The sequence below is a fragment of the Pseudocercospora fijiensis genome (assembly GCF_000340215.1).
Source record: "Pseudocercospora fijiensis CIRAD86 unplaced genomic scaffold MYCFIscaffold_1, whole genome shotgun sequence".
Taxonomy (NCBI): domain Eukaryota; kingdom Fungi; phylum Ascomycota; class Dothideomycetes; order Mycosphaerellales; family Mycosphaerellaceae; genus Pseudocercospora; species Pseudocercospora fijiensis.
In genome coordinates, this window is record NW_006921532.1 from 6943481 (window position 1) to 7012741 (window position 69261).

Here is a 69261-nt window from a genome sequence, read left to right on the forward strand (position 1 = left end):
TAGTAAGGACTAAAGCTATAGGGCGGCACTACATTAACAGCGCGGAGAATAGTTAATAGAGGTAAGGAAAGCAACGTAGTAGAGGCAGGAAAGGATATACGATTATTTAGTCTTAGGGTCGTCTAGCTATAATTCTAGGCGGTCTTTATCGCTAGACTAGTTAGGTTCCTCGGAGTTAGAGTTAGATAGCTAGAAGTCTAGTTTACTATCGGAATTAATATCGGAAATGCTCTATATATAGTTAATCCGTATATAACCCTCTCTTTGTTCTTAAGTTATTCCTAATAGCTTACTAAGACGAATCTAGGGATAGGTATAGTTCTTAGGTAGAATAGGATCTAGAATAGCGGTAGGATCCTCCTCCCGATAGGTATCTAAGGACGGTAGAGGGTCTATAGAGGCACTAACTTCCTCCTCGGTCGGCGGAGAGCGGGTAGGTTCGCGTAACTTAACGATCTTCTTTAGATTAGCCCGAGGGTAAGTGTACTTTAAGGTAGTACTATCTAGCTCCTAAAGAAGGTATACGGAACCCGAGTAAAGGACCTCCTTTACTCTATAAGGACCCTTCTACTTAAAGGCTAGCTTATAGGAGTAACTATACTCTAGTTCGGACCGGTATAGAAGGACTATATCGCCAACCTTTAGAGGTTCCTAATTAACAGCATTATAGTTATTAAAATACTACTTAGCCTCTTCCCGAAGGCGACGTTATCGAGTAAGACCCTCTTAAGAAGTCGTAGTTATATCCTTAAGAGCCTTAGCCCGTAGAGTAAGAAGATCTGCCCTAGTACGAACAGACCCCTAATCGTAAACGCCGTACGTACGATAGGACAATTTAATAGGAAGAACGGCGTCCCTCCTAATTATAAGTTCCGCTAGTGTAAGTCTAGTCGTATCGATAATAGTAGTTCGGTCCGCCTAGAGTAGGGCTAGGACGCGGGTAGAGATAGGAACTAACCTATCGCTACTATTAGTTATCTTAGATAGGGCATCAATTAAAGACCGATAGCTACGCTTAATAATAGCATTCGACTAGGGGTAGTACGGAGAGATACGAACGTTCTTCGCCCTATACGAAACAAGTAGTACTTAAACTTCTTTAGCTATATTGTTCGTAGCGTTGTCTAAGATAACCTCGTAAGGTATTCCCTAGCGGCAAAACAGATCCTTAAACAGGAAGGTAGCTATATTACGGGCATTAATAGCACCGCAACCCTTATAGAAATAATAGGCCTCCGGCTATCGAGAAAGACCCTCTCGAATAATATATAGGCTATTATTGCGGCTAAGATAGACCCTATTACTATACTACCTCTCCCTAACTAACTAGGTAGTAGGGATACGTAGCTCTCCTAGACGTCGGTAGCTATTCCTAAAGTTACACTTAGGATAGCTCTTATAGTAGCGGGAGACATTAGCCTATACGCCGTCCTACTAGTAGCGTCGACGAAGGACATCGAAGGTGCCCTCCGCCGCCCGGTAGCCGAGCTTATTATAAACGGAACGAAGGATTTCTTGTCGGGCTGCCGGATCGTTAATAATACGCTAGAGCGGTATATTAACTATAGCCTATCGCTAAAGGATACGATCCTTAATAAGGAACCTCCGAGAATAGCGAATAATACGATAGTATTAACTCTTTAATAGACCGGGAGCCCTCTTCGTATAGGTAAGGAAGTAGGCGATATTATAGGAGTCGTTAGAGTAGACCCTATTAAGGATATTACTCCTGCCTAGTTCGCCCGCCTTAGTATCGTCCTAGTCCTCGCCGTTAGTAGTAGGGTCTTCGTTAGGCTAGTTACTAGGTTAGTCGTCGGTAGTAGGCCTAGTAATTACCGGTATAGCGTTAATATAGAAGGTAGTAAAGAAGGTACGGTTAATAACCGCGTCGATATCCTCTTCTTCTATTATCTCGGCGATGTCTTCTTCTATAGTAGGCCTTCTAGAAAGGCTATCCGGTCTAGTATGCTTCTTACTAGGAACATAGAAGACGTCGAAATTAAACAAATAGATCTAGGCAACCTACCGAGCTATCGTAGAGTTAGGTAGGTCGGAGGCTATACGGTTAAGTTAATAGACTAGCGTCTAAGCGTCGACTTCTAGGCGAAAGAATACTCTAAAGAGCTAAGGTCGGAACTTCTTAAGAGCTTTATAGATACTAAGGCACTCCCGCTTACTAGCATTATATCGGGCCTCGATAGGTTTCTATAGACCGGACTCGTACCGGATAGGGTAACGTAAGAAGGGCTCCTTACGATTACACTATATTAGTATCTCGCCGTAGCCTTCCCCGCTCGAGTCGATAGCAACAATTAGTAGACCCGCGCCTTCCGAGTAGTTAATAGAGGTAAGCGTAGGCGCGCTAATAAGTGCCTTAGTAACCTTGTCCTTAGCGGCTTAGTAAACGGAGGTCTATTTAAACTCTGTATCCTTCTTAAGTAAGGCGTATAGAGGCTTATATACTAACGTAAAGTTTTCGACTTAGATACGGAAGTAGGAGACTACTCTAAGCTAGATCCGGACATCTTTCTAATAGGTAGGGTCTAGCTAGGATACAATCTTTAGGACCCGTATATTGTTAGGATAGCGGCCGTTCTTATTAGTAATAAACCCGATAATGTTTATACGCTTGTATAGGAGCTAAAGCTTCTCCCTATATACCGTTAGGTTAGCTCGCTCTAGGTCGTAGAGGACACTATCGAGGTTCTAAATGTATTCGAGAAAGAACCTACGGATGCTAGGCTCTACTTCTTTATTATCGTACCTAGTTTTAGGGCCCTTAATGCCGATGTCGTCGAGGAAAGGCATCGCTATATAGGAGATATAGGCCGCGAGGACTTGGTTTATAATACGAACGAACTAGGCTACGGAGTTAGTTGCCCCTTAGGGAAGGGTAGTCTATCTATATAGCCTAAGAGGTGTCTCGAAACTAGTAAGGTCTCTACTATCGGGGTAGAGAGGTATCTAGTCGTAGCCCGAGAATATATTAACTAGTAAGGCTACTATATAATTAGCAAAGGCTTCCGAGAACCTATTAGTCTCCGGGGGAAGGTTAGTATCTCTAATTGTAACCGCGTTAAACTTCTAGGTAGCGTTAATTAGCCGATACTTCTTTAGTTCCCTAGGAGCTGTCTTCTTCTAAACTAGGAAGTATAGATTGCGATACGAGGTATAGGAAGGCTCTAAGGTGCTAGCCTTTATACGCTGCCGTATTATATCCTTAACTATACCTCTTAGGCTTAGGTTTAGCTTAAACCCTAAGTAAGCCTAAGGCTTATACTCGATCGTTCGGATCCTTTATAGAGGGGCAACCTCCGGGTTAATCCTACCTAGATACGTAAAGTTATATACTAATACGGCTTCGCGATTGTATAGAAGCTCGTATAGCAAATCTAGTTTAAGATCCGAAAGCTCGATACTAGGTTTAATATTCGCTAGTCTCTCCGGCGTTAGCCTCGATCCCCTAGGAATAGCGGAGAACTTTTTAGTAATATACCTCTAGTCGTATAGACTATCCCTAGGTATTAATATCGCTTCGCGGTTAAGGCACTTTTGTCGCTAGTTAGGATTTCCGCTAGGATTAGACCTATCGGTTATATATATACTACTCTTTACGGGCTTAATCTTATTAGCTACCCTCTTATACAAGGTATATATACTAACCGCGCGTAATACCCGAGCCCTCTCTCTTTAACGTTAGGCCCGGAGATTAGCGTAATAGAATAGCGCGTAAACTTTATTCGAAGTCTCTTTAAGTCGGTAGGTATATAGCTAGTAATCCTAATTTATAATTCCGGCGAAAACGTTAGATTCCTAATAATACCCCCGGGGTATTATTCGATCGGCGCTCTAATTAGTTAGTTCGGATTCGGGCTCGGGTAGATCCGCTTCCGGCGGCGATGCCTACGATAGTATTATTACTAAGATTCGTGCACTAGGTAGTCGTTATACTATTATACTCGCTATCGCTTCGAGCATTCGTCTCCTTAGTATAGAGCCTAGAAACTAGGCTTATCGTACGGAGCGGCGTACCTCTAGATATAACCTATTTAAGCTATATTAACTTATAGCGCAGATTGCTAGTCTTATAACCGCACTATAGCGTTTCCCGAAGAGCGTTTAGAAGTAGCAAGGATATCCTCGTAGGACTTGTAGCTAGTGTTTCCGATATAACTAGTAAATACGACTCGGTTGCCCTTCTAGTTAGCGATAGTTCCTTCCTAGGAGCTATCGTCGTAGTTACGCTAGATACCCCGGGTTATACGAGACTATAGACGACCTAGAATAATTAGCGTATTCGGGTTAGCGGCAATCTAGAAGGTAAAGGAAAAGTATATACCGAAAGCGTCTACTATAATATTATAGTAGGCACCTACTAGCGCAACCTCCCTATTCACTCCCTATATACTAAGGGAAATATCTCTATTTATTAGTAGTCGGAGCTGTTTAGCCTAGCGCTTACTTATAATAAGTAACTCTAAACTATTATTAAGCATTACTAGCAACTACTAACTATAGCTTCCGATAGTAACTTAAATATAGATAGCGGGAACGACGGTAAAGGAACGGGTAACTACGGAAAGGTCTATATTATTAGGGATAGAGTAAAGCTCCTTAGGTCGAGGAGGTCCTACTCGACCGATTTATTAGCTAGTAAATCGGACAGCCTTAATAGAAACTAAAACCGAAGCAGGGTCGGCATTATTACTATCCCCTCGGCCTATCTCCTTAATCCCCTCTTCGTTAGTATTATCGATAGTCTCCTAGCTCTCGTAGGTTACTAATTCGCCTTCTGCTAACTCCTAGGCCCCTAAAAATTTAGGAAGGAACTATAGGGAAGAGACGTCGATATAGTCCTCTCGCCTCTATTTACGTCGGAGGGCTGTAAGGTCTTTTATAAAGGTAGCATCGTTAGGAATCCGGCTCTAGAATAGGTTAGTAGGCAAACCGTATACTAGAAGCTCTCCTATAGATACGTTAGACTTAAGGTCTAGGAACTATAAAGCCTAGAAGAGAGCATTTGCCTTTATATCGTAAGAGTTAGTAGGCCCGGCACTATACTTCTTTATATACCTATTAAAGCGAAAGCTCTTTAGGTCGGCTAACTTTCGTTTGTAGGCCGGCGGGTTAGCTAGGCCTAGGGTACTACTAAGGTCGGTAGTAGCATCCTCTATATCGATATCTAGAGTTTCTAGTACCTCCGGAGTAGCTATACTAGCTCGGGTTGCACGGTCTTTAGCTATCTAGAGTGTCTTAGTCTTAGCGACTAATTCTCGCTATTTCTTAGCCTTATTAGCTACCTGCTTCTTAAGTATCCTAGTAGGGGCTGCCGTACTAGGGCGGGTAGGGTTCTACGGGCTCTTACCCTTGCCCTAGGACTAGGTTTAGGACCTTATAGTAGCGTAGACATCTATACTATTCTTAGTAACCGCGTAAACATTAGTAACTGCGTCCGGGTCCTAAGACACAAAGTTGACTTTAATAGGCTTAGTAGTACCGTTACTACTCCGCTCCTTAACCTGTTTTGCCCTAACCTTCTAAGTTTCTCGTTTAGTAATAGCGGCGAGGGTACTATTCCTAGTGTCCTTAAACTCGATCTTGCTACTATACTTCTTCTCTAGAAGACTCCTTAGTTAAGGTAGCTTCGGGGCTCTACGATCCTACTCGAAGTCAATCTTGTCGCCGGTATCGGTATAGTAGAACCGACTATTTACTTATATAACGAGCTTCCTCTTAAGAAGCTCCTTCTAGATAGGGCAGTCTAATTGAATATATTTAAAACCGCCGCATATCTAGCACTTGCTATCTAAGTTAGAATAGATCTTCCGCATAGCGTAGACGTTAACTAAAGGGGCCTTAGGATAGTTAGGATCGGAAACCTAGTAGACTAGTAGTATATCCCTTAGTATACTAGTATTAATAACCTCCCTAACTCGCTATAGTACTTTCGTATTAAGGTTAAGCTAGGCTAGGGATTTAGCTAAGTCCGTAACGTCCTAAGAGTGCTTAGTAATAGTAGGAGTTACGGTCTTAGGACCGCTCTACGACTTAGGAAGGAACTTAGGTCCTCTGCTTCCCGAGGCGTCGCTCTTTACCTAAGCTAGGTTATTCCGGTCCTCGCCGTAAATAAACTTCTTCGCATCGGCGGAGCTATTAATATCGTCCTTAATAGCCTCTAGGACCTCTTTATACTTCCTAAAGGTCTTAGGATTAGCTTCGCTAAGCTTATAGCGACGGAAGACACGCTTAGCCGTAGACTACGGCAACCCTTTAAGGAGTAGCCTCGTTCTTTAAGAGTTCTCGAGGTCCTGCTAGTTAATGCTGTCCGCTAACTTAACAAACTCGCGGATATACTCCTTTAGGTCGTTATCTTCGGTACGCCTCTCTATATAGAGGTTCTTAAGCTACGTACGACTGCCTTTAATACGACGGCTATCGCGATCCCGATACTCCCTTATAAAGGCCTACTTAAAGACCTCCTAGTCGGTATTAGACTTGTCGTCCTTTTCTAGGTAGCTAACTAGGGTTCTAAGGGTTCGGTAAAGCTTAGTAATAGTAGTCCTCGTAAGGGACCGGACCTTATACTAGTCCGACTCCTCTTCGAGTCCGTACTCGGCTAAGTTGTCCTTAAAGCGTTCTACGTGCGCCGTAGCGTTCCACCCTTCGAATAAAGAGTTCCTACTACTTCCTAGCTCTAGTAGGCGACGCCTATTCTAACGGAGAAGGTTAGTTTGCCCTTAAATTATCTTTATAACGACATTATAGAGAGCCTCGGGCGTAGAAGGCTCGATAGCCCCTAGGTCGATAGCGCTTATAACAACTAGTCGTCGCCTAATTTCTTCGTTAATAGGGTCCGGTAGGTTATTAGATTCCGAAGATTCTGCTAATTCGTAATACTTGCTTTCGCTAGATAGTAGTAGAGCTTATTCGATTGTTATAAAGTAGTTAAAATAAAGTGCTATAGGAAAGTGTTTTTAGTATATATTATAGGTTTGTTTCGATGTTGCTATACGAGAAAATAGTATGCTAGGCTGTTTTCTTCTAATATTACCCCTAGGGTAGCATTAGAGTTTTAGCCTCCTAGGGGTCGCCTAGACACCCCTAGGAGCTTTAATTTAGTAAATTTAGACAAAAGCCGCTTAGAGGAAGGAACTGTAATCTCTATTTATACCTAGATCCTAGAAACTAGCTACTTTACTAACTATCGTTATCTCTTTTAGCTAGGCGGGGGGGCGGGGACCTTCTTTTTCTAGTAGAAGGCTAAGCACTATCCGAACGAGGTAGCGAATTCCGAAACAATCTACCTAGTTAATAGGGGAACTGTCTAGGCATCCGACCTATAATCTAGAAATTGCTATCGTATAGATAGTCTTAGCAAACTAAGCAAGGCCGATAGGTAATTAGTCTATCTCCTCCTTAGGCGGGGCTTATCTCGAGTAAGCGGTACTAAATAGGTCTTCGACCCGGAGCCGAGTCCTTAGAAGCTAGCTATAGTTATAGACTAGGCCCTAAGCTATAATAGTCCTAAGGGTTTGTAGCTTTTCGGGGTTAAAGCGATGCCCTCGTTAAGAGGTTTCTCTACTTATCGTAACGGCCCCTTAAGATACTTCGGTATCGTCCGTATCGTAGGCTCTTATCGTACCCTTGCTTCGGTTATAGCTATTCGTACTACCTAGAGACTACCTTTAACACACCCGAACCTATTAGATATAAAGAGATAGCCCTACCTTCGGCTCTAATAAAGGACGGAAACTAATACTACTACTACTACTTATAGCAATAGTATAGGCTACCGAGGGTAATATAACCTATAGCAATATAGGCAGCTATATTTAGCAAGATAGGATAACGAGACTGTCGCTTAGGCTAATAACTAGAGCCCTGCAATATAGGCATTATAGAAGTGTAATATAAACAATGTGCTATACGAGGTTAATAATCTATCTACTCTGTAGAAGGAGGCCTCTTATATAGGCTTAAAACTAGCCTATAGGTGTAGGGCCGGTTACTAGCTAATACTAGTTTATATATATTTACCTAATATTATAGAACACTAGGCCGTAGTACGCAAGGTCCTCGACCGCCTACGAGCCTATAGACTGTATTACAAGCCTTCTAAATGCACCTTCGCTACTAAGGAGGTAGCCTTCCTTAGTTTTATCGTATTAACTAATAGTGTTAAGGCTAATCCTAATCGGATTAAAACAATTACTAAATAGCCTATTCCTACGTCTATTAAGGAGCTTTAATCGTTCCTCGGCTTCGCTAATTTCTACCGCCGTTTTATTAAGGGCTATTCGAGGCATGTAATGCTATTAACTAAGCTTACTAAAACCAAGGCTAATCTATCTAGAGAGTTTAAATAGACTAATAGAGCATAAGCCGCTTTTAACGGTTTAAAGAAGCGATTTACTAAAGTCCCTTTATTATACTACTTCGTACTAAGCAAACTAATTCGCATTAAGACTAACGCTTTATAGTTTGCTATATTAGCTATTATATTATAACAATCGGATAAGGACCGTTACTAGCACCCGATTGCCTTCTTCTTAAGAAAGATAATTAACGCTAAGCGTCGCTACGAGACCTACGAGCAAGAGCTCCTAGCTATTATCGAGGCCTTTAAGTACTAGAGGTACTACCTCGATAGGGCTTAATATACAATACAGGTCTATACGGACTATAACAACCTCCGTAGCATTACTAAGGTTACTAGGGTTATAGGTCGATAGGCAAGATAGGCCGTCTACCTCGCCGGGTTTGATTTTAATATATTATACTAGCTAGGCGTAAGTAACTCTACCGATAGCCTATCGAGGCGACCTAATTACGATAGCGAGACCTAATATATTAATTTATTGTTTCCAACCCTATAGTATAAGATTGCTATAGCCCGTATTATTAATAAGCAAACGTAGGATAAGCGGACCTCCGGACCCCGCGGCGGCAATAAATACTATAGCGGAGTTGTCGTTCTTCTAGTATACGTTAAAAAGGACGTAGATCGCTCGAGCTATAACGACTCGATTAAAGATATTGCTATCTATAGCGACAGTACTATAGAAGAGGTTGCAGTTAATCCGGCTACTAGTGCTATTAGATACATACAATGCGTACCTCGTTTAATAGCGAGGGTGCTATTAAATAACCTTATAAATAGGGATAATTAATCGTTTATAGATAAGCTATTACGTACTTAGCAGAGGGACGCCTTTGCTATCGGGCGTATTAATAGGCTTGTAAGTAGACGGGCGACTCGATCTAGCAAGAGTAATAGTTAGTCGATCGACGACAAAGGTTACTTAAAGTTTAAGGGCAGATACTATATCCCCGCTAAGCAATCGATTAGATAAGAGCTTTTAAAAAGGCACTATAATAGTAAGCTCGCTAGTTACTATAGTACAGAGAGGTCGTACGAGTTACTATCGCGCATATACTACTAGCTAAATAGTAAGCGGCATATAAAGGAATATATATAGACCTATATAGTATGCTAGCGAGTTAAGGTACTAAAGCACTTACTATTTAGCGAGTTGTCTTTACTTCCTGTTCCTAGAAAGCTATTTACTAAGCTTATAATAGACTTTATTACAGGCCTTCCTCCTGCTAAGCGTAGGGGTAGCAAGGATGTATATAATACTATCCTTGTTATAGTAGACCGATTTACTAAGGGCGCTCGATATATCCCGGCGCGGAAAGATTAGACTACTATTAATATAGTAGAGGCGCTATAGAACAACATCTTCTATACCTATTAGGGAACCCCTAAGGGGATAGTATCTAATCGTAGATCGATACTAATATCGTACTATTAGAGCGAAATATGCCTATAGCTAAGACTAAAGCATCGGCTATTAACAGCCTTCTATCTATAGACTAACGGTCAAACAGAGAGACAGAATACTACCCTATAGTAGTACCTACGCAGTTATATTAACGAGAACCCTAAGGATTGGGTTAATCTCCTATAGCCTACAGAATTCGTATATAACAATAGTATACACTTATTAACTAAGGTTTTACTATATATAGCTATAATAGGCTAAAACGCTGCCCTACCGCAAGATCTATTTACCTCGCTCGAGGCCGAGCGTAAGGAAAGGGAAGCGTATTAAGTACCAACCCCTAAAACACTAGCGGCCATTAAGAGGGTTCTAAAGATACGAGAAATTCACGCTAAGATAGCTAATAAACTAGCGAAGGCCTAGGCCTATTAAAAGGCCTATTATAACAAACACTATACGCTAATAACCTTTAAGCAAGGCGACCTAGTTATGCTAAGTACTAAGAACCTCCGTATCCGTAAACACCTATTACCTAATAGCAAAACAAGGCCCAAGCTCGCACTAAGATACATTAGCCTATTCCGTATTCGAGAAGCTAAGGGCATATAGGCTTACTAGTTGTAGCTTCTACCTTATTATACTATCTATAACACCTTCTATATATCCCTCCTTAAGCCGTACTACCTACGCGAAGGGGATAAAGCACCTACTAAATCCGAGGACATACTAGCTAATAGCGAAGAGCTATAGTCTATAGAACGTATCCTAAAGCATCGGACTAGACAAGGCAAGAAGGAGTACCTCCTAAGATAGTAAGGCTATCTACCTAAATAGGACTCGTAGGAAGCTAAAGGTTCCTTTAAGGATATAACCGAGTTGTTAGATAAGTATTAGACTAGCGTAAAGAACAAGAAGAAGGCTAAAAGCTTATAATGTTACTATTAAGGCCTAGGACAATGCTACCCCCGGGGTGCTATTAGCTAACTAATTAGAGGCCGGCAAACTAGGACAATAAGACTATACTAGACGCGTACCGAGTGCTAACAAACGCGCTATAACGCGTTAACTATTCGCTACTCTTTTAGGAAACTACCTCTTTATTAGCGTACCCTATAAGACCCTTCTCTTAGCGCTCCCTTATTCTATTAAAAATCTCGAGGCCTAGGCGGTCGGCGGGAATAGCGCGCGCGGATAGTAATAATAATAATAACGACGGCGCGGCCGGCGCGGCTATATTAGTAACAGTGTTACGGAGTGTGTTGCTATTTAAGAAAGGAAGGATATAGCTATATTAGTAACGGTATTGCCGAGTTGTTATTAGTTAAAGAAGGAAATTAGAAGAAGGTAAAGTTAGCGCTAAGACGACTAGCGCCGCTATTATTAATATTACCTACTATTGCTACTACACTTACGAAGATAACCTTACCTATACTACGGCCTAAGGCCGGAAGCGCGCTATACTAATTAAGTTAAAAGAATAGCTATATTAAAGGTTTAATTAAAACTTTAATTAAAACTTTAAGCCGCTTAAAAGATTAAGCGACTAATAGACTAGCTAACTAAGGGCAAAACTATAGAGCTAAGTTAGCCGGGGTCGATCTTGCGAATAATAAGTTACTCCTTAATCTTTCCGACTCTTTAAGCGAGGCGAACCTTAACTACTATACTTATAATAGCCTTTACCTATAGAAACCGGAAGAACCGTGTTTTTTAAAAAGATAAGATAAGATTAACACTTAAAGGCTACTAAACCTAGCTAATTAGGGCTAGCGAAACTACGATAGTAAATAATAGCCCTCGTAATAATAAGAACAACCCTCGGAAGCGGACATTTCTAGGTCTTTTAAGAGTAGACGTAAAGAACTCGGTACGATATCACTTAGAACGGAGGTAGGGCTACAATACCTCGTACGTCTACCTATTATAGTAGGGAAGACGCGCTCGTATTATAATTAGTCGAAGGCCCTTAATTCTTATAGATATATATTACTCTATAGTTTATTATATATAGGGATAGCGTAGTTAGAAGTTAGACATTGTATTAGAAGGTAAGGTTTGATATAGTTATATAATTAGGTAGTTAAGTGTTTAATTTAGCGCGGCTAAGTAGCTTATTAGACTTGCTAAGTTAGTAGTAACGGAGGTCGAGGTTAGAATATAGAAAGGCTACGAGGGCGCGGCCTTTAGAAGGGAAGCGTGTATTAGAGGCTATACGTAATTAGCATATAACTAGCTCGAGTAAAGCTAGGGTCTTAGTGCCTTAGGCAGGGCTTAGCGCTTAGCGTTAGGTTAACTAGCCTACCTTCCTCCTTCTCCTCCTAGTTCTCTATCGAATACTACTCGTACCTACTACTACCCTATCTACCTGCTAATAAACCCTTCTTATATATACTTATATATACGCGCTCGTTAATAGACTCGGTATACGAGATAAGCTTATTAGAATATTTATATTTATAATCTTCCTATATATAGGGAAGAAAGGTTAATAGAGTCTCTATAGCTTTAGTCGGTGCTTTAGATAGTAGTTTTGTTCGGTACTTGTAATCTATATAGTCTAAGAAGCGGGCATTCGTATAGTAGAAGGAAAGGGAAGGGAAAGAATTAGTCGATTAGTAGGAAAGTAGATACGTAGGCGCTAATTTGCGGCTAACTATATATACGGTTACGTATAGACTCGGCTATACGGACGTTAGTTAACTCCGCTTTTAGCGTAGTCAACCGTAGATTTTAGCATAGCTTGTATGTCCTAGAAATTTAGTATACTATTCTTCTAGGCAGGCGCTACCAAACTTTGTAGGTACCGCCCTAATACTAGAAGATAACCTGTTCCGGGTTAAGTAAGCTATAGGCTATAGTAACGATATAGGTTAAGAAGGAGGGTGTTCTTAGCTAGCCGGCCTACCTAATTAGGTCGATAGATTAATACGGGTTAGTACTAATATCAATTGCTAGCTATAGGCCTATATTGCTAGCCTATAGGCCTATATCGCTGTCGCTATATCTACTGCCTATCGCTATCTCTTGCTACTATCTCTATATTAGTTAGAAGTCCTTCTCTTATACTATATCTTACGTATAGCGTCGTCGTCGTCTATCTAGTTATATTAAGAAGCTACTATAGACTCTAAGCCAAGGTTTATAACCCTAGAAGGTCGCTAAGGCGTTGTAAGGTCTACGAAGGACCTTATAGCTATAGCTCTAGGCTCGGTTAAGTCTATCTCTTTAATTGAGTTAAAGTCGATAGGCTGCGCGGACTATATATAAAGGCTAGTAACGCGCCTTTAAGGCTATTAAGGCCTTTGAGGTAATAGTAATAGTAATAGACGTAAAGGTAACGGCGGAAGCTAAGGAAAGTAAAGGCGCGTAGGTAAAGATAGCGGAGCCTAATTAATACGTCGTAGTTGCTATCGCGGCGTACGCGCCGTAGCTAGCGCTATATTAGTAGATTAGAAGGTAGATTAGAAGGTTGTCGACCGAGTTAGAGTCGTTAGTTACGGTAGAAGGCGTAAGGTCTACGGTCGTAGCCGCTTACCTATAAACGTAACTTTAGGAGCTCTAGTCTCGAGGAAGTTAGCTAGTAAGTAGTTAGCTAGGCTATATAGGGTGTCTTTAACCTTGCGTAGGAAGCCGCGTATATATTTATCGCGTACTATTAGATCGACTGTCTTATCGTTACGGATGCGATAAAAGTGCTAAGATAGGCCTTCTATAGCCTCGTTGTAGTAAGCCCTTAAATTACGAAGATATAGGTCTCCTATAGTCTACGGCTTCCGCATGTCTTTATAGCCTTCTAGCTATAATTAATAACTATCTCTCTCTTTTAGAGTCTTTCTAATATAGAGCTATTCGCTAACTGTTTAATCTAGTATATTGCTAGATATATAGCTGCTATTAATTGAGTGTAAAGGGCGTAACGAATAGGTAGAACCTAAGGATATAGTAGTATAGTAGGTACGTTTGAAACTATAGAAGGCAGTTGCAATAGGCCGGTGCCGGTTAGTTACCTCTATATAGTATAAGGCCGTAGTATATTAGAAGTCCTTTTGCCTTACATTCTTTAGCAATTAACAATTGCTTCCTAATATAGTCTTAAGCAGCTAGTAGTTGTAGCTTCTCGAAGAATGGCATCTATTTAATCCTCTAATACTAAGTGCCCTTAGTAGTCCTATATAGTTATAGGTCGGCCTTATAAAGCAGCCGAGCGTCTATCCTTATTAGCTCGACAATAGTGCTATACATAGATAGCTAGACTATTGCCTTCTTATTATCGTATTTAATAGCGTTATAGTATCCTTCTAAAGGCGAAGTTGTCCGGATCTATATAAGTAGAGGGTTTTCTAATCGTGCCTAAGTCGCCTATAAATATAACTTCTTACGCTAGTTATTTAGAAGATATTAGACCTGTTTATCCGAAGCCTGCTTCTTACGTAGCTCTATAGCTATATCGTCTACTATCTCTTAAACCTCGATCTCGCTACGGGCATAGTAGATAGCGTATAAGAATAGCCGCTAGACCTATAGATACAGCTTCTCGGGGAAGTGTCGTAGGAAGGTCTCTTTAGCGTGTCGTTAGTAGAGATATATCGTAATCTCTTCGAGGAAGGCTAGTCGAATAGCGCGCTATTCCTAGGCCGAGTCGTCTATAATAGCTATCTTTAGCTTCTACCGAGGAGCCTACTTCTTTAAAACCTAAAGCCTAGCCTTAATTAGCTTTGCTCGCTAACTCTATAGTAGTAAATAGCCCCCTAGTATCTAGGAGCTAAAGGAATTGCGGATATAGACGGTAAATAGGTAAAAATCGTTGTCGCTCGTTTTATAAGTAGCGTCGAATAGAAACAACTATATATAGACGGTTAGTCGTTGCTATAATAATTTGAATGTTAGGAAAGCTAAAGCTAATACCTAAGGTACCGAAAGTTAGTCGAGGAAATATCTACCTATATCTCTACTAATACCGCTATTTAGCATCTCTCGCTACTAAGCACTCTACTAGGCTACTCTATTATAAACGACGCTATTAATACGGACTAATATAGCCTCGTAGGAGAGGCCTATACTAGATATATCGTCCGTAAGAGGGCTAAGGTTACGGTTAAGGTTATCTAGCTATAGCTTTATATTGCCCTTATTAGCTTAGGTAACTCGCTTCTTATCCTTCTTTATAGACTATACAATAATACCTTTTTTAGCCTAGTGCGCTCTAATAATCGCTAGGCGAGGTGCATTAGGTCCCTCCTTTAATAGGTAGAATACATAGGCTATATTATAATTATGCTAATCTATTAGGCCTTCTATAACAACCCGGAGGCTATTAGAAGCCGATCGGACGTCTATATAGTCTAGTATATAACTGTAAATATAGTTACCTTCCGCCGCCGAGTTACGACTTCTACGAGCAATTTTATATCTATATAGCTTATCTATACCTTTATTAAATAACGCAATTACCGCGATCGAAGCGTTATACGATAGCTTATTATATTCTATCTTACGAATACCCTCCGAGTCGTTACGACTACGATTAAAGTTACGCCGATAGCGATAGTAATAGATAGTCCTTCTCGTTAACCTATCCTTCGAACGAGCTAGAGGCTTCTCCTCCTATATATTAGATATAAAGGGCTATACCTAGTTATATTTAGCAGCCTTTAAGAAGCTACCCTCGATTAATAGACTAAATAGCGATTATCGCAGTTAATATATTATAGAAATAGGCAAAAGATAGGCTATTTTAAAGAGCTAGGATAATAGGTTATAGGTTAGTATATAGGTTAGTATATAGATTAGCCGAATAGAGGTTAAATAGACACCTATAGTAATAGCTACAATACCTCCTTTTATCGAGAATAGGCTATATACTACTAAGTTTCGACTATATGAAGTTATAGACCCTAGCATCTTCGGAAGGCCTATTTTGGCTGGTAATATCGACACTTCTTAGATGCGGATATCTACCGGAAGCTGACTCGAAAACTGACTCAAGCACTGGCTCCACCGGCTGCTAAAATACTATGACATCCAAGCATAATTGCAGATTTCTCTGCGCCGCGCAGTGGGCGGGGTTGGAGGGAGGCATGGATCGGCTGTCCCAATTGGCTGATCAAGGTACCGCGACAAGGGTTTGTCTCGCGCTGTCCGATCCAGGGCACGACCTCGAATGCTGGAGGTGGTGTGGTGCTGCTCTCCTGCAAACGCTCAGATGGAAGGGTGTATGCTTGCAGTGAACTACCACAATTGCTCAATCCAGAAAGGAGATGTTCGAAGAGAAGGCGGAAAGTAGTTCTTCTCGAAAGGTTCTTACTGTAGTGTTCGGCGAAACATTATTCCGAACGGGCCTTTCCGTTCTGCTTTCCCCTGCATCAAATGGTGCGCCACCCGATCCACAGTCCGTTAGACGGTTAGACCGTTAGGCCCTGTCTACTTGCAACAGGTTATGGCGTAAACCGAGAGATTATAATAACCTCATAAGCGGCTCAGATTATGGCGACTTATAATCGGTTATCCATGAGACAGTGCCAGGTGTTAAGACCCACATAATAAGCCTCCGGCTCGGCAGCCACACTCCACCTCTTTGTAGTAGGCCATATAGCTTCCAGTGGTATTTATGATGATATCGATGACGGCGCAGTAGGTGGTAAATCGGCGGGCGAAGGGCGGGGAGGACGAGTGCTTCGGCGAGTGTGGTTTGTGGTGTAGTTACTGTATAAATATGCGGTTAGTCGAGCAGCTAGTCTCTCAGTTTGAAGCCATTCGAATACTGGCAAATATGGTCTCCCAATCGACGGATTCTCAGCCCTCTCAGGCGCCATGCCGGAAGTCTATAGGGCGCACGGATAGGCTTGAAAGCTCCTCAAGAGTTGGTTATGCTGATCATACCATATATGGCATAATCTCAGCGAGTTTACGAGCACAGCGATAACCAACGATTCAATAATCGTTGTTACATAAGACAGGTTGGTTATTGGAAGAGTTGTTATAATCTACGGCCAGGTTATGCTATAACCTGTTGCAAGTAGACAGGGCCTTAGAGAAAGCGTTCCTGCGTGACGACGAGCCTTCGCGTCCAGCAAGGAAGGCACTACCGGAGAGACATTCTGCAGAGGTTGGCATCGTCATCTCCTACTCCTCCTTGCAAACATCCTCTACCCCAGCACCCAGAACTTCGTACTGCACTGTCGCTATCCAGCATTTCCTACATCGCTCTTTTCCTTGACATCATTTCGCTTGTGTGACGCGTGCCTGGTGTCACGGTCTGCTTGGGCATTGATCGCGAGTGGAGCTTGTGCGCGCGCATTGTCGATTCACTCGAGGAAGAAAGTTGGTGAATAGTTGCAGGCTGGGCCTGGAACGTGTTGCCACACCCTGTATTGTCCATCTTTCTCTTATTTGCAACTTCACCTCATTTGAAGCCGCGGCATGGCATCTCACCTACAACCGAGCGCGAGCCAGCGGAAAAGATTCTCGCGCGAAGGCTTCCGCCCAATTCCTCCTGATCAAGCTGATTACAACCACAACATGGCGCCAAGCGATGTGACGATCGATATCCCACTTGAGCCCGTCAAGACCAGTGCGAGCAGCGGCGGTGGACTACGGAATCACAGTGCTCAGAATGTCGGCTTGCAGCCCATCAACACCAATTCGCAGAGCAGCGAGAAGAAGAGCTGGATTCGAGGCAGGCGGACGAAGCCTGTCGAAGGACAAGGTACGGGTCGAGTCGGATACGATGGCGAGGAAGATACGCTTACAACCATGGGCAAGATCTATGACAAGATCCTGGGCTTCTCCATCATCACCAGATATTTTCTCTATGTCCTGCCGTTGGGACTGCTGATTGCCGTTCCCATCATTGTCGGATCTTTCTACAGCGAGAAGAACATGCCTGAAATCGGAGGCGTGTCGCTCGTCTGGTTCTTTACATGGGTCGAAATTGTCTGGCTGTCTCTCTGGGTTTCGAAGATCGTGGTACATTTCTTGCCTTTCGTCTTCCAGACACTGGTCGGCGTGGTCAGCTCTGGTGTCCGCAAATATGCGACAGTTCTTCGCAAGCTGGAGATTCCATTGTCCCTGGTGGGATGGGCGGTCACGTCTCTGGCTACATTCAAGCCACTTATGGAGAAGAACCCCTACAATCGCAAGACCGCTCACAATCTGAGCGCTTCTAATACCAAATGGGTTACGATTGTGCAGGAAATTCTTGGTGCTGCCGTGGTTTCGACTCTGGTCTTCCTTGCTGAGAAGTTCATCATCCAGCTCATCAGCATCAACTACCACAGGAAGCAGTTCAATGCGAGGATTAAGGATTCTAAACGACAAGTCTACATTCTTGGACTGCTATACGATGCATCGACTGCACTGTTCCCAGCATATGGCGATGAGTTTCAGGAGGAGGATTATGCCATTGCTGATCAGCTCAACTTTGCCGCTTTCGGCGGCAAGAGGAAGCGGACGCACAAGAGATCGGGATCGGCGACACCTATGCGTGCGTTGCAAGAACTCGGTCGCTTGGGTGACAAGGTCACGTCTGCTTTTGGAAATGTCGCATCTGAGATTACCGGAAAGGAAGTCTTTAACCCGAACAGCTCGCACTCCATTGTGGTCGAAGCATTGGAACGACGACGCACTTCCGAAGCCCTTGCTCGCCGTATCTGGATGTCCATGGTGATGGAAGGCCACGAGGAGCTTCGCGAGGAAGACATCGTCGACGTTCTGGGACCAGATCGCAAAGCTGAAGCCGAAGAGGCATACGAGGCTCTAGATCGAGACGGGAATGGCGATATTTCTCTTGATGAGATGATTCAGACTGTCGTCGAGTGGGGTCGCGAGCGTAAGGCAATCGCGACCAGCATGGTGGATGTCGCTCAAGCCATTAATGTCTTGGACCGCCTCCTTCAGACCGTGGTACTGGTCGCCGTGGTCTTCATCTTCATTGCTTTCCTCAACAAAAACTTCGTCACGACTCTTGCGACGACCGGAACAGCACTTCTCTCGCTGTCCTTCGTCTTCTCGGTCACTGCACAAGAGATCCTCGGCTCCTGTATCTTCCTCTTCGTCAAGCATCCTTTCGATGTTGGTGACAGGGTTGACATTGCAGACAATGCATTCCTTGTGGAACACATCAGTCTGCTGTTCACCGTCTTCCGCAGGGCGAACGGAAACAAGACAGGGCAGCTGTGCCAGTACCCGAATATTGTGCTCAACACGCTTGCACTCGACAACATTAGCAGAAGCAAGGCACAGACTGAACAAATCACCCTGGACATCTCCTTCGACACGAAGTTCGACGACATTCAAATTCTCAGGAACGAGCTTGTTCGATTCGTCACCGACAAGGACAATTCGCGCGACTTCCTGCCAGACTTGGACGTGGAAGTGCTTGGTACATCTGACATGTCGAAGCTGCAGCTCAAGGTGGAGATCAGACACAAGAGCAACTGGGCCAACGAGACACTCCGCGCAGCGAGACGAAGCAAGTTCATGTGTGCGCTGGTCGCCGCGCTTCGTGCTGTCCCGATTTATGCCCCAGGTGGTGGTGGCGATGCTGCAGGCAGCGCAGCAAACCCCAACTACTCTGTGGCAATCACAGATTCTGAAGCCAAGGAGAATGCGCAACACACCGCCGATGAGCGGGAGAAGGCTCGCCTCGTCGCGACCAAGAAGATCCAGGAAGCAAAGGAAGCGACTGCGATGGGCATGACTGGCATGAAATCTGGCGATGCCAAGGTCATCAACGACCTCAACTCGCGAGATCCAGCTATTGACACTGCTCGGGATCAGGCATGGGCTTCAGGACGCGACGATAATAGCACTCTCGGCGAACGACCCAGCATCGACCAACAAGACCTGAACGACGTTCGCAGCCTCCTTCGTCGGGAGAGCACACGTGGCAAGCGCAAGGCTAGTACCGAGCAGTCTCGTCCATATGCTCCAGGTGTCCCTACGATCAACGAACCTCACCAAACGACATCCGCACCACCTCAGGTTCAATTCCCAGGTTCCGAAGCTCGGCAGCCAAGCCCGAACCAGTTTCCCAATTTCCCGAGTCCTTACAGACCTACTCAGCAGTACCAGTCTGCTCAAGGCTACGTCCAACCACGCAGTAATGTTGAGATGAGCCAGATTCCTCAGCAAGGCACGAGTAACCCGTATAGGAGTCGGGGGCAAGAGCAGGCTTTGAGTCCACCTTCTGCTCGACGGGTGGGGGAAAGAGATGACGAAGATGATGCATGGAATGGGAGGCCATACTCTGGCGTTTGAGAAGCACCAATGATTGAAGAAAAAGTCCTCGAATAGACTACCAAAATGGCGTTGGAATGGCCTCCAGCTACACTTGAATTTTGGCTGTGTTTTGGCATGTGAAAAGCATGGAAAGTTTATGACGAGTGTATACGAAGGTCAGGTACATAGTCGAAAAGAATCCGACAGGACCCGAGAAAGGTGACAGAACGATGAACAATGAAGCAGTTCTTCTCACTTTGCCTCTCTGGTCTGGATACGACGGCTGTAGATCAGGCTTGGCCTTGGCAGGGTCTTGACATGGCGGCTTCTACTTCTGGACACCGCACCGCCACCACTTGTACCATCAAGACCAAGAGTATCTAACTTCACCTCGCGAACTGTCCTGAGTCATCTTTCGTTTTGGGTAGGTACTCGGAAGTCAATTTTGATGGAGGTTGATGGGGGCTTGATGTATAAGTAACAGGGCAGGGGCTGCTTGATATTCACCCAATTGTTTCCTACTACACGATCCTCCGACTTCCCACGCCCTTCACCACTTCCCAAGAAAAAAGAACCACCAACAAAAAAATGCCAACCCCCAAACCCTCCAAATCCTCAATTTCCTCGGGCCCAGGTTCCTTAACCATCACATCCCAGCAATCTCGTTTCCACACCGAAACTTCGGAATTTCCCAACACTTTGAAAGAAATCTCGGTGAAGGATCTTAATGTTGCGATTGGGGGAAGGGAGTTGTTATCGCATGCTGAGTTTCAATTACAGAGGGGGAGACGATATGTTTTGCATGGGAGGAACGGGATGGGGAAATCTACGCTTCTCAAAGCGATTAAGGAGGATTTGATTCCTAGTGTTCCGAGGGGGGTTAGGAGGGGGTTTGTGGGGCAGGTTGAGATGGAGGAGGCAGGGAGGGATGGTGGGGAGTTGAGTGTGTTGGAGTTTGTGGTTCGAAGTGATGAGGGACGGGAAAGACTTTTGAGGGAGGAGAGGATGATTTCTGAGGCTTTGGAGAGGGGGGAGGATTCTATGGGTGTTGTGAAGGTTTATCGGAGGGTTTTTTATGAGAGGTTGGAGAGGAGGTTACGTGATGTTAGACAGATTGCTTTGAGGAGGAGTGGGGCACGGGGGAGGAAGACGAGAGAGGAGGAGTTGAAATTGGAGGGGGAGGTGGAGGTGGCTCGCCAGAAATGTCTGTTGGAGGAGGCGAGTGTTGAGGAGATGGCGGTTGAGTCGAAGAAAGCTGTTGAGATGTTGACTGATGTGCAGACTTCGCTGGAGCTTATGGATGCGGAGGGTGCGGAGGCTAAGGCAAGAGATGTTCTGAAAGGACTGGGGTTTTCGGAAGAGCGCTTGATGAGACCTCGATCACATCTTTCTGGTGGATGGCGGACGAGATGCTCCCTCGCGTGTGCTTTATGTCGAACCGTGGATCTGCTACTCCTCGACGAGCCTACGAATTTCCTCGACCTGCCCTCAATCATCTGGCTAGAACGCTACATTTCCGAAGAACTCAGCCCCGACACCACAGTCCTAGTCGTAACCCACGACCGAGCATTCGGCGACTCAATCGCAGAAGAGCTCCTCATCCTCCGCAACCAACTCCTCGAACGCTTCCGCGGAAACCTCTCACAATACGAAACAGATCGTTTAAAATCCTACAAATACCTCACCCGCATGAAAGAAGCCCAAGAGAAACAAAAATCCCACCTCCAATACCAAATTCAAGGAAACATCAACGCCGCCCGCCGCGCCGGTGACGATAAGAAATTAAAACAAGCTGCTTCTCGCAAGAAGAAACTTGATGAACGAATGGGAATGGAAGTCAGCGCCAAAGGTACAAGATTCCGATTAAATGACCAAGCAGGTTACTTCAATTCTTCAAGACAGGAAATCGAAGTCCCGGATTTCGATCCACCCGTGGAATTGAAGATCCCTACGCACCCGCCCGATCTCAGGTTTTTTGGAAGTCTTGTTTCGTTTGAGGGTGTGGGTTTCTCGTATACCACCTCGATAGAAGAAGGAAAAGGAAAAGGAAAGAAAGCGGAAGAGAAAATTTTGGTTTTAGAGGATGTGAATTTTACGATTCATCAAGGAGATCGCATGGGGGTTGCGGGTTTGAATGGGTCGGGGAAATCTACGCTTGTGAAACTCGTGATGGGGAGGAAGGGGATGGAGTTGGATTCGGGAACGATTCAGATGCATCCTCGAGGGAAAATCGCGTTGTATTCTCAACTCTCTGCTTCGGAGTTGGAGATTTTGGCAAATTCGAGGCCGGGACTTACGGCTTTGTCTCTGCTTCTCGAAACGATGCCGGCCGAGAGCAAGGAACAGGAAGCGCGCGCAATCCTTTCGGGATTGGGGTTGGTTGGAAAGATTGCTTCGGATGTACCCATCTCTTTGCTTTCCGGTGGTCAAAGAGTTCGATTGGCTCTGGCACGGATATTTGTTGATCCGCCGCATCTTTTGATTTTGGATGAAGTCACGACGCATTTGGATACGGATACGATTTTGGGGTTGGTGGAGGCTTTGAAGGGGTATGAGGGTGCGGACCTGGTTGTTACGCATGATAGGTTTTTTATGAAGACTGTGGTGGAGGGTGTGAGGGTTGGGGATTTGGCTGTTGGGAATAGGCCGGGAGAGAATGAGGGGGAGAGTGAGGAGAGTGAGGAGGTTGAGGAGGTTGAGATTAAGAGGACGAGGGGTGTGTTTAGATTGGCGAAGGGGAGGTTGAGGAGGTTGGAGCGTGGGATGGAGGAGTATGAGGAGATTGCTGCTAGGTCGGCGTCGAAATTGGGGAAGATGTAGATACTACGCAATGTCATATCCGTCATGGGTGGAATGTGAGTGAAGTAGGACGAGAGAATCAAATCTGGTAATCAAATTCGGATGTCGGCGACTGCCGGCACGTGGAGGTGGCGGCATGTGAACGGCTCCAGCTGTGACGTCGCGGTCCAGCCCACCTTGGCTTCTCAAGCCCAAGACAACGAACATTCGCGCCCAAGAATAATCTCTGCCTCGCATCCAGACAACCTCGACAATTCACGCCGACAGCTCATCATGTCCGGGCTTGAAAAAGCACTCTTCAACCTCAAGGTCCGCCAATCCAGTCTAGCCTAAGCCTGAGCCTCACTGACCCATCCCTCCCCATCACAGTTCACAGCCAAACAACTCAACCGCCAGGCAGCAAAAGCGACCAAAGACGAACAAACCGAGAAAGCGAAGCTAAAGAAAGCAATTTCGCAAAACCACAACGACATCGCAAAAATCTATGCGCAAAACGCTATACGGAAAAAGAACGAGAATCTCCAACTCCTCACCCTCGCTTCGCGCATAGATGCCGTGGCTTCAAGAGTCCAGACCGCGGTCACGATGAGGCAGGTCACGGGAAGTATGGCGAATGTGGTTAAGGGAATGGATAGTGCGATGAAGAGTATGGATTTGGAGAAGGTAATAAACAACATACACACATACATGCACGCATGGAGAAGAGCAGAGCAACCACTGATGCTTTTTCACGATAGATCTCAGCCGTGATGGACCGTTTCGAAACACAATTCGAAGATTTGGATGTCGCGACGGGGTATTACGAGAACGCTACTTCGAGTGCCACGGCTACGGGGACGCCGCAGGAAGATGTGGATCGGTTGATGAGTCAGGTCGCGGATGAGGCGGGTGTGGAATTGAGTCAGGAAATGGCTGGGGCTACGCCGGCGAAGAATATTGCGCAGCCGGCGGAGGAGGAGAGGGAGGATAAGTTGGGGGAGAGGTTGAGGGCTTTGAGGAGTTGAGGGGGTGGGGCGGTTGTTGTCTTACTTGGGAGGGTTTTATACATGGCGTGGCGTTTTTGGGGGGGTTGCTATTACTGGAGGATGGATGGGGTGTATTTTTTCTTTGAGAGACGACATGGATGGGTTTGGTTTGCTTGCTGCCGATCACATGGTATGGTTCGAAATGTCTCATGATGATTGACATTAGCATTAGCGAAATATCTTCGGTCTCGAAAAGGGCGATCGCAAGAGCGTCAATCACAGCCGCAGCCAAGCGAGCAGCACTGTTTCAGGTGGATCATTGTCGTGGTGGACTACGCTCTGGGAAGGGAATCATTTCTGTGAGAGAGTATCTTCGGAAATCTTCCTCTGCAACAGCTTCTACTCTGGAACACGAATTCAATGATCATACCACTCTCGAATGCATATCTGCGCTCTTTCTGCAAGACCAAATGCTTACGCGCGAGCCCTGAATCTCAAAACAGGCAAGAGTCTTGTTGTGCGAAAGTCTTGAGTCTGGAGGCACAATGACTGTGGCTTGTGATCTAATACGCCAAATGTCTTTGGCTTAGGCCTAGGCCTTTGTCTGAGTTTCGAAATGCAAATCTTGAATATGGACTACCGTACGAAATCTTAGATGAGTAATGCTTCTAATCACCTTGTCATTCATTCTAGATACAAACTTATCAAACCATCGAGAGAATCCCTCGCAACATACAAAAAAAAAAGACTTCATAGATCAAGCCGGGATGCCAAGGAAACGGCAGAATTGATCGATTCCGAGAATCTTTGGGTAGGAAGTCGTTGCTGAGCTCGTCTCATCGACTTCCTCATGTTGAAAAAGGACAAGTAGACGTGATTTCGAGTCGCAGGAGGCCTAATTCCTCCGAAGTATAGAGATAATGCCTCGAGCTTAACCTAAGCGTCTTTTTCATTAGATCGTCGACTAGAGAAGATGGCTTGTTTTGAGCTTGCAGTTTTTAGGTGGCAGGTGGATAGTAGTCCTATGGGAAAGGATGCCTTCGACTTAGAGGCCTTAGCAAGGACTTGGCGGGCTGAAAGGATGCTGTATGATAGCTCGATTGTATAAAGGAATGGTAAGGTGATTGCAGGCGGCTTCTATGGCTTGCACTTGAGGCTCGGAATTTGGACTGCATCTTCATGCATACGACACTTTTTTCCTATCTTGAAGTTGATCAAAAGTGAATCTTGTCTTTGTCGTGGATGAGACTTCCAAGTGAAGCCGAATTAGCAGATTTATGCTTTCCCCGGCTATACTTCGGCAGGACGCGTGATTCTGGCAAGCTCTCGCAAACATTCTTGTTTGCAAACACCATCGAGGTCAACAGCACCACCACGCCTCCTAATACCGCGAAATGGCACTTCAGAATTCATCGCAAGCGGCGCCAGCCTATTTCCAGGCGCTTCTCGACCGCGGCCAGAAACGAGCGCCTTCAGACGAGCCGCAACTACAGCTAGGCCTGCAGGATATCGCGCGCAAGGTCAGGAACTTGGGCAAAGGCTTTACAGATGCACGAGCACACTACTTGCTGTCTGCATCGGGCGTAAACACCAGCGATGCGCTGCGTGATCTCGAAGAACTGTCGGGTGCAAAGGCTGGCCCAGCACCATCGTCTGAGCCCATGATTACCAGCGGAGTGAAGGAGGATCTTGCGCAGCGATACCAGAGCGATTTTCAGAAGATGGTCGACAGCCACATCAAACGCGCCCACGACGACTTTGACAAGATGATTGAAGAACGACTGCACGGTGTGGATTGGGACGCGCACCGACAGCGCATCTACGAGCACTTCGGCCTGAAGAAGCCACAGAACATGGAAGAGCAGGGTGGTGCAGAGAGCGCATACGGACAGAGCGGTTTTGGACGGTCTTCACGACGACCGAGACCGAATAGTACTGCTTCCAAGTCGTTTGGCATGTCTGGCATGTCCCGCTCGGTCATTGGTTCAGTGGGTCAACGTGGTGTGCGAAGCAGTGTCTTTGGCGATGTTGCCGAAAAGGTACCAGCTGATGGCATTCGACCGGCTCCAGAAGATAACTTGCTGCGAAAGAAGCAGAAGGAGTATGCTGGAAAGGTTACAGATCTGAATGCTGCACGGAGAGAGTTCAAAAACTACCCAATCCTGAAGCATTTCGCCGAGGTGGAGCAATGGCCTTCGAATGAAGACACATCAATGCTCGTCCAGGCATTCAAAGCGCTGGTCGAGATCACCAAAGAAAGCGACACGGCAGAGACCTTGACCGACAAAGGTGCGATTCGGGAGCGAACTTACGCCAAAGCTTACCTGGACGACTCGCGAGATTCGGAAGATGTTGTCCAAATACGCAAGCAAATTTTGAACGGATCTCGAACTTATCTGGAGAGCTTGTTCAAAGAACAGCTTATCGCCACTGTTAAGAAGAGTCCGCGCGAGGCGAACACAGGCGGCACACCGGATCCGCTTTCTCACGTCAAGGGCTACGTGCGCGTTCGTGCAGCGCGAAAGGAGCTTGGTCCCGATGCTGAGCTACTCCAAGAGATTAATGGAGACTACTGCTGGGCGGTCATCTTCTATCTGCTGCGCAGTGGACAATATGAACAGGCTATGAACTACGTCAACGCCAACATTGCGGCCTTTCGACAAATCGATCGCCAATTCACGAAATACCTCAAAGCATACGTCGACAGTTCAGAGCGACGACTACCCACTGACATACAGACTCAAATCAACAACGAATACTCACAAAGGCAGCGCCTGGCTCCCGAGGACTCAATCGATCCCTATCGGATGATGTGCTACAAAGTTATTGGCAGATGCGACATTGGCCGTCGCAGTCTTGACAACATCACAAACGACATGATGGACTGGCTGTGGTTGCAATTCGCCTTGGCGCGCGAGTACAATCGCTTTGACGAGTATGCGCACGAAGCTTTCAGCCTGGAGGATGTTCGAGCATCAATCAAAGAGATTGGCGAGAGGTACTTCGGTGCAGGCAGTGAAATTGCCAACGCACCAACCACACTCTTCTTCATGCAAGTTCTCGCAGGGCTCTTTGAAAAGGCAGTAGCGGACCTCTATCCTCACAACTATCTCTCGGCAGTACACTTTGCCATTGGGCTCGACTTTTACGGTCTGCTGCGCGTTAGCAATATCAACAACAGCGATGATCTTCTCACCTACACTACTCGACAGCAACCGCAAATTGCATTTGGCAGCATGATAGGGCTCTACACGCGCGACTTCCGCACATCTGAAGCCACGTGGGCTGTCGATTACCTCTCTCTGATCTGTTTGAATGCTGATCTGGATGGCGATATTGGCAAGGCACAGAAAGAGCTATGCTACCAGGCGCTCACTGAACTGGTGCTCGAGACTCGCGAATTCGCTCAGCTGCTTGGTGACATCAAAGCAGACGGCTCGCGGATTCCAGGTGCCATCGAAAATCGACTGTCCCTCATTAAGCTTCAAGGCAACGAATTTCTGAAGCATATCACGCTCGTTGCAGCCAGAACAGCGCAAGAGCAAGGTCGCACGACCGATGCAGCATTGCTTTACCACCTCTCGGAAGATTACAGCAAGGTCTTGGCTGTTGTCAACGAAGCACTATCGCTGGCGCTGACGACAGACCTTGGCGATACTCCAGCACGCCTTTTGCCGCTGAAGCCACGCAATATTACAGATCAAAACAACCAGGACGCTTCCCTGCAGCAAGCCAGCTTAAGCTTGACATCCATCGATGACCCAGTGCAGCTAGCTCAAGATATCAAGACCTTATACCAAAACGACGGAACTTGGACGAAGGCCAAGATTGAAGAGAAGCAAATGCACAGCTGCGAAATTCTACTCCTTCTAGCTGCCGCCCGCAGAGAACTCGAAGCAGGTCGCTGGGCCCCGACCCTTGATGTAAGTCGGTTCAAGCCCTGTCTTACTGTCTCCGCTAACCTAGATATTCCCAGTACATCCACAAAACCGACCTCCTCCCCACCGACCCCGAAGCACGCGGCAACATCTCCTTCATCCGCTCCAAAGCCCAAAACTTCGAAATCTTACCCCAGTCCGTCGCGAGAGTCATGGGTCACCTGATGGTCTGGACCGTCATCGCCTGCTCAAACCAAGTCGAGAGATTGAGTACCCAAGGCTTCGAGAACGCGGGTACGAAACAGTTGATCAAGAATACTGTGTATATTGCCAAGGACGTTATGGTCTTTGCGGGCTTGATCAAGTATAAATTGCCTGGGAGGGTTTGGGAGACGATTGCGAGGGTTGGGCAGGATTTGGAGGCGTTTCGGGTACAGTAGGGGTTGGTTTGAGAGGAGAGTGGAGGGGAAGTGGAAGTGGGTCTTGTATGATGAGTAGCGCTTGAAGACACGAGCGCTGGGTTTGAAAAGGTAGGTCGGTAGTCGGAATCACGTTTCAGGATCTTATTTTCAGCCTTCGCGTTCACGTGCTGTGCCTGTATATCAAGTCAAGTAGCGAATGTGCACGATACCCGCTATCCCATGCCTCAAATATTCATCGGTAGTCGCAACGCAACGCCCAAATATTCATAACTAGTACCATACCATTCGGGAATTTTCTTCCCAAACCTCTCGAATTCTTGTCTCGCCTCACTTACACCGCCAATTTTAGTCGAATGCACAAAACAAAACAAAAAAACCCCCATCGATTCCTTCAAGACACTCTTCGAAGTATGAAAATTGATCAAAACGTTTTTGGTACGGTTGCTGTACGCCAAGAACAGAATTACCTTAAGCTATATATGACCTCTCCGTGGACAGAATGGAAGAAGCAAGTAACCTGCAGCAGCAGCAATCGAATTATTAAGTTTTCAGGCTCTTGAATTAGGACCGGGAGACTGTGCAAAATCCAAGTCTTGGCAAGTGTTGGTGGCATCTACTATGTATAGACTTGAAGAAGAAAATTGTAGCGCGTTTTTCAGAGCTTATTCGCCATCGAAATTCGCCTCGCATGTTCAATTTCCTTCTCCTCTACTACTTCAAATTCTGCCCATCCCGTTGACCAGAATACAACGCCCTTGACATGCCACCCAAATGCACTCTTCCCGCCTTAACAGCCTCATCGGCAATCTCTCCCAAAGTCGAAGTCCGACTAAAAGGAATCATAACATCATATCCACAACAATGTAATTCAACATTATGTTCAGGATGGTGTGGCACAAAAATCTTGCGCCAGCTCTCATACCGCTCGATTGGGGTCGTACCGTCTAAAGTTCCTGGGATTGGATGTCCTCCAGATATGTCTTCGCTCCAGAACATTGAGACGTTCATGCCTAAAATGATTGTTTGGGGGTTCGGGATTGGTCGGACATGGGACCAGAATGGGTAGAAGACGTTTTCTAGGGAGAAGAAGAATTTGCGGTATTTGTCGGTTGCGTCTGCGAATTTGGATGTTGCGGTGCGACGAGCATCTGGTTGTTCGAGGTGCATGCAGCGGCGAAGGTCTGGCGAGGTTCTGATCAAAGATTGGAATGTGGTATTGACCCTTTGTATGACGAATAGTTGTTTCCACGTTGTATGGTTCAAGCTGCCGAGTTGAAGGAGGATAAGTTCTGCTAACTCCGGAACCATGAAGACTGATGTTGAAGCGTCGCGATGCATCTTAGGCGGCTAGGTATGATGAGGAAGCTCTTCCACCGTCTTATGGGAGGATGTCGTCGAACACTGGGTCCAGTATTGATGGATTAATTATGGTTCAGGAACTGTGGGTACGTAGGTTGATAGGCCGTTTGAGTCGAGACGATGACATTGCCAACACAAAGCATGGTAAGAGATATTTATCCATATCGTACTTCCTACTTCGGCGGGCCACGGATGGTATTGCGACCTGCGCTCTTCCTTGTTGTTCAGCAAAGGGCTTACCTTCCTCGGCGCTTAGTCGGTAGTGGCATTTGTTGGTGGAGTAAGCTCTAGTCCGTCGCAGTGCGAAGAAGTGCCTGCCCCGTCCCTGAAGCAGTGCTTTCTCGGTCCATCGGCGGCCTCACTCACAAAAAGCATTCCGAGATACTAGTACGCCAGATTTATCCACATTTGGATCGTCGCGTGTCACATATTGCGAAGTTGCCCCTAAGCTCCGCGTCTTTCCAGTCGGTGGTTTTATTGTCTGCTTCAATGCTGCGCAACTTGTCGTTTCCGGAACGCTGCTATGCTTTGGATATGCTTTTGAGATATGCATCGAGATGGAGTGCCAAGTCCTCTTTCAAGCGCTCACTTGAGCACGGTATTTGCACCTCTGGCAGCGAGATACTCCTGCACTTGTGTGGTATTGAGACTTTTCACCACAGCATATATCTCAGCATTGTAGTAGTAGAGGCCGGACTTCGGGTCTTTGTATTTGGCTGGCAATCCAGTTATGTCGCAATACTTCTTCTTTGGCTTCAAGCTGGGAGCAGCAGCGATGCTTGTGTACGTGACACTTGGCGCAAAGCCAGCTGGAACAGGCGTAGGTGCCAGACCATTGTTTTGTTTGGCATTCTTCTCCAACACCAGCCTGCCCAGATCTTGACTGGCCTTCTCAGGGTTCGGGTTGAGGGAAGGTGTATTCGTGCCGTCGGTGGCTGGCTGTGGTGTGCTCGCTCCCGAATTTTGCTGAGTGTTCATCAAGCTGTTTTGTGCGCGCTGTGCTTCGGCGAGAATCTGCTTGAGATTCTTGTTGCGACGTTGCGGTGGCTTCCAGTTCGGGTTGCGGAAGGGCTTGTGGATCTTGTACATGTCGAGGGTGTCAAGGAGGGCGGCGTGCGTCTCCTCGTTGGAGGCAGTGGTGATTGGCGCCATGGTGACGGCGATGGCGATATGCTTCCGTCGCGTGCTGGTGATGCCGCGGTGAAGTTGAAGGAAGCTCTGCGCTGCAACGCGAAAACATGGCATGCTGACACGTGAAACGTGAAACTCGAGATGTGGCTCGTGCGTCATGTCTGACCGCATGCACACGATACAAGCAGTCTATCTTGCCCCGAAGCATTCGATTCGATATACCCCATTGACCAGGCACCACAAATATCAAACCCTTGAAAACCCCCTCCGCAGTCCTTCGGTCCTCTCCTGCACAACACCGCATCCGCATCCACAACCGCAGCCATGAAGCTCCTCTACATCGGTGTATCACACCCCGCCATCCCACCATCGCTCCTGTAGCACTAACACATGCGCACAGATTCTGAAGAACGAAGAGAAGCCCGCAGTCGAACTATGCGTGGAACGTGAACTCTCCTCCTTCTCCCGCTTCACCCGCGGCTCCGTCGGCGAATTCATGACCGTCTTCTCCAAGACCGTGGCAGAGAGGACTAAGGCAGGCCAACGGCAGGATGTCGAGGAGCAGTCATACACATTCCACTCATATGCCCGGTCTGAGGGTGTATGTGGCATCATAATCTCCGATCACGAATACCCAAAGATGGTTGCACATCAATTGCTGTCCAAGATCTTGGATGAGTTCTTGTCGCGCTACCCCAGAAGTGCTTGGGCGAACTCGAACAGCGAGGTGCCATTTCCACAATTGAAGGAGTACATTACCAAGTATCAAGATCCGCAGGCGGCTGATAGCATCATGAAGGTGAGTGGAAAGAATGCATGCCAGTCATGGAGACCCAGGCGCAGTGGTGCATTCCGTAGCAGAACTGACATGCTCGCCCTCAGATCCAGAAAGAACTCGACGAGACTAAGATTGTCCTCCACAAGACCATTGAGTCGGTGTTAGAGCGAGGCGAGAAGATTGACAGCTTAGTCGCGAAATCAGATGGCCTGAGCGCACAGAGCAAGATGTTTTATACCCAGGCCAAGAAGCAGAACAGCTGCTGTGTGCTCATGTAATTGGGATATGGAAAGAGCGAGCATTTGTAAGGAGTCGCGGCGTTAGACCTGGGAATGACGACTTGGTAATCACAGGCATGATTGTAGCTCGTGCCGGAGCTCGTGATAGAAGATGAACATGAAGACGCATGTGATGACGCACGACTTCCTTCTGCATGTGCAAGTGAAGTCCAAGCTCAAGCTCAAGCGCTCCAACTATAACTCGCATCTTGGCGCTTGCTGCGACTTCCACGCTGACATCAACACTCAAAGTCACAGTCACCTGAACCAAACGGTCTTCAGCGAACTGGCCATAGTGAGTTGTTTCCAAGAGCTTGAAGAGAGACATATTGACAACTGTGCAGATGGCGGCCACGAATACCGTCAAAGCTAGCAGTGCCGACCACACTGGTCTTGGTGCTGGTCGAGTCTTTGCGATACCCGAACTCCTCGAAAGAATCCTTACACACCTCCCGCCGATCGACATCTTCAAGGTTCAACGAGTTAATAGAACCTACAAAGCTACGATTGCGGGCTCCAAGCAGCTTCGAAGTTTGATGCACTGTGACCGCAACTTCGATGCAATGAGATCCTTACTCTATTCTCGGGGCCTCGCCAAAGCCATCTTTCCCCTCCAAGCATGGCTGCTTTCAGACCTTAGGCCGACCAGTCGATGGCCACGAGACTGGATCCGTGTTCGCCAATCGTCCGGTCAAACGCAACGAGACAAAATCGGTATTGGCCGATACTATGACTTGCGCGACTCCGATATCTGCTTCAGCATTTTCGTTAACGAAAAGCAGCTCGAGAAACCTCCCCGAATCTCGAAACTGAGATATGCTGTTCACCAATCACAGTTCCGATCACGCTGCACCACTACTGCCTCTTGGCGGAGGATCAAGATTGGTGGAACTGGGAAGAGAGTCCTGGTTGCGTTCCATCATACTGGAGATTGGGCGTCAAAGGTTTTCGATCTTGAGGGAGGTAGCACGCTAGGTGATTTGGTTGATGCTTGTGTGGAGGAGCTTGAGAAGTTTTGGACGAAGGAGTAGATGTGATGCGCTGAGCGGACACGAGGGTGCAAGCATCTGATTTGCGGTACGCAGGGATCGAGCCAGTGAGCCGAACCTCGACGGATCAAGACACAAGTCAAGCGAAGCAAAACGAGTTGAGGAAAGCATTGAGAGACGCAGTGAGTGCTGATATGACACTCATTGACTCTTCGACTCCCATTACCATACACACTACGTCCATCACGGAAAAACGCCAGACAACTCTATAGCAATCAGCGATAAGTTCTTCGGCCGCGACGAACATTCAAAACTTGCTAAGACACTTGGGATGGCTGCAGCCAATACTTCTGCCGCCGCCGCCGCTAGCTACCTCCTACCCAAAATCATGAACCCCCGCTTCAGCTCTACGTGAATCTATTGTACAGTAGTGGGGAAACCCGGCTTAGCACAAGTGTGTGCTTTACTTCTTCCGACACACACAGACAAGCGAACATACGCGACTACGACAAGAACACAGCAGTAGATACACGCGAGAATGATACCTTATCCTGCTGCAATGTAGCCTTCGTTACTGTCCTTCCCTTCTTGTTAATAATTGCAATGCCGCGCTTCAAAGGTATACAATGCTACCCAGACCCCTCGCAGTTACCTGAGATACCCTAAATACAAGGCATACAGCATACAGTTCCCTACATATGTACCTTTACCCACGACCTACCCGTCCCTCCCACACTATCAATCCAGCTATTGCGTGCACAACAGAAGTCATGCAGGTTCCTAGATCTGGAAAGCTGATATGTGCATACCTTGCTCTTCAGCCGCAAATGCTGGCTTGGCTGTTATGCGGCATCACAGTGCTATATTGTGTTGCAGGCTTGGCTCCCGACATATGAAGAATGTCTCCCTACATCGACGCGGCTCGCCTTTCATCACATGCGACACGAGAGAGGAGAGGCCCAACAGCCCGTCAAGATGATAGCCAACATTATCTATTCAATCACTCTTCTGATTCTCGTACGCATCCTGTACGAGTACACTATTCGCGATCGCAAGCTACCGCCAGGTCCCAGACGTTTGCCACTCATTGGCAATCTTCACCAAGTGCCCGCTGCTGGTCAGCTGCCATGGCTGGTATATCACCAGTGGGCGAAGGAATATGGCCCGATATACTCACTCCAACTCGGCGGCACCACATTCATCGTCATATCTTCTGGAGAAATTGCACGGGACCTCCTTGATCGTCGAGGCAGCAGATACAGCGATAGACTGGAAAGCGTCATGGCTGGCGAGATCCTTACCAAAGGCAATCACATCCTACTAAGACCATACGATGGAACCTACAGACTACATCAGAAGATGGAAGCTCCCGTCCTAAACAGCAAAACTAGTCCTCTCTACGCCCCAGTCCACGAACTCGAAAGCCTACAACTCCTCAAAGACCTACTCTCTACCAACGACTCACACAGCTTCGCAGAGCATCTCGAGCGCTACAGCATCTCAATAATCTACAGCCTAGCCTACAGTCTCCGAGTCCCCGACTTCACTCACCCAGACGTCGCCACAATCCACGAAACCCAAGCCCACATGCTCGACTGTCTCGTACCAGGAAAGTGGCTCGTAGAAGTCATCCCAGCAATGAAATACCTCCCGCGCTGCCTCGCCCCCTGGAGAGTCATAGCAGAAAACTACCATCTCATCGAAAGCAATCTCCACCTAAAACACATGGATTACGGCCTCTCCACCCAATCCTGGAACTGGACCAAAGAATTCACATCTTCACCGCAAGGCACCGACATGGAACGCTTAGAAATGGCATACGACCTTGGAATTCTCGCCGACGCAGGAATGGATACTACAGCAGCAATCCTCCAAACCTTCGTTTTCGCCGCCGTCACTCAACCTTCTTTCCTCGTTTCCGCACAAAAAGAACTCGACTCCGTCATCGGCCAACACCGCATCCCAATGCTCACCGACAAAGCCAAATTACCATATATCATGTCCATCGTCAACGAGACTTTCCGCTGGCACACCGTCGTCCCCGTCCTCACACCCCACGCCACGAAAGTGGAAGACGAATCTCACGGCTACCGCATCCCAGCCGGCTCGTGCGTTTTGGCTCTGCAGTGGAGTATGAACATGGACGAAACTTCCTTTCCGGATCCACATACCTTCTCCCCTGACCGCTGGCTTGACGGTCTCGACGCCAAAAAAAAGAAATTCCACGCTTTCGGCTACGGGAGAAGAATTTGTACGGGCAGACACATCGCCGAGAATTCTGCGTTTTTGGTGATTGCGAGGTTGTTGTGGGCGTTCGAGATTTTTCCGGGCGAGGATGGGGAGCAGATGTATAGGGAGAGATTGAAGGCTTTTGTGCCGAGTTTTGTGAGTAAACCGCTGCGGTTTGGTGCGAGGTTTGTGGTTAGGAGTGAGGGGAAGAGGAGGGTGATTGAGAGGGAGTGGCAGGGTGCGGAGAGGGATGTTGATGTTGTTATGAATGGGGTTGAGGGGGTTTGGAAGAGGAAACAGGGTGGTGGGAAAGTTTGAATTTGAGAGGTGGGATGCATGCACTGTTCGTTCTCGGCGATGAGGGCAGGGAGTTTGATTTTGTCTTGCGAGAGACTAAGCTACCATAGAATAGCCTGAGAAGGATATTGTGGTTTTGTGCTTCTACGAACTTCATTGAAGCCCCAGTGACTTGAGTGAGTGAGTGAGTGAGCGAATGTGGCAAAGAGTCATCTAGCGATCAATCTCGCATGTCGTCGTCGCCATGATATAGCCTGATACAGGAAGTGAAAATGTCTTGCTTCATGTGAAGTGCCTCTTCTCTGCGCTTCATTCGTAGTTCATACTTCATGCTAGAACCACCCCTGCGGTGCGCCTCCTTCCCATGATCTTCGTTTCCATATTTCGTACGCATCATAAAAAGCCTGCCAGCCATTCACTCGTCCATCCCATATCATACCCCATCCATAATACAGAGCAACTAGATTTCGCAATGCGCCCCGACCTTCGCGCATTGCCGTCGACCTCACCTGCTTGAACTTCTCTCGCCTCAGGTAGTGAGGAAAAGCACGGATCACGGTCGTCCGTCTAGCATGGCATAGCATAGCATACCCAAGCATTTCCATTCCCTCAAGAACCCTTTACCGCTGAAAAATCTCCTCCTGAATCCCAACAAAACCCCCAAAATTTCCTTCCTTTCCTTCCTCATTCATTCATTCATCATCCCCATCCTCAAAAAAATCCCTCATTTGCATCTTCTTCATCCGTGCCCTCATCAATCGCCGATCCATTTTCTGCTTCGGACGATCTTCACAAAACCCATCCTCTCCATCTTCTTCTTCCTCTTCCCCATCAGCAGAAGAAATCTGTCTGAGAATCTCCACCGCAGAAGTTCGCCGAATATCCCCATGAAGTTTGATCTTCATGTTTCGCAGATCCGTCTGATCGAGTCGAAGCAACCAATCCGTTCTCTCAGCCACAAATTCCCAGTACTTATCTTCCATATACCGAGAATCTTGTTGGAGTAGTCCGCCCATCCCCCACCCGAATTTCACACAATGCGCCCAATGCGGGATATCGTTTCGAAAAGGATTCCGTTTCTTCGCTTCCACGCTTTCGATTTCGGACTTGTTTTCTTCGAAACCTTGGTATAGCGCCACGAAGATGTCCATGAAGGTGAGACCTTTGTTGTTGGTGAGGAGGAAACTGTGATCTTCCGCGCCAGGAGGTTCGAATTTATTTGCTGCGTAGCGGTAATCGATTTCGAGGGTTGTGGAAGGGGGTTGTGTGGTGAACATGTTCTTCCAGCTTGCGTCTGGGGAGGTTTCGATGTAGGATTTTACGAGTTCGTGGGGGAGCATGAGCCATGGGCGAAGGTTGATTGCGCAGGGTGTGAGGCAGTTCCACACGGGCGTGATGCGTTTGCCGGTGTGCAGGCTGTGGTATTCGTCTCCCAAACCGTCGTATTTGCATTTGACTTTGTCGTCGTTGATGGGACGTAGGAAACAGGCGGTTTGGATTCGTGGTGATTGCTCAACGGTTGCTTTCCAGTAGCTTGAGACTCTCTGCACTGCGAAGAGTTGCTTTGGTGGAAGCTGGAGCAAGATTTGCTCGAGAAGTTCTGCCGTGCGGAGGACTGCGTTGCGTGCTTGGTTTGCTTGGGTGACTGATGCCATATTGAGCTGCCTTGTGCCTTGATCTGTTCGTTTTGATCAGGAAAATAGTGGTTTCTGGCCGTATTGTGAACTCTGCAGTTCGCTGACTGAATTGTTTGCAGTCTGCTTCGAACGCGGGCTCGTCTGCTGATTTTGCAGATTGTGTTCTGGAGAGAAGCTTGTTGTGTCTTGTGTCTTTAGCGTGATTTTTAAAGCTGAGCACGCAAGTGTTGGGTTCGATTGTTGTTGTAGCTTCTGCAGCGCTGTTCACTGGGAGATTTTTTTTGGTAGTCTTGTTTCCTTTTTGGCAGTCTTGTTGTTTTGGCAGGCTTGTTGTTTTGGCAGTCTTGCTTTTTTGCAGTCTCGTTCGAAGGGTGTCTTGTCTGTTGACTGTCCCGAGTGCTGGATTTTGTGCACAAGGTGGCGGCTTCTGCAGAGCAGATCACCGAATGGGAATTTTGGCAGTCTTCTTGATAGATTGTCTTGTCTTTGGGCTATTCAGAGTACTGAACACAGCGTGGTGGTTTTTGCAGCGCAGACCACTAGTGGGGATTTTCGCAGTCTAGCTGGCAGATGTTTTTGTCTGATGACTAGAACTTTGGTTAGTCTGGCTCGAAAATCGTTGTGCTCTTGATGTTGACCTTTTAGATTGTGTTCTGGTGAGCAGTGTATTTTATCGTATGCTTGCAGCGAGGTTTGAAGGCTGGGCTGGTAGATGATGATTTGAAAGTTGGTGTAAGAAGAGAAGAGAAGAAAACAAAAATCAGGCTGTGAAATAACGTGCGATACTGAGTCAGCCGGCAACTTTTGGGTATGTCTCTGGGCGAAGTGTTGCATGAGCCAATGAGGTGGTAGGAGATGCACATTACTTGCTTATTGTATCCACAGGCGAGCCGCAAGGTCCTGGACTGGAACCAAATACTGTATTATGCCTAAGGTTTTGCACGGATGTGAGCAGAAAAGACACGTATCAGCTCCCAAATCATGTCATTGGAACCGGCTTAACTGAGGCATGTCCGATGCTCGTTGCTGGTAGCTACCTAAAAGGTGCTCACGTCGCTTCCAGCATCTATCGCAACCCGCAGGGTCTTAGTTCGTACTTCGTAACAAGTGCAGATGTTCTGCTATGCACTTCCCGTGTGTCTCCGATGGTCTTGCACGGCCTTTTGTCGCACAGGGTATCCACCAGCATACGAAACCACTCCTTCAATCATCGCCATTAAGTACCATCTCGGCAGCACCGAAAGCAGTCGTCTCAGCTTGTGCCTCGGCTTTCTTCCGGCGGAACTCTTCGAGATAAGCAGCTGCCTGATCACCAGCGATCTCGTTGTAGGTGGTGCCCTTGCCAACACTTCCGCTCTTCTTCCGCCTTGGATTCACGTCCTTAGCAGCTCCCAGGGTAGGGAAAGCTCCTTGGTCGTCTGTATCTAGGGGCTTCGGCTTCGGTCTTGGTTGCTGACCTTGCGATCGCTGGCGTTTTTGATTATTGGTATTCCGCGGTTGCCCACTATGCTGTTGTGCATTCGATAGTTTCTTCTTGAGAATTTCCTGCTCTTGCGGCCCACCGAATTGCTCTGGCGCTCCATCTTTGATGCCAAGAATCTCGTTGTTGCGCTTCGCAATGTCCCGCTGCATGGCTAGCTCTTCCTGGCCGTCTTCAATCAGCTTGTCGCAAAGTTCACCAAGGTTGACGATGGAATTTCCGTTTCCGACGGCGAGAAGAATTCTGAATGCGCGTCGAAATTCATCCCTGATCGCAACAATGCCGTTGTGCGTAACAGTCCGAGCAACATTGTGATCGAGCTCGAAAGGATCTTCGATGCAAAACAGATAGCGATGCTGAATCTTCTTGCCTTCGCCCTCTTCAGTCGTGGCCTTGACCCAGCCTTTGGCGTCCTTCGTGAGGATACCGCCTGGAGTACGCAAGGAGAGTACTTGCTGAGTCCATCGGAACTGTGGGCCATTACCCATGGATGAGTAATACTGTAAAAAACCTGCCAGCAGCGAGCCAAGGCTCTCTTTATTCGAGCTCATCTGGCCCATTTGCAGAGCTTGTTCAATCTCGTCTTCGTTGCGCCAAAAGTCGACCACCCATCCATCTACCTCTGCACGTGTAGCACCCGGTGGTGTGCATGCAGCGTGTGGTCGCCAAGGCATTTGCAAGTTTGGCAAGACCGGAGGCTGCACCACATTCATGAGATAATGCAACACCATCAGCACATAGCCGTAGCTGGAGAGAGTGCCAGAATATGAACTGTTGATCTTTCTGCCTTTTGCCCACGATTTCACGAACAGCACCATCGGCCGCACTCGCGGATCGCACTTGGAATAGCATCGAAGCATCTGGGTGTTGTGCAGTCCGAGTGGGTTGAAAAAGTTGATGTCGCACTGAATACCGACGCCGTCTTTCGGGAAATCGAGTGGACCGGCCTTACGCTCTCTCGTCCAAGTCTTTGGAGCATCGCGCTTCGAATTTTGCCCGGTAGCAGCGCCATTTGTGGTAACGGTGTCGCGTTTTGACTGCGTATCTGTCGTCTCGACCGTGGCCTTTTCCACGGCGGCATCAGATGTAGCTTTCTCAGCGACGGCTTCTGTGGATGCGATTGCAACATCCCCAGAAGTGACAGCCTCTGCTGCAGCGGCGACATCGTCTTCTGCCGTTTCGTCTTCTTCTCGGTGTAGATGAGGATACTTGGTCTCATTAGGAAGAGAGTCCCACCTCTCACGTTCAGCGCGCAACTTGTCGAGAAGACAGTCACCAGGGTGCTGACAGATTTTGATGATCGGCACTCGGGTTCTTGTGAGGAGTCTCGCGCCAAAGCCCACCCTGAGAAGCTCCTGCTCTAGAACTCGAGGCAAGTCGTCGGCGAGTAAAGAAAAGCAGGCATTTTTTTCGGCTTGTCCTTCAACCACGATAACCAGATCCATGTCCGAGCCGGCGCTTGCAAATCCCGATTCGAAGCTACCAAAGCATTGCAATGATACTCTCGGTAGACTTGGATTTGCCTCGCACACTCGATGACAGACGTGTTCAAGAGCGATGCGGAAAGAGCTTTTGTCATCTCGTTCGGCCTGGCTCATGTCGACAGTGGAGATCTCACGAGCTGCTAAGTCGTCCAAGTATTCAGCTTGCCGTTGGCGAACGACATCTCGACTTACAGGAGGATGGTGTGCTGTCCGAGCGTTGGGATTGTACAGGTTGCGATTCGTGGGTGGAGGTCTTCCATGGCCTTGGTGAGATGCGCCTCGTTGGAAAGCTTCTGGATCGAGGTGAATCTGCTGACTGCGCTGCTGTCGAAAAGAGCCGCCACCGCGCTGACCGCCGCCCCGGAAGCCACCTCGACCTTGTTGAGGACCTGGTGGCGGAGCGCCAGCGGCATATTGACGAGAGTGGGGGACAGGATGATGGGATTGGTGGTGGTGATGCGGAGCCTGAGGCGGAGCGTGATTGTGCACGTGTGGCGGCAGGAATCGTGGCAATTGCTGTGTTGGGAAGCGCGGCGGCGTCGGGGGTGGCAAGGCTTGCCTGTGAGGAGACGCTGGACTGGGGGAGTCACTGGCGCTCCATGGCTGAGCGTATGGAGATGGAGGCTCAGAGGTGGGGAGCGGGCGTGGATTCGATGGAGGCGGCAGCGATGGCGGTCCCAGTCTTGAGGCCAAGGAGGAGTCGTCGGGCACGGAGCCATTGAGGAGAATCATGCGCCTAAGACGATCCTCCAGGCTGGCGGCATCTGGCTGTGCGTGGTTGTCCATGTTGGCCACTTTGCGATGGCTCGCGTGCTGCCAAGGACCTTCAGATGAGATCGATCGAGTCTAAAACCCCATGGCGATGCCTGCCGCTGCAGTGGCGCATCCACAGGGGCGTGAACGAAAGGAAGAGAAGGAAACAGACTCCTTAACGCCCGCAGTCCCGTGATGCAGCCCTGTCGCAGCCTGCGCCCATCGAAATATCGTCCAGGTGAAGGTGTTGTCGCTTCGCGAACCGGAGCAAGCAGTGATTGTTCGGCAGGCGCCTGTCCCGGACCGAGCCGATACATCCCTGCAACCTTCCCTGGCTGGCACGAGCGTGGTTGCTGCACGTCAAGTTGCTTGTTGCGTGCCTGCCTTACCTTGCCTTGCACCTGCGACCTCTTTGACATTCCGCACTCAACCCTCCCCTCCGCTCCGCTCCGCCCTCCATTGTGTCGACAAAGAGACGGCGCTCGCGGTCGACACTTCCGCTGCTACCCTCCACCACACGCAATACCGCACCACCAAGCAGTCGGCATTGCGACGGAGCATACACCCCAGCATACCATGAGCGCGTCGCCCGCTCGCCCACCCTCGGGCCCAAACTCGGTGACACCCACGACCGGCGGACCACCTGCACCAGCGCGCAAGAAGCCCGCCGTCGACATCTTCCACAAGAAGAAGAAGCCTGCTGTCCGTCGCCCGCTTCAGCCCGGCCAGCGAGTCGTGCCTCCCTCCACTCAGAACAATGGCCCGCCCCTGCACTCCTTCCAGCAGCCTATCAATGGCACCGTTCGAAATGTCAACCCTACCGTCCCTGCCGCCGCCCCCTCTAAGGAGCCAGAGGAAGGCACCTACTCCGAATTTCCAATCGTCATCAGCAAGAGACAGCTAGAGGCCGGTCTGCGCTTCCATGCGATGAAGCTACAGAGTCGCATCGATGATGGCGAGCCGGTCACGGTTAATCCCTATGACGAGCACCAATTCACGCGACCCTTGCGGCTTCATCGTCGCTTTCCCGGCGACAAACCGGAGGCCGCTGATCAGTCGGATGCTGCTTCCGGCGTGGATGACAAGGAGCGTGAGCTGAACAATGCGCGGAGAGCAGAGCGCCAAGCGGAGCGCGAAGAGAATCAGAAGCTCATCGCACCGACGGGAGGCGATCCGAGCAAGCAGATCAAGAAGAAACAGCAGAAGAAGGTGGAGGAAGGCAGGGATGAGAGCGATCCGAAGCGTCAAAAGCGGTCAAAGCTGCGCTATGAAGAAGCGCGGCCATGGCATCTTGAAGACTTCGAAAGCAAGAATGTCTGGGTCGGTAGCTATGAACAAGCACTCTCCGAGCGCAGCATCATGCTCGAGGTTAAGGATGACGGCACTTTCGGCATGGTGCCCATCGAGAAATGGTACAGATTCCAGCAAGCGAACCGAGTGAACACCATCCCCAGCGATGATGTTGACAAAATGATGGCAAAGAGAATCCAGCCTTCGCGTTGGGCCATGAAGACGCATGCCGTCACGGACGAGGCTGCCAGGGAAGCTCACATGAAGAAGATGGCCATGCGCCGTGCGAAGAGAGAAGACGAGGACGTAGCGCGAAGAAGCAAGGACGATGGTGAATTCGACGCTGATCGCGACATGCTTGACGTGGAGATGGGTGACCTGAACGAATTCCAGGACGATGACGAAGGTGTCCTGTTCCAAATCGAGGATGATGATGATGCGAAGGAGCTTGAGATGCGTCTTTTCCTGGAGATGCGTGATGCTGGTCTTGGCGGTACTGGTGTCAAGGACGAGGCACTGGATGTCGAAGGCCAACTAAGGAAGGAGCAATTAGAGAAACTGGAAGAGCGGAAGAAGCAGAAGCGCATGCGCCGGCAACTACGAAAGCGCGAACATCAGGGCCAGTATAGCGATTCGGACGATAGTGACGACCCTTACGCCGACTCCAGCGATAGTATGGATTCCGAGGATGAGCGCGAAGAAGAGCGCAAGAAGGAAGAGGCAAAGAAGGCTGCGCAAGTCAATGGCGACAAATCTGGCGCCTCTACCAAGGGCACCAACACACCTACCGGCCGACCAGAAAAGCGTGATCCTTCCCGGCTCGGTGCCTCACTCAAGCGACCAGGCTCTCCTGACGTCTCGGATCTTAGTGGGAACGAGTCGAGCAGGAAGAAGGTCAAGAGCCTCAACGGCAAGCCCATGGCTGCCAGCTCTGGAGCTGCGCGCTCCCTATCTCGTAAGTCACTCCGCTAACCTTATAGCTTGTTCCTGTCAGAGGATTCTGCTGACTATAGAAGTAGCCGATGCGTCGAAGAAAGGCGCTGGCTCCGGCAGTGACACCGACACTTCCCGCAAGGGTCGCTCAGGTGCTCCCAAGATCAAACTCAAGAATTCTCCGGCCGCCACTCCGAGTGCTTCTCGTGCCGCATCGCCCGCTCGCTCCCCATTAAGCAGCACAGGCTTCCCTACAATCGACGAAGTCAAAGCTGCGATCCCCATCGAAGGCATTGACATCAAAAGTCTCGTGCAATTATTCAAGTTACGCGTTGCCGGCAAGACGGCGGACTTCATCAAAATGGTCAAATTGGCTGGAAAGCAGAGTACCGATCCGGCTTCGAAGGGTAAAATTGTACCAAAGTGAGGAGCAGACGCGGTTCTCCTCACATATCATTGATTCCACACTTAGATACCCTATAGAATGGCATGGCGCTCTGCTTGGAAATGACTCGTATGCACTTCATGTTATCTCCCAAGCTTTCTGCGGTGGTGGCGAGGCCGAGTGGTCAACGATTGATCTCCTTGATCACTGTGTCCAACCTCATACCTCAAAAGAAGTAAAAGTCTACTGTACCCGACTTCTCGGCGGATCTTGTGCTCTCACGTAGTGGTTATGCGGTGGAGGTCTCAGATGTACCGTGCACTTGGCATCACGGCCACGGATATCTTGCTTGACGCGCTGTCTACTTGGTATCTTCCACTGTCCTCTTACTATGAAAAACGCTTCTACCCCTTCAGCTTATTGAAAGACAAAGACTCAAATTCGGGCTAAGACAATAATGTGTCGTTGTACATCATCCACGTGATCCCCCCTACGTTGACCCCTGCTACTACCGTTGAGTATCCATCCCACTTATCATCACCGAATCATGCCCTCCTCCGCAGTCCTTCTATAAGTCTTAATCTAGGCTTTCTAGCTGAGTTTCAGAGGCCTGCTGCAAGTTCGTCGCGCTTGGCATAGATCTAGGTCGGAACTCCCAGGCCAGATACATTGGGCTCGGCATGGTCTTCTCGAGACATTCATCGGCTTCTCGATCGCATGGCTCAAGACAATCACTGATTCCGCCAACATCGGAAGAGGACATCGTACTGCAAGATGGAGCATCCGTCGTCGAGTCCGAACAGCTCGATGACCAGATAACCGATCAACCAGGCCTGGGCCGTCATCTTGGACTGTTCTCGACCATACTTCTCGTGGTAAATCGAATCATCGGCACAGGCATATACTCTACCCCTGGGGCCATCACTGCAGGCGTGGGGAGTGTTGGTGCATCACTCATACTCTGGACCTTGGGACTTCTCATCGCTTTCGCTGGACTTATGGTATGGGTCGAGTTGGGCTGCATGATACCTCGCTCGGGAGGAGAGAAGGTCTACCTTGAAGCTGCCTATAAACGCCCCAAACTCTTGGCAACGACCGTCTTTGCCTTTCAAGCCATTTTGCTTGGCTTCTCTGGTATGTTCCGTGGTGAATACGCGGAAGGCTGATACTGATCTCGGCTTTTCAGCGAATGGCTGTATCATATTTGCACAATACAGTCTCATTGCCGCCGGCCACTCGGCCACTGACTCTGAGAAACGAGGCATCGCAATTGCTGTCATCAGCTTCATTACTGCTCTGCACATCTTTTTCCCAATGTGGGGTGTCCGGGGCATGAACATCGTCAGTAGCGTCAAAGTCATCACGCTCATCTCGATTGTTGTCACAGGCTGCATAGTGCTTGCAGGCGGAGTATCATCGATCGAGGACCCTCACGCAAGTTTCCGACATGCGTTTCGAGGCACAAGCCGTAGCAGCCACCAGTGGGCGACTGCTTTGTAAGTCGGGCCCGTTGCGTTGGAGAAATATTATCTGCGTGACTGCTGACGATCATCTAGATTCAAGGTTCTCAGCTCATACCAGGGCTGGTCGACTGCAGCCTACGTTGCCAATGAGATCAAGCACCCTGTGCGCACTCTCAAAATTGCAGGACCAGCTGGATTGGGCATTTGCGGCGCTTGTTTCCTTTTTGTCAACATTTCCTACTTTGCTGCAGCGACTCCTGAAGAGATTGCAAACAGTCGGAATACTGTCGCCTCGCTCTTCATGAAGAAAGTCTTTGGTGACGCTGCCCAGAGAGTATTGAGCGCGCTTATCGCCATCTCAGCCTTTGGTAATGTAATGACCGTCACCTTTGCTCAAGCTCGAGTAAACCAGGAGCTAGCCAAGGAAGGTGTCATTCCTTACTCCCGGTTCTGGGCATCAGACTGGCCATTCGGATCACCCTCGGCTGGCATCCTCTTGCACTTCATACCCAGCTTCTTGGTCATCGTCGCGATTCCGTTTGGAGATGCGTATAACTTCATCCTGGACCTCGAGGGATATCCATTGAGCATCATCAATCTCTTTGTAGTCGTTGGATTCTTCTGGCTTCGGTATGCATGTTCGGACGCAGAGATCCCACGACCATTTCGCTGCTGGTGGCCGATAGCAGCGTTGTTCCTCTGCGCACAGGTGTTCTTAATACTGGCGCCTTTCTTACCTCCGCAGGATGGGAAAGGCGACACAAGTCTTCCATACTGGCTCTACCCAGTGGTCGGCATTATGATTCTTGTATCTGGCGCGATATACTGGGCTGTTCGATACAGACTTCTCCCCGCGATCAGCAAATATAATCTGGGCCGGGACAAACATCGCTACGAGAGACTGCAGAGCTCTAACGAAGGATGAATTATACCTCGTATCAGATCACAGATATGTGCCAAGACCCAAAGATCTGCAGCTACCGCAGCTTTTTGTCGCTCTCGAAATCCTCCTTGACTCGACCATAGAGCGCATCGTCAATGTCCCAGCCGGTCATTGCCAATCCCTTCCCAGCTACCAGCGTTCTCTCTCATAGGCCACCACGCCTCCCGCTGCTCTAGTGAATCCTGGCGTATGATTCTTCGACCCATCGTCTACAGGAATGCCAATAACCCCATGAAGAGCAGGTATCACGTACGAGACATCGCCTTGGTCCGTTGCAGCAGCTACATAGCCTTGGGATTTGAGGATCTCGATGCCTCCCACATGCATATGCTGCTGGAAAGATTCACACAGGGACTCATTGATACACAAGTCAGCGTAGCCGGTCTTCTCCTCAACTTCCAATTTGCAACCAGTGGCAAGCGCACCAGCCTCCATACACCGACGGACTTTGGCTCCGAGAGCCTTTGCTCCTCTGATAGTGGTACTTCTGGAGGGCCGTGAGGGCCGCAATAGCATTGTCATTAGCCTTTGGTGCTTCAACAATTGATCCATGAATCCTCTCCACAGGCAAGATCTGTTGCCTTAACATCGAAACGTTTACGTAAGCGGAGACCAAAGCATCCAGTGCGTTGACGCCTTCCCAAGGTGAGGCACCGGCATGGGCACGAACTCCGTGATCCGTGCCTTGCGAGGTATGAGATGCGACAGACCTGAATCCTGCCGTTCCAAGCATGCCTTTATCGGTGTACTCGGCGTCTGACATGGGATGGCTATGTCACCATCAGTTTTCGGTCCGCTTCGTCAGCAGCGCAGAGTGACCTTGAATCCGAGTTCTTCTAGGAGGTTTGAGTTGGCATCATGTGCTTTGTACTCCTTATATGCGACCTCGGGATTTTCGTGGATCTGAAACTATGGTGAGGGTGACAAATTTCGTTAAGATTTCATGCGTACTGCCGTATGTGTTCAGGTCTCGCAGCTTATTTTCGAGACTGGAAATGTATTCGTCTACCGCTTGCCGCACAATAGCATTTGATGAAATTTTTTGACCGCGACTCGTTGTCGCAGTGGTCGAGTCGCTAGGATTTTCCATTGCCGCATGGACGGAGCTGGAATCGATGAAAATGCTTCAGGCTGGAGTCGTGTCGACAATGCAAACAGGAAATCCGATGCTTCTGGAGCATTCGCATGGCCTATGTGGCCTTACATAAGCGCAGAACGCTGCACTGCATCTTCTTGGCCCGGCTCAGACCACTCCCTGCTGCCAACGAGGTGAGACTTGTTCAGCTTGTATTAGCAATCGGACTGATAGGTACAGAATGCCGCAATTCTCGAGAAAGCCACAGGACGAGTGTGACTTACCAAAGACTGTGCAACCATACCCAGAACATTAGTCAAGTACACTCTCACCACGACAGAATTAGATAGCAGTCTGCGTGACAGCATCGGCTGGGGAGCAATGAAGCGTTCCACTAAGTAAAGCAGCATCCCAGAGACGATACAGAGTCCGAGCGTCAGCGTTACGCGAGTGTCGTGAATAGTGTGTCCATCACCGAGAAAGACCATTGAGAGCAGTCCGAGTGTGATGGTACTGACCAATAGAAGAGCGCCCCCGAAATCGACATGTCGGAGGACGGTCGAGATTCGATGATCTCCAGTCGCTCCAACTTTTGTGGTGCCGGCCACCGCATCGCTATTGTCGTCAGGAGGCAGAAACGCCGGTAGCGATGGTATGAGCATCGCACATGCCGCGGCGGCCAGCAGTAATATGGGTGTCTGCGCAATGAAGACCGTTCTCCAACCCATTCTTTCGACCAAGAATCCACCTACAGGCCCTCCAAGCAAGCGACCCGAAGCCATAGCAGCTTGATTGTAGCTTCGATATGAAGCGAGATCCTTCAGACCAACAAGATCACTGATAATCAAATTTACCAGGCCGATGAGCCCAGATCCTCCTACTCCCGCCAGCACTCTGCCTATAATGAAGATTCGATGTCGCCGGAACTGCCTAGTCTCCGTTCAGAGCGTGCATATTATTATCCGGTAGAGCATCTCGGATAGATGATTATCAAAGTTTCTACACCGCATATCAGCCATGGAAAGCTTTTTACATAGTTCTGGAATCAATCAGCCACTGTGAGCATCTCAACTTAAGCGCAAGAGCCAGCTCTCATCCCAAGTCCGTAAGCCATGAAAAAGGTAAAGAGGTTGCCAAGACCATTTCCAGCTGCAACAGCCTGTTGCGGTAGGAGGCTTCGAAGGCGCAAGCAGATCTCAACGGCCGCATTGGCTGCAACAAGAGCAGTGCATTGGCGCATCACGTGCCGCGTTCCTGGCATCCGATCAACGCTGCACTCTTCTCGCTGTGAGCTTGTAGATCTGTACAGCGGTCTTGAAAACTGTGTTGTGTTGCGCAAAAGCCACAGCAATATCAGGATCCACAATCATTACAGATTCTGCGAGGCGGGCGATAGATCTCGCGCAATGGTATATTGTTGTTCTCAACCGTCTCTTCCTGCAACCACTGCGCCGACCTCCTTTCCATCTCCTTTTCAAGCCCAGCAGGCATTTCCAGTCAAAGACATCGATGTCTGAGCTCTTGGTACGCGATTATAGGGGATTGCTTTCTAAGCTGCAGTTACATTCGCGGATTCGAGTCTGTAGGATGTTGTAGGAGGCCTCGTGCGTATATCGTACAGGATGAACAAATGGTCGTAGAAGTGTACCAATGTGCAATAGCAGTGTAAGGTCCGCGGAGGTTCGTGTGGTGGCGATGATCAAATCTGCCTAGATAGGGAGGCCCATACATACTAGAGGCTCAATGCGGGGTTTCTTATACCTCTTACCGCTATTACTACCTAATTCTTCGTGTTTGACCTTCTACGACTCGCAATATACTCGCTATTAACTCGTAGAATGCCTCTACGTATCGATTTATCGCTATAGAAGGCTTAAATAATATCTTAAGTCTATAGCGGTACTATACGAGAAGCAATCGTATAGTACCTTATATAGGAGACCGGTTATTAGATATCCCTTAATACACTTAAACGAAGGCTTAAAGAGTAGAATATTAATTATAGCTACTCTACTTACTATTACCGAGTTAACGATATTAAGGTACTAAAGATCCGGATCGTATATACCTTCTACGTTCTACGGTTAACTAATAAAGAGGCGGTTCGAGTACTATAGGCGGATAGGTTTAAGATTAGCTAGCGGAGGTATTAACGGATACGTTAAGAGCTTAGATTAAAGAAGGCATTATTAATAGATAGATAGATAGAAGCGGAAGAATAGATAGTAGAGGTCTTATAGGAAGAGCTCGAGAAGTCTATAGTAGAGTCCTTTAGCCGACGGTACCTATATACCTATATTAGGTCTAAATATAACATTATTAGTAGAGATTAGCTATATCGTATAGCTTCCTTACTAAATTCTAAAGAGTTACGAGTCCGCTATAAGCGGGCGTAAAAGCACTATAGAGCGATTATTATACCCGGCCCTAGTTACGTAATATTAATAGATACTTACTATAAATTCGAGTATTAGGGGATATAGATCTACGTAGCGATTAATATTTACTCGCGTTATATTATCTAGATCTATATAGGCATTACTAGCCGGATAGCTGTCTCTATACTAGCTTAATACCTTACAACGATCCGGAATAGTAGTATAATGCTATAGATTATTCGATTAGACCGTAGGGTAGAGACGATTTACTAGGCATACGGTTATAGTACGAAGGTATCGTAACGGTTATACGGTACAAAAGTTAATACATTCTCTAAGGTGCCGCGAGGCAAGCTATCTATATAATAGTCCTACTATTAGTAGCAATAGCGACCGTAGCGGTCGATAGTAACCGCTGCCTACTATCGTATATGCAATAGTATTATATCGTAACAGCCTCCCTTTTTATAAAAAGGGTCGGCACTGTCTATAGTGTCCTAAAACAAAGGTCCTTAGTAGGCTATACTATAGGAAGGTTTAAGGCAAAAGAGCGTAATAGCGTCGTATAAAGGCTAAGCCTAAATAGTATACTAGAACAGTAATGCTAGGTACAGAATCGTATCTCTCTAGTAATAACTACGTCGGTTTTATACTTGCTTATTACGACGGTTACGAAGGGCGTCGTATAAGCTAGTTAGTATAGTCTAAACCGCCTTTAGCTGCGGCTAAGGCGCGACGGTCTTTATAGTCTTATTATCGGATAGCGAGGTATTAACTGCGTCCGCTATAGTAGTAGCGCGGTCTAACTAATCGATAGGGATATTAGGGAAGTTAGCATCTAGCAATAGTAGCGTATCGGCGTCGCGTATAGTACTATATAGCTTAAAGTAGTTAGCTATCTATACGTTAAGCTTCGCGATCTTATCCTTAGTAGTATTGCCTTATACGCCGCTAAGTAGCTTAAAAGCGTCCTCGTTAATTAGGTATAGTATAGGGATTGCCTATTATAGCGCGACGCGTAAGAAATCGTAGTAAAGATAGGTTAGCGATAGCGTAAGCGACTCCTTTAAGACTATAGCAGAAAGACGATACTACTAGGCTATCTAGCGCTTAGTTACTTCGCGGATCTGTACCTTAGCTAGTATTTGTTAAAGCTAGTATATCTCGGTTGCTACTAACTCGGACTAGCGCATATAGTAGAGAGCTTGTAAGTTAAGCGTACGTATACTAATTGCCGTTGCATTGTATTAGTATTATCTATAGGCGCTTATAGTATTTTCCTATAGGGCGGGCAAAGGTAGCAAGCGTATCGGAAGCGATAGGAGCTTATACTATAACGACGCAACCGTATTGTTAGGCGATAGTAGCTAAGCCGTAGCTAGAGCCTTCGTAGGTATAGAGAATAGGTTAGATAGTAGCGGCATCTTCGATAGTAGGCGAGGCGCTAAGAACAGGCTAGCGGTTAGCTTCTAGTAAGTGTTTAACTTAGTCGATAGTAATACGCGCGAGGAATTTAGCTAGATCGCCTTAGTTAGCGGGGCAACGGCCGGAGGTTGCGGCTTAGCCCGAGTCGCGAGCTTAGGAGGGATAATTTTACTAAAAAGGCGCGCGTTAGTAAGGTCGGTCTCGTCTAGCGAGTAGTCGGGTAACGGCACTAGGAATGCGCCTATAGGATCCTAAGTATAGTCGATATTATACTACTAGTAATTCTTATTCGTTACTATCTTATCGTACTTAAAAATAGTATTACCCTATATAATACGCTCCTAGACGCCTAAAGGATTAAAGACTAGATTAGTAGAGGCTATTTTTAGCAAATTGTAGAACTATAGCGTTAGCGCGGGCTCTAATCTATTAGGGATAGCGCCGTCCTTAAGTGTCTAGATATAGGCGATAAAGGTAGATAAGGCGTATACCGGATCGATCTAAGTTAGCTAGTAGACTAGGCTAAAGTCTACTAGGTATTAATAGTTAAGGAGTAGTAGAGGTATGCCTTTGCCCTTATTAGCGGCATAGGTACCGTTCTAGTAGCGACCGCTACCTATAAGCTAAGCGTACTATTCCGTACGCGACGTATTAGTAGCCTTCGTGTCCGTAAGCGCCTTATTAGTATAGAGGGCAGATATATAGCCCTCGCCGCGAAGGGTATAGGCGTTACGGACCGTAATATACCGCTAGGTATAAGCGACGACGTCCTAGGTAATAGCTAGGCGACCTAGGTTACGACGGTATAGGTAGGGCAGGCTACTAGAGTTTAGGGAGGACTCGTACTACTTATAGAGCTATATAGCCGACTAAGTACTAAGCTCTATACCGATTAGTAGCAGCTAAACGGTATAGTCCTTAAGCTAGGAGTCTAGTAGAGGCAGGCGCACTATTAAGAGTCGTCCGGTAGCTACTATCTATAAGAATTAGACTTCGCCGTAGGTAGTTAGGTCGATCTTATAATGCTTTATCGCTCCGATGTATTTACTAATAGGTCGCTTGCCTGTCTTTTAATATTCCTTACCGTAATCGCGGTAGGAGACATCCTTATTGTTCTCGCTACGCTTATATAGAACCGGGTAACCGCCTACTATAATGCTATCGCGATATTCTTTTAGGATAAAGCGGTAGAACTACTCTTATACGAGGTCGACCGTCTATAGGAAGTATAAGATAGCGCGTACTATAAGACCGATAGCTCTATTACGGATTAGAGACGGTACTAGCTAGAATCGTAGGTCGCCGGTATAGGTACTTAAGCTAAGGAAGTTCTCGCGTAAGCGAGTAATGTTTGCTAGGAGTCGGTACTATAACTTCGCGTAGTAGAAAGTAATAGTTAGTAGAAAATTCGTATCGAGGTTAGCTAGGTTAGGAAGCTCCTTTAATTTGCCCGCCGTTATAAGCGCTACGTACTCGCTAAAGCGTATCGCGTAAATCTCCTACTACGTATCGTAACCGTCTAAGTAGAGGTCGGTCCTAAAGATAGAGTATTTATAGGCGAGATTATTATTTACAATTTAGAAAAAGTATAGTTACGTAAAGAGTAGGTTTTTAAAATCGGTAACTAGCTTGCCTATATACTAATGCAATTCGCGTAGAATCTAGAAGCGCCGATCGCTAGCTATAAGGTATAGATAATGTAGGTAATGCTAAAGCCTTACTAAATAGTATTCGACTATTCGCTTATATAGGCGTAGGCGAAAAAGATTAGGTAGCCGACCGTTAGCGTCCTTAGCGTACGCGTTACGTACAAGCTTCGCGGCCTAGATAAAGCGTACGTCTCTATTCTTATTACGCTCTATAGGATTAGCGGCGATTAGCGTATCGACTTTCTTATTATAGTTCTCGTACTCTACGTACTACCGGATTGTAGCTTGTTCGGGCGTCTCGTTAGCGCGAAGAAGACGCTTATTAATTAAAGTCTAGCGCGTACGCTAGCCTCGAAGCCGCTACCGCTCGAACTTAAGTTCTTTAGGAAATAGAACCGGAGGTTCCTTAAAAACCGACTCGATCGGAGTAGCTAGGAGCTTAGGAGGAGCTAGTACGGGCGCTTATAGCGAGCCGTTACTCGGCGCCTACGTTAGGGAGGCTAGTACCTATAGTAGCGGTAAATTAGGAAGTATACGCGCTAGCGGAGATAGTAATTCTAGTAAAGCCGGTCGATTTGCGGGTATTATTAATAGTAGTACCGATTCTAAAGCCGAAGGCGCACTAAGAGGCTACGCGCTAATAGGATTAATCGGGCCGCTTTCCGTACCGTTAACCGGGCTACTAGACGCGTAGGTAGCGGCGTCTCGGTAAAGGGCAAAGAAGCCCGGTACGATGTCCTATAGCTTCTCGGCCTCTAGAATCTCGACCTATAACGCTTTGCCCTTCTAAACAAACTCCTATTTACCTAAATAGTACAGTAGAGGGTCGTTCTTGTCGATAAAGTAGTCGGCTATAGCCTTATAGAGCGCTCGGCCTATCTATCGGCCCTCGCCTAGTAACGCCTTCGCTAGCTCCGTTAACTATTTCTTCTTCGTAGTAAGCGCCGTAACCGCCTATATAAACGACTTCCTATCGAAAACGTAATCTAGATTAACCGCTACGATAACCGCCGGTACGTAATATTTTAGAAAGGAAAACCGTCTAATATTAAAGAGCGGATAGTCTAGATTCGGAAGCACTATCGATAGGCTAGTAATAGTCTAACGCTATATAGTACTAAACTCGCTACCTAGCGTCCTCTACGATTACGGGCGAGCTATTACCTCGAGTAATTCTAAATCGGATTCGTCTATATTATTAGCCGAGGGCAACGGTACTAAGCTCGCTATTAGCGTATCGTTAATACGACTACGGCCTAAGAATAACGGTACGTATCGCTATAATAGTTATCGGCTAGAGTCCGTTAATACGTAGTGTAATTCTATATCTAATCCGTCCTCGGTAAATATTAGGAAAGGCCGCATATGTCTATTCTTAGTAGCGTAGCTTAATACCGCCTAAACCTCGCTAGTACTTAAACTGCCGTTAGTAGAAATAAGCGATAGCGCCTTACGAAAGGTCTATCGAAGATTGCCTTCCGCTATAGCGAGGATCGTAAAGCCCTTTAGCGTCTACGCTAGGTTAGTACTATATTCCTCTAGACGCGTTTATTACGGGTTAAGTATAGCGTTATCTATCTCTCTATAATACTCGCCGATCTAATCCGCTATTGCGTTTTCTCTACCTACCGAATCCTTTACTAAGCCCTCTAAATTCTCTAGCTTAGGCGTAGCTATACGTTCCTCGACCGTAGTATTAAGCGTTATATTCTTTTCGTCTGTTATATACTTAAGCTTAGACGCGAGTATAGGAACCTCGATTAAAGGGTCTAAGGCTATATCCTCTCTACTCGTTACGTCCTTAGGCTCCGGCGCGGCTATACGATTCTCGACTATTAGAGCTAAAGAGGCTATACGTAATTAGCATGTAATTAGGCCGAGTAAAGCTAGGGTCTTAGTGCCTTAGGCAGGGCTTAGCGCTTAGCGTTAGGCTAACTAGCCTACCTTCCTCCCTCTCCTCTTAGATCTCTATTAAATACTACTCGTACCTACTACTACCCTATCTACCTGCTAATATACCCTTCTTATATAGTATTCGATCCACCCTTTAAGGGCAGTAGCTAGATAGTCCTTATTTTAAGCTTTTAGCGGTATAGCTACGAATAAGACTAATCTAACTATATTGCGCCCGAAGAACAGGACCTATACGTACTATTCTATCGAAACAACCGTACTAATTATTAAGCAAGGCCTTCTATACGGCCTATTATACTAAGTTAATCGTACTAGACTAATATCTACTAATTCCGCTATATCCGCATCTTAGGGGCTAACAATATATTATTAGTATTACCCCCTATTACAATAGCCGGCTTATTACGAAGTAATAACAACCGTGCTACCGCTAGTAGCGCTAGCAATAACAACGCTAGTAGCATAGTGCCTACTACTAAAGGGCCTACTAAAGCACCTACTAAAGTGCCTCCTACCGAAGAGCCTACTATAGGACCTGCTAAAGAAGAACCTATAATTCTAGGTAACGACCTAGAATTGCCTATCGACGACATTCTTAACAATATTGTTAACCGTCGATATAGCTAACCGGCCTTTAGCCCCTAGCTAGTAGCGAGGCTTTAAGAAGCTACCTAAAACAGGCTTACTGCCTTGCGTTAAGAATAATAGCTAAAGGATAATCTTCTCGAGATTCGCCGCCTCTAGGAATCTCTAACAACTACTACTAAGCTAGTAGCAGGACCTTCTTTACTACCTATCTAAAAGAAGGATGCTAAACTTAAGGACTGTACCGTATTTAACGGCTCCAGTCGCAAGCTATATAATAATTATATACGCGATTGTAAGCTCAACTAACGAAATGCACTAAGGGCTCTTCTAGATAACTATTTACTAGTTGTCTACGCTATATAGTACATCAATAGCGACCTAAAGCATATATAGGATAACTATTTCGACTCCCTTAATAACTAGACTGCTGTTTAGTAGTAAACCTATAAAACCATTATGCTAGACACTCTTAGAAACCCTATACTAAGGCAACAATATACTTAGGACCTGTATCTTCGCGCTAAATAGAAGACTAATCAATCGGCTCGCTTATTTGAAGCCTATTTAAAAACCCTTAAAGACGACCTTCCGCCTAAGACTAATTCTATATAGATCTCGGAAATACGCCCTAAGCTTAGATAGGAACTTATCCTCGAATTAGACCGTCGCCGTGTGTTCGAACAAGCTAATCTAATACGTATTTAATTTATAGTCGAAGTAGAAACAGCCGAACGAGCTATTTAGCTCTAATAACGACTAGAATTAAGGATCCGACTAACTAGTACTAACCGTAGTAACCGTAGCCGCGGATAAAACTAAGGTTCCTACTAGGACAACAATGCTAATAGTAGGAACAGTAACAACGACCGTAGAAGAGGCCGTAGCCGGCGGCTATATAGAGGAGGCTGCGATAGGGGCCGTAGAAGGGGCTCGTATCCCTATAATACTAACCGCTCGGCTAACAACAGCAACAACAGCTACGGTAGTCTACTAACCGGATTGAAGTGCTTTAATTGTAATAGCACTAGCCATCTACTAGGCTAATACGACAAACCTAAGGACTAGGCCCGAATTAACCGTACTTCCGCCGAGTATAGGAAACATCTTTTAGCCGCTAATACTACCCTAGTCGGCTCTTTTAATTAGTCGAAAAAAGAGTAAGCGCCGTACTAACTGTTAGCCTTATGCGGCGTAAGACTATCGACATTGTGCTAGCTATAATACGCTCCTACCTTATATAGGACACGAAGGGCACTAGCTATTAAACTAAGGTTATGCTAGATCTAGGAAATTCAGTTAGTGCCCTTATTAGCTATCGCCTAGCTAAGCAATTAGACCTTCGACAACTGCCGAGGACTGACCTGCTAACCCTTGCTTAGTTTAATAACGCTCGGCACTTAACCTATAGGGCCTACTATATTCCTATAGCTCTAAAGGACGACCTCGGAAATAAACGCCTACTAGACTTTACTGCCTACGCAGTTAATATAGACAACCTATATAGGGGAGCTACTATTGTTATTAGCAACCCTATTCTTAAGTACTACGCTATAGCTATAGACCTAGGCCTCTAGAAGTAGCGATTTAGAATCGCTAGGAAAGAGGACATTAAATACATTAATGTTAGCGAGTGTCCTAATAATATTAGGGTCCTATTTATTAGCAACCTAATACTAGCCTCCGCCTTAGCTAATCCGACTACCGATTTGCTCGGTAGTAATAACGATAAACCTATGCCCCCTAATAATCCTAATTAGCTTGCTCGTATACTAGAGCCTATTCGAGAGACCTATATTAATGTATTTAAACATTACCTAGTATCGACATTGCCTATATTTAAGGAGACGGATTATAAGATTAATATTATAGAGGGCAAGGAGGTTCCTTTTAGCCCCCTCTACAACCTTAGTAAGCGAGAGCTTGCTATATTACGTAAGTACCTAGAGGAAAACCTAGCTAATAGCCGCATTCGGTATAGTAACAGCCCTACTAGTGCCCCTATCCTATTCGTACTAAAGAAGGATAGTAGCCTACGCCTCTATATCGATTATCGTAGGCTTAATGCTATTACTATTAAAGATCGCTATCCACTTCCTCTTATTAATAAGACCCTCGATCGCCTTTCTAGTACCTACTACTATACTATATTAGACATTAAGGACGCCTATTACCGCATTTGTATTTGTAAGGGCGATAAATAGAAGATAGCCTTTCGTACTCGCTATAGCTATTTCGAGTACTTAGTTATACTATTTAGGCTAGCTAATGCCCCTGCTACATTCTAGTCCTATATCAATCGGGCCCTATTAGGCCTACTAGACCACCTCTATATAGTTTACCTAGATAACATCCTAGTTTATACATACTTACCTAATATTGCGGAGTACTAGGCTATAGTCCGTAAGGTACTCGATCGCCTACGAGCCTATAGCTTGTATTATAAGCCTTCTAAATGCACCTTTGCTACTAAAGAGGTATTATTCCTTAGCTTCCTCGTATTAACTAAGGGTATTAAGGCTAATCCTAATCGGATTAAAACTATTACTAAATAGCCTGTTCCTACGTCTATTAAGGAACTTTAATCGTTCCTCGGCTTCGCTAATTTCTACCGCCGCTTTATTAAGGGCTATTTACGGTATGTAATGCCCCTAACTAAGCTTACTAAAACTAAGGCTAACCTAACTAGAGAGTTCAAATAGACTAACAGAGCACAAGCCGCTTTTAACGGCCTAAAGCAACGCTTTACTAATGTCCCCTTATTGTACTATTTCGTGCTAAGTAAGCAGATCCGAATTGAGACTAACGCTTTACAGTTCGCTATATCGGCTATTATGTTATAGCAATCAGATAATAACTATTACTAGCACCCGATTGCCTTCTTTTTACGAAAGATAATCGATATAGAACGTCGATATAAGACCTATAAGTAAGAGCTCTTAGCAATCGTAGAAGCCTTTAAGCATTAGCGCTACTATCTTAATAGTGCTTAGTACACAATTCAGGTCTATATAGACTATAACAACCTCCGTAGCATTACTAAGGTTACTAGGGTTATAGGTCGATAGGCTAGATAGGCCGTCTACCTTGCCGGGTTTGATTTTAATATATTATACCGGCTAGGCGTAAGTAACCCTACCGATAGCCTATCGAGGCGACCTAATTACGATAGCGAGACCTAACATATTAATTCTTTGTTTCTAACCCTATAGTATAAGATTGCTATAGCCCGTATTGTTAATAAGCAAGCGTAGGATAAGCGGACTTCCGGACCCCGCGGCGATAACAAATACTATAGCGGAGTTGTCGTTCTTCTAGTATACGTTAAAAGAAAGGACGTAGATCGCTCGAGCTATAATAACTCGATTAAAGACATTGCTATCTATAGTAATAGCCTATATAGCGATAGCACTATAGAAGAGGTTGTAGTAGTTCCGGCTACTAGTGCTATTAGATATATATAATACGTACCTCGTTCGACAGCACGGGTGCTATTAAACGACCTTGTAAATAGGGATAGTTAATCGTTTATAGATAAGCTATTACGTGCTTAGCAGAGGGACGCCTTTGCTATCGAGCGCATTAATAAGCTTGTAAGTAGACGGGCGACTCGATCTAGTAAGAGTAATAACTAGTCGATCGACGACAAAGGTTACTTAAAGTTTAAGGGCAGATACTATATCCCCGCTAAACAATCGATTAGACAAGAGCTTTTAAAGAGGCACTATAATAGTAAGCTCGCTAGTTACTATAGTATAGAGAGGTCGTACGAGTTACTATCGCGTATATACTACTAGCTAAATAGTAAGCGGTATATAAAGGAGTATATATAGACCTATATAGTATGCTAGCGAGTTAAAGCACTAAAGCACTTACTATTTAGCGAGTTGTCTTCACTCCCTATTCTAAAGAAGCCTTTTGCAGAGCTTATAATGGACTTTATTATAGGTCTTCCCTCTACTAAGCGAAGAGGAAGTAAAGACGTCTTTAACGCTATACTAGTTATTATAGACCGATTTACTAAGGGTGCTCGCTATATTCCTACTCGCAAGGATTGGACTGCTATTAATATAGTAGAGGCGCTGTAGACTAACATCTTCTGTACCTATTAGGGAACCCCTAAGAGGATAGTCTCCGATAGGGGCTCGACATTTATATCGCACTACTAGAGCGAAATATGCCTATAGCTGAGACTAAAGCATCGGCTATTAACAGCCTTCTATCTATAAACTAACGGTTAAACAGAGAGGCAGAATGCTACCCTATAGCAGTACCTACGCAGTTACATTAATAAGAATCCTAAGGATTAGGTCAACCTCCTATAGCCTATAGAATTCGTATATAACAACAGTGTACACTTATTAACTAAGGTTTTACTATATATAGCTATAATAGGTTAAAACGCCGCGTTGCTATAAGACCTATTTACCTCGCTCGAGGCCGAGCGCAAGGAAAGGGAAGCGCGTTAAGTACTAGAGACACTAGCGGCAATAGAACGTATCTAGAAGATGCGAGAAATCTATACTAAGATAGCTAAGAAGTTAATAAGGGCTTAAGAATACTAAAAGGCCTACTACGATAAGCGTTATACACTAATAACCTTTAAACAAGGCGATATAGTTATGCTTAGTACTAAGAACCTCCGTATCCGCAAACACCTATCGCCTAATAGTAAAACAAGGCCTAAGCTCGTACTAAGATACATTAGCCTATTTCGCATCCGAGAACCGAAGGGCAATAGCTAGGCCTACTAGTTATAGCTTCTACCTTATTATACTATCTATAACACCTTCTGTATCTCCCTCCTTAAACTGTGCTACTAGCGCGAAGGCAATAAAGCACCTGCTAAATCCGAGGATATACTAGCTAATAGCGAAGAGCTATAGTCTATAGAACGTATCCTATAGCATCGGACTAGGAAAGGTAAGAAGGAGTACCTGTTAAGATAGTAAGGCTATTTACCTAAACAGGACTCGTAGGAAGCTGAAGCCTCTTTTAAAGATATAACTAAGTTATTAGATAAGTATTAGACTAGTATAAAGAACAAGAAGAAGGCTAAGGGCCTATAATGTCGCCTAGGAATAATACTACCCCCGGGGTGCTATTAGCTAACTAATTAGAGACAAGTAAGTATTAGCAACAAAGGATAATAAGACTATACTAGGCGCGCTACAACGCGTTAATTAATTAATCGCATACTCTTTTAAGGACTCTACCTCTTTACTAACGCGCCCTATAGGTCCCCCTCTTATTCCTTTATTCTATCGGGGCCTCGAGACCTAGGCGATCGGTAAGGACGGCGCGGCCGGCGCGGCTATATTAGTAACGGTGTTGCCGAGTTGTTATTAGTTAAAGAAGGAAATTAGAAGAAGGTAAAGTTGGCGCTAAGGCGACTAGCGCTACTATTATTAACATTACTTACTATTGTCGCTACGCCTACGGACACAACCTTACCTATACTACGAGCCTAAGGCACCTCTAATTAAAACTTTAATTAAAAGCTTTAAGCCTATCAAAGGTTTAATTAAAACTTTAAGGCTAAGTTAAAACTTTAAGCCGCTTAAAAGATTAAGTAGACTAATAGACTAACTAACTAAGGGCAAAACTATAGAGCTAAGCTAGCCGGGGTCGATCTTGCGGACAATAGGTTACTCCTCGATCTTTCCGACCCTTTAAGCGAGGCGAACCTCTACTACTGCACTTATAATAGGCTTTACCTATAGAAACTAGAAGAACTGAGTTTTTTGAAAAGATATAATTAGTTAACACTTAAAGGCTACTAAACCTAACTAATTAGGGCTAGTAAAACTACGATAGTAAATAATAGCCCTCGTAATAATAAGAACAACCCTCGGAAGCGGACAACCCTCGGAAGCGGATATAGCTAGGTCTTTTAGAGTAGACGTAAAGAACTCGGAACGACATTACTTAGAACGGAGGCAGGGCTACAATACCTCGTACGTCTACCTATTATAGTAGGGAAGACGCGCTCGTATTGTAATTAGTTAAAGGTCCCTAATTCTCCTAGTTATATATTACTTTATTATATATAAGGATAGCGTAGTTAGAGTTAGACATTGTGTTATGTTAGAGGTAAGGTTTGATATAGTTACATAATCGGTAATTGCGTATTTAATTTAGCGCGGACTAAGAAGCTTACTAGACCTGCTAAGTTAGTAGCGACAGAGGTTAAGAATAGAATATAGACCGGCTACGAGGGCGCGGCCTTTAGAAGGGAAGCGTATATTAGAGCTAAAGAGGCTATACGTAATTAGTATATAATTAGGCCGAGTAAAGCTAGGGTCTTAGTGCCTTAGGCAGGGCTTGGCGCTTAGCGTTAGGCTAACTAGCCTGCCTTCCTCCCTCTCCTCTTAGATCTCTATCGAATACTACTCGTACCTACTACTACCCTATCTACCTGCTAATATACCCTTCTTATATCGACCGTTTCGTCTAATACCGTATCTTCTTTATTTATTACATTATCTGCCTCCGGCGCGGCTATACGACTTTCGACCGTAGTATCTAATACTATAACCTCCTTATCCGTTATATTATCTAGCTTAGGCGCGGCCGTATAATTCTCGACCGTAGTATCTAATACTATATCCTTATTACTTGCCCTACTCTCTAGCTTAGGCGGAGGCGTTAAGCTAGTAATAAATAAGAACTATCCGGCCGATCCTAGACTATCTAATAGTAGCGGTTCCCTATAAGGAGCGTTAATCTTACTATTCCCTATCGCGGTGTCCTAAGGGTCTCGATCCTCGCTTCTACGATATTCTTTAGCTATTACTCCTTAGAGGAGGTCGAACGTATCGGCCTTATAGTATAGGCGAGACGCGCGCTATAAATCCGCCTCGAATAATATAACGTTTAGGCGCTTATATCGCGATCGGTACTATAGAAATTTTTACTAAAAAGCTACTGCTTTACGTTCCCCGCGACGGACGTAGTTATCGCGCTTAAGGGCCGTTTCTATTCGTCGTCGATAATTAATAGAAAGCTCTCTTATCGTAGGATACTAGAAAGATCGATACTAAATAAGGGATAGCCTACGTCTACGTATAACGGTTGCCTAAGTAACGTAGTTACGATAACGATATAAGGGTACGCCTAGGCGGATTACGACTCTAAAGGAGGAGTCGCGCTATAGAGTCGTATCGATTTGCGACGAACTGCGAGGGATTGTCCGGCCTCGCCTTTATCGGTAGAGCTAGCAACCTCTAAAAAAGGCTAGCGCGCTCTCGTCCGCTTTACTACCCTACGGAGGGTACGGGATAGTAGGGCCTTCTCTAGAGGGTAGGCGTTATCGTAGATTTTGCGTAGATCGTCTACGCCTATTAAGTCGTCGATATTATACTATATATTATAGGCGCTCCTATACCCCTTCTACTTTACTAGGTATTAGAGAATAGGCTAGCCCCTCCGGACGACGGTCCTTCGCTCTAGAAAGCGCTCGATTTCGTAAGAATCGCCCTCGTTATTAGAACCTAGACTATTCTTAGCTACGACGGGCGGGGGCTCGTAATTAACAGTTCTCTTAAAAGGATCTAGGTCTTTAGGAGCTTTTTCTAACTACGAAACCGATATTACCGGATAGTTACGTATTAATAGCAGCAACTCGAGACGGTAGGCTAGCCGTCCGACTTTCTCGAGAACCGTAAAAGGCCCTTTAAAATAGTAGCTAAACTTATACGACTAACTAGGCACTTCGTAACTATAGTGCAGGCGAAGCATAATATAGTTACCTAGCTTAAGGAATAGGGGCTTATACTTGCTATTATATCGTTCTTTTATTTTTACGTTCGCCTAAGTAATCGCGTCCTAGACTTCCTTCTAGATACAACTACGCGCTACCGCCCTATTATACGGATAGTCGTATAGTATATCGAGCGAGTCGAGATTCGTCCTTACGCCTATAGCAACCTCGTTTAGCGACTAACCGGTAGTCGTATTATAGGAGTTATTAAGCGTAGCCTATAGCTATAGGATAAACGTCGTTTAATCCTCGCTAGGATAATCCGCTAACTAGTAACGAATTGCCGTCTCGACCGTTTAGTTAGTTCGCTCGGATTAACTATCGGTTTAAGGGTAGTAGGCCGTAGACGTAGCTAGCTTCGTATATAGGCGCGAGAAAACGCTTTTAAAGAAGTCGCTTAGCTAGCGAGGATTACGATTAGCGATAAGCACTGCCGGTATACTTATATCTATTAAGCAAAGCCTATCGATTAGAGCGATACCCTAGTCGTAGGCCTTCTAGTCCTCTTTACCTAGGACGACTGCTACCTGCTTAGACGTCTTATAAGTAATCGTATATAGTATATTAAATCTATCGGTCGTAACCGGCAAGGCGGTTACGAGATCTATCGTTATAGTATAGTATAGGCCCTCCGTATTCTAGATCGGGTAAAGTTCGCCGTAAGGAGCATATCGGGGGGTACGTAAAAGGAGATACTAGTAATAATAATCTAAATAGAGGCGAAGGTAGCGAGCGAGTCGATATATAAAGAAGGAAGCTTAAATACGGTTAAAGACGCGCTAAAGGCCTTAGTAGTAACGGTTATCGTAAGCCTGCTTAAAGATCTCGCCTATTAAGGCCCGAGGGATATAGAGTCGCTCGCGCCCTAAAGATTAGTTATAGAAATATAAGAGGCCGTCCCTTTCGAAGAATCGAATACCTAGCGGACTATTAAACTTATTACCTACGAATAGGTCCGGATTTTTGCTACCCTTATACCGAACTAGCGTTTTCGTTACCGAAGGTATATTAGCTCCCTTCGAATAGAGACGCTCTAAAGCATTCCGCGCCTACGCTTATCGAACTAGTCGCAAAACCCTAGACTAATGTTCGTCGTTATCGTACGCTCGGTTTAACCGACGTCGGAAATCCGGATCTAGCTCTACTAACATCGTATAGAAGTAGGCTACTTCCTCTAGATCGGCTAAAGAGGGCGTAACGTTAGTATAGTAAGAGAGCGGGTCTAAGTTCTCCTCGTCCGGCGTTAACTTAGGCGACTCTATATCCCCTAGAAGTCGACTAAGGGCGTCTATAACTAGGTATATCCGCCTTAGACGGTAAACTATATTAACTCGATATTAGGAAAGGAACATTAATACTCTTACTAATTTTAGGTTCTACTTACCTATATCGGTAGTCGTAGTTATTAATACCGAGTTAGTAAGACCGACTATAGTATAGTAGTCTATAAAGATAGTCGTCGGCCTCGATAAAGCATGTATTAAATAGCCTACCTTCTTTACTATTTATACGATTCCCGAGTATTTAAGCTCTATCGGCTAATATTATATCTCCGCCTAAGTTAGGCCTTAGCTTAAGAATAGAATAGGCTAAACCTTGTAGTAAGGAAACAACTACGCCTTTCCCTTAGACAGAATAGGGTCTAGGTCCCTATCGATATAGTAGAGCACCGCGCTATAGCTAAACTCTTTAAAGGAATCTATATTAGTATATAAGCGATAGTTAGGGTCGAAATAGTATAGGAAGGAGGGCTCGTAGAATATCGATTGTAACAAGCGAAACGCTTTTACTAGCTCGTCGCAGTACTAATCGTTCTTACCTAGCGTCGTAACGGCGACGTACTGGCGGCGACTATTACCGGTAACTAGCGCCCCTTTTAATAAGCGTATCTTCTCCGCCTATAGAGGCGCCGCTATTTACGTATAGTATAGGATATATTGCCGCAACTAATTAGTTAGACCGAGATAATGCTCTAGCTTCTATACGTTTTCCGGGAACTAAAGTAAGGTAATCGCTGCGATTTTCTCCTTACTCGTAGCTAGACCGAGGCCGCTAACGTACTAACCTAAAAAGGTCGCAGAGGGGAAGCCTAAGAAAGTCTTCTTCGGACTAATGCTAATCCTTATAGCGTCTAATCTCTAGAAGACCGCTTCTAGATAATCGAGATACTTAGGTAACGTCTACGAAAATACTACGATATCGTCGATATAAGCTCGCGTAAAGCTACGATAGTCGCGAAGGATCTAATCTAGCTTCTGCTATACGAATTAGACACTATTCGAATATCCTATAATAGCGACCTTATACTATTCCTAGCTACGATAAGTATTAATCGTTAATTTGTAACGATCCTCTAGCTTTACGCCCTATTAGTAGAAGAAGGTTAGATAGTCTATAGTACTAATATACTAGCACCCTACTAACTATATAAAGAGATCCGCCTAGAGCGGTATCTAATAGCTATCGAGGATCGTTACCTTATACCTTATTTAAGGCGCGTATATCGACTACCGCCTACGGCTTATTAATTATACCGCCTTTACCGTTAGCAACCCGCTTCTAAACTACGAATACTAGGAAGCCGAAAGGGGTAGGCTCGGTCGTATATTGCATTTTCCCTTAGCGGTGCAAGTCGTTATATATCTTGTCTACTACCTTACGGTCCCTCTTGCCTAGGTTAATTATACGGGGAGGCGGTAACAGATCTAAGTAGTTCGATACTATAGGGATAGGCATGTAATCGTACTTAGGAATATCGACTACTATTTAGCAATCTATAAAAAGCTCTAGGTACCGCTCGACCGCTATAGCGATTTAGTCTACCTAGTTATCGTTACCGTAGATCGTTACGCCTAACGCGTACTAGTATTCCCGCTATGTATTTAGCATATCCCGCGTAGCCGTAAAAGCGTTAGGACTTAATCCCGCTAGTCCGTAGTCGGCTACGTCGATATAGTAGGCCCTAGCAATAGTCCTATTACTTAACGAACCGAGTAGCTATCTAGCTCGAATCGTTACTAGAGTCGTCGCATTATTACGAATATATATATAAGAAAAATTAGCGTCTACGACCTAATTATACGCCGTTACTAACGGCGGAGCTTGTAACGACAATCCCTATATATTGCCTATTAGCTAGACTAAGAAACCGGCGTTAAGAATAAAATCCCGGCCCTTAGGGAGGTTACTACTATACTTAACTAGCGCGAGGGCGACCGTACGCAGCGCTAATATTACGTCCTCCGCTAGCCTTATAGGGCGCTAAACCGACTTCCCTTTCTTACGCTTAATAGCTACTTTAAAGTAGGCGTTGTCCTAACTAGCTATAGTAACCGTCCGTACGGGAATATCGATCTTTATTCCCTCTAGAGCAATCGTATCTATACCGACTAGGATTTTTGCCTTTAGTTTAGGAACTAGGTAAACCTTACGAGTTATTCGTACTAGGGAGACTATACTATCTGTCTTCGCTACTAGGACAAACATGTCTAATACGACGTATTCCCCGGAGCGATGCGCGCCGGTAATACCGCTAATTTCGATCGGTTCGCGTAGTTTACGTACCTCTACGTCTAGGCAATAGCTTAAAACGAAGTCTTTTTCTATAATAGTAAGCGTATAGCCGGTATCTAGGTAGACCTATATAGATATACTAGATAGTAATAACCGAAGAGGGAAAGTTATATATTACTAATTCCGGAATATATAACCTTACTAAGCTAACGGAGGCGCCTTCGACTAAATCACTTCCGGGTTTACTAATATACGTTCGATAATAGTAGAAGGCGTCGTCGCCCCTATATACTCCTTACAAACATACTAGTATAGAAGGTTGCCTAACTTAAATCGCCGCCTATAGACCTTATAAGCGTACTTCGTAGAGGCAAATAGTTAGATCGCCGCTAGTAGGGACGCTTTAGCCTATAGTACCGAGTTTAACGCTAATAGCGAGCAGTCGCCTACGCCCGTAAAGTAAGCTCCTAAGCCTAGATCGGAGTCGTAAGAGTCGGTAAAGTAGTTAGCGTCTTCTCCGGCGTTACTAAAATAGCTATAATTATCTACGTCGGTTCTCCTATTATCCTCCTAACTATCCTCCCGATAGCTATTATCGGCTTAGTTAGTATTATTTATAGTATCGCCTACTTTCTTACTATTATTAGCAAAGTTAGCCTACTTACGAGCTCGATCGTTACGCTTTCTATCCTATCGATTAAATAGGCGCGAATCGACTCGCTTTAGATCTTTTAGGAGGAAGGTAGGGCTACTACCCTTCGACGGTCCTTTACTATTTCCTACTAGCGGTAGGCGATTCTACTAAGGGGCGTTAGGTAGGCGATTCTGCTAATAGGCGTTAGTAAGGCGTAGTAGGTTCGGTCGGTCGATATCGCGGTTCCGGTAGTTAGGGAATACTCTTACTAGAGCGAAGCTTACTAGAGTATAAGAGGCGTTCCCTTTATATCGGTTCTACTAGGCAGCCTTACTAGCGCGGCTATTATTCCTAGTTATAGCGTCTTAGCGACGATTAGACGAGGACGAAAGTATATACTCCTAGATTAATACCTACTTCTCGTAGTACGTAACCTACTTATCGACCTTTATACGACAATTTAGCTCGTCTATGTTTAATTAAAGGCGCGGGTCTATTCGACGGTAAGCTTCTAAGAGCCGGTTCGATTTCCGTACGCTAGTATTCTTAGCGAGTCGCACCGTCTTAATAATAAAGTCCGTTACTAAACGCCCTAAAGCGATATCCTACCGGTTATAGCGTTACTTATTAAGGAGATCTATCGCCTTTATCGGAGGGACCTTCTATTTCTTACTAAGATAACGTTCCTAGCGCTTTAGACCGTATCTGCTATAGAGCTTTACTCGGTTATAGCTAGAAAGGTAACTATAATACTAACTAAGCGCTACCTCTTAAAAGTAAAAAGAGAGGTTAAGACGAACTGTCTCTCGCCCTACGATATAAGTATAATCCTTAGCCGCTTCGATAAAAGCATATACCGAACGGTATATTATCTTGTTCCCGACTAAGGCGTAGTCTCCCTTACTATAATCCGTAACGCTAAGTAGAGGATCGAAGAACCTAAGATACGCTAGATCGAACTATAGCCGCTAGGGGCAGGCGTAGTGCCCCTAGATATAACTCGCTTTAGAAACTAGCGATTCCGCGACGTAGTCCCGATAATACTAACAGTATCTACGACGGCGGGCGTGTCTATAATAACTAGCATCTAAGGAGCTATCGTTATCCGACGAGGATTAATCGGAGTCGTCCGAATCCTTACTATCTAATATTAGCTAGTAACCGGCCCTATACCTATAGGCCAGTTTTAAGCCTATATAAGAGGCCTCCTTCTATATTGTAGATAGAGCATTAACCTCGTATAGCACATTGTTTATATTACACTTCTATAATGCCTATATTGTAGGGCTCTAGTTATTAGCCTAAGCGATAGTCTCGTTATCCTATCTTGCTAAATATAGCTGCCTATATTGCTATAGGTTATGTTACCCTCGGTAGCCTATACTATTGCTATAAGTAGTAGTAGTAGTATTAGTTTCCGTCCTTTATTAGAGCCGAAGGTAGGGCTATCTCTTTATATCTAACAGGTTCGGATATGTTAAAGGTAGTCTCTAGGCACGAATAGCTATAACCGAAGCGAGGGCACGATAAGAGCCTACGATATAGACGATATAGAAGTATCTTAAAGGGCTATTACGACAAGCAGAGGAACCTCTTAACGAGGGCATCGCTTTAACCCCGAAAAGCTGCAAACCCTTAGGACTATTATAGCTTAGGGCCTAGTCTATAACTATAGCTAGCTTCTAAGGACTCGGCTCCGGGTCGAAGACCTATTTAGCACCGCTTGCTCGAGATAAGCCCCGCCTAAGGAGGAGATAGACTAATTACCTATCGGCCTTGCTTAGTTTGCTAAGACTATCTATACGATAGCAATTTCTAGATTATAGGTCGGATGCCTAGACAGTTCCCCTATTAACCGGGTAGATTGTTTCGGGATTCGCTGCCTCGTTCGGATAGTACTTAGCCTTCTACTAGAAAAAGAAGGTCCCCGCCCCCCTACCTAACTAAAGGAGATAACGATAGTTAGTAAAGTAGCTAGTTTCTAGGATCTAGGTGTAAATAGAGATTGCAGTCCCTTCCTCCGAGCGGCTTTTGTCTAAATTTACTAAACTAAAGCTCCTAGGGATGTCTAGGCGACCCCTAGGAGGCTAAACTCTAATACTACCCCGGGGGTAATATTAGAAGAAAACAGACTAGTATACTATTTTCTCGCATAGCAACATCGAACTAAACCTATAATATATACTAAAAATACTTTCCTATAGCATTTCATTTTAACTACTTTATAATAATCGAATAAGCTCTAGCGAAAGCAAGCATTACGAATTAGCGGAATCTTCGGAATCTAATAACCTACCGGACCCTATTAACGAAGAAATCAGGCGACGACTAGTTGTTATAAGCGCTATCGAACTAGGGGCTATCGAGCCTTCTACGCCCGAGGCCCTCTATAATATCGTTATAAAGATAATTTAAGGGCAAACTAACCTTCTCCGTTAGAATAGGCGTCGCCCGCTAGAGCCGGGAAGTAGTAGGAACCCTTTATTCGAAGGGTAGAACGCTACGGCGCACGTAGAACGCTTTAAGGACAACTTAACCGAGTACGGACTCGAAGAGGAGTCGGACTAGTATAAGGTCCGGTCCCTTATAAGGACTACTATTACTAAGCTTTACCGAACCCTTAGAACCCTAGTTAGCTACCTAGAAAAGGACGACAAGTCTAATGCCGACTAGGAGGTCTTTAAGCAGGCCTTTATAAGGGAGTATCGGGATCGCGATAGCCGTCGCATTAAAGGTAGTCGTACGTAGCTTAAGAACCTCTATATAGAGAGGCGCACCGAAGATAACGACCTAAAGGAGTATGTCCGCGAGTTTATTAAGTTAGCGGACG

The 69261-nt window shown here is 46.2% G+C and overlaps 13 protein-coding genes across 13 annotated transcripts; 8 read left to right on the forward strand and 5 right to left on the reverse strand.

Annotated features, from left to right (window-relative positions):
• Positions 1 to 17303: 17303 nt before the first annotated feature.
• On the forward strand, positions 17304 to 20236 carry MYCFIDRAFT_213383 (uncharacterized protein; the record flags this gene model as incomplete). Its single annotated transcript, XM_007923441.1, has 1 exon — positions 17304 to 20236. The coding sequence occupies one exon, from the start codon at positions 17304 to 17306 to the stop codon at positions 20040 to 20042; it is 2739 nt and encodes a 912-aa protein (XP_007921632.1). The 3' UTR covers positions 20043 to 20236.
• Positions 20237 to 20591: 355 nt separating this feature from the next.
• On the forward strand, positions 20592 to 22823 carry MYCFIDRAFT_125391 (ABC transporter, ABC-F family, GCN-EF3 type; the record flags this gene model as incomplete). The annotated part of the gene is made up of 1 exon (XM_007923442.1): positions 20592 to 22823. One exon carries the CDS (start codon positions 20592 to 20594, stop codon positions 22821 to 22823), a length of 2232 nt encoding a protein of 743 aa, XP_007921633.1.
• A 227-nt stretch (positions 22824 to 23050) lies between these two features.
• Positions 23051 to 24210, forward strand: MYCFIDRAFT_209882 (uncharacterized protein). Its single transcript, XM_007923443.1, has 3 exons — positions 23051 to 23111; positions 23172 to 23465; positions 23540 to 24210. Exons 1-3 carry the CDS (start codon positions 23076 to 23078, stop codon positions 23804 to 23806), a joined length of 597 nt encoding a protein of 198 aa, XP_007921634.1. The 5' UTR covers positions 23051 to 23075; the 3' UTR covers positions 23807 to 24210.
• A 951-nt stretch (positions 24211 to 25161) lies between these two features.
• On the forward strand, positions 25162 to 28085 carry MYCFIDRAFT_35446 (uncharacterized protein; the record flags this gene model as incomplete). Its single annotated transcript, XM_007921757.1, has 2 exons — positions 25162 to 27690; positions 27744 to 28085. The coding sequence occupies 2 exons, from the start codon at positions 25162 to 25164 to the stop codon at positions 28083 to 28085; spliced, it is 2871 nt and encodes a 956-aa protein (XP_007919948.1).
• A 1926-nt stretch (positions 28086 to 30011) lies between these two features.
• On the reverse strand, positions 30012 to 30578 carry MYCFIDRAFT_80093 (uncharacterized protein; the record flags this gene model as incomplete). Its single annotated transcript, XM_007922353.1, has 1 exon — positions 30012 to 30578. One exon carries the CDS (start codon positions 30576 to 30578, stop codon positions 30012 to 30014), a length of 567 nt encoding a protein of 188 aa, XP_007920544.1.
• A 217-nt stretch (positions 30579 to 30795) lies between these two features.
• On the forward strand, positions 30796 to 31734 carry MYCFIDRAFT_51198 (uncharacterized protein). Its single transcript, XM_007921881.1, has 3 exons — positions 30796 to 30902; positions 30958 to 31356; positions 31440 to 31734. The coding sequence occupies exons 1-3, from the start codon at positions 30882 to 30884 to the stop codon at positions 31611 to 31613; spliced, it is 594 nt and encodes a 197-aa protein (XP_007920072.1). The 5' UTR covers positions 30796 to 30881; the 3' UTR covers positions 31614 to 31734.
• A 1843-nt stretch (positions 31735 to 33577) lies between these two features.
• MYCFIDRAFT_185285 (uncharacterized protein) lies at positions 33578 to 35149 on the forward strand (the record flags this gene model as incomplete). The annotated part of the gene is made up of 1 exon (XM_007923444.1): positions 33578 to 35149. The coding sequence occupies one exon, from the start codon at positions 33578 to 33580 to the stop codon at positions 35147 to 35149; it is 1572 nt and encodes a 523-aa protein (XP_007921635.1).
• Positions 35150 to 35410: 261 nt separating this feature from the next.
• MYCFIDRAFT_170299 (uncharacterized protein) lies at positions 35411 to 35733 on the reverse strand (the record flags this gene model as incomplete). Its single annotated transcript, XM_007923445.1, has 2 exons — positions 35411 to 35435; positions 35471 to 35733. The coding sequence occupies 2 exons, from the start codon at positions 35731 to 35733 to the stop codon at positions 35411 to 35413; spliced, it is 288 nt and encodes a 95-aa protein (XP_007921636.1).
• Positions 35734 to 35820: 87 nt separating this feature from the next.
• On the reverse strand, positions 35821 to 36783 carry MYCFIDRAFT_192817 (uncharacterized protein; the record flags this gene model as incomplete). The annotated part of the gene is made up of 1 exon (XM_007923446.1): positions 35821 to 36783. One exon carries the CDS (start codon positions 36781 to 36783, stop codon positions 35821 to 35823), a length of 963 nt encoding a protein of 320 aa, XP_007921637.1.
• Positions 36784 to 37733: 950 nt separating this feature from the next.
• On the reverse strand, positions 37734 to 40693 carry MYCFIDRAFT_87561 (uncharacterized protein). The gene has a single exon (XM_007922767.1). It carries the CDS (start codon positions 40513 to 40515, stop codon positions 37969 to 37971), a length of 2547 nt encoding a protein of 848 aa, XP_007920958.1. The 5' UTR covers positions 40516 to 40693; the 3' UTR covers positions 37734 to 37968.
• A 197-nt stretch (positions 40694 to 40890) lies between these two features.
• Positions 40891 to 43132, forward strand: MYCFIDRAFT_213387 (uncharacterized protein; the record flags this gene model as incomplete). Its single annotated transcript, XM_007923447.1, has 2 exons — positions 40891 to 42727; positions 42792 to 43132. The coding sequence occupies exons 1-2, from the start codon at positions 41059 to 41061 to the stop codon at positions 43130 to 43132; spliced, it is 2010 nt and encodes a 669-aa protein (XP_007921638.1). The 5' UTR covers positions 40891 to 41058.
• A 638-nt stretch (positions 43133 to 43770) lies between these two features.
• MYCFIDRAFT_185287 (uncharacterized protein) lies at positions 43771 to 45478 on the forward strand (the record flags this gene model as incomplete). The annotated part of the gene is made up of 4 exons (XM_007923448.1): positions 43771 to 43854; positions 43906 to 44224; positions 44277 to 44586; positions 44647 to 45478. 4 exons carry the CDS (start codon positions 43771 to 43773, stop codon positions 45476 to 45478), a joined length of 1545 nt encoding a protein of 514 aa, XP_007921639.1.
• An 819-nt stretch (positions 45479 to 46297) lies between these two features.
• MYCFIDRAFT_80102 (uncharacterized protein) lies at positions 46298 to 47299 on the reverse strand (the record flags this gene model as incomplete). The annotated part of the gene is made up of 2 exons (XM_007922354.1): positions 46298 to 46399; positions 46856 to 47299. The coding sequence occupies 2 exons, from the start codon at positions 47297 to 47299 to the stop codon at positions 46298 to 46300; spliced, it is 546 nt and encodes a 181-aa protein (XP_007920545.1).
• Positions 47300 to 69261: the final 21962 nt, after the last annotated feature.

What these genes read in the sequence shown, in the direction of transcription:
- MYCFIDRAFT_209882 (XM_007923443.1), top strand. Translation starts at nt 23,076, where the DNA reads ATGTCCGGGCTTGAAAAAGCACTCTTCAACCTCAAG. An exon ending in AAGCACTCTTCAACCTCAAG is followed by an intron (nt 23,112 to 23,171) that starts GTCCGCCAATCC and finishes TCCCCATCACAG; the next exon opens with TTCACAGCCAAACAACTCAA. An exon ending in AGAGTATGGATTTGGAGAAG is followed by an intron (nt 23,466 to 23,539) that starts GTAATAAACAAC and finishes TTTTCACGATAG; the next exon opens with ATCTCAGCCGTGATGGACCG.
- MYCFIDRAFT_51198 (XM_007921881.1), top strand. Translation starts at nt 30,882, where the DNA reads ATGAAGCTCCTCTACATCGGT. An exon ending in TGAAGCTCCTCTACATCGGT is followed by an intron (nt 30,903 to 30,957) that starts GTATCACACCCC and finishes ACATGCGCACAG; the next exon opens with ATTCTGAAGAACGAAGAGAA. An exon ending in CGGCTGATAGCATCATGAAG is followed by an intron (nt 31,357 to 31,439) that starts GTGAGTGGAAAG and finishes GCTCGCCCTCAG; the next exon opens with ATCCAGAAAGAACTCGACGA.
- MYCFIDRAFT_87561 (XM_007922767.1), bottom strand. Translation starts at nt 40,515, where the DNA reads ATGGACAACCACGCACAGCCAGATGCCGCCAGCCTGGAGGATCGTCTT.